The 53,984-nt window shown below is 44.4% G+C and overlaps 2 protein-coding genes and 1 non-coding gene across 5 annotated transcripts; 2 read left to right on the top strand and 1 right to left on the bottom strand.

Moving 5' to 3' along the window:
* Positions 1–12,777: 12,777 nt before the first annotated feature.
* On the bottom strand, positions 12,778–14,112 carry LOC107973927 (high mobility group protein B1-like). 2 transcript variants are annotated; one of them, XM_016950478.3, is made up of 2 exons: positions 13,842–14,112; positions 12,778–13,537 (listed from the first exon to the last, which is right to left on the bottom strand). In XM_016950478.3, the coding sequence occupies exons 1-2, from the start codon at positions 14,080–14,082 to the stop codon at positions 13,236–13,238; spliced, it is 543 nt and encodes a 180-aa protein (XP_016805967.1). In that variant the 5' UTR covers positions 14,083–14,112; the 3' UTR covers positions 12,778–13,235. The 2 variants fall into 2 exon arrangements, with proteins under 2 accessions (XP_016805967.1, XP_016805968.1); XM_016950479.3 differs by having other exon boundaries at positions 12,778–13,533; positions 13,844–14,112.
* A 15,279-nt stretch (positions 14,113–29,391) lies between these two features.
* Positions 29,392–29,495, top strand: LOC112208518 (small nucleolar RNA U13). The gene has a single exon (XR_002942994.1). It is a non-coding gene; the product is annotated as a small nucleolar RNA U13 (small nucleolar RNA).
* A 12,569-nt stretch (positions 29,496–42,064) lies between these two features.
* CXCR1 (C-X-C motif chemokine receptor 1) lies at positions 42,065–46,188 on the top strand. Of its 2 annotated transcripts, XM_009444265.4 has the most exons (2): positions 42,065–42,135; positions 43,794–46,188. In XM_009444265.4, exon 2 carries the CDS (start codon positions 43,827–43,829, stop codon positions 44,877–44,879), a length of 1,053 nt encoding a protein of 350 aa, XP_009442540.1. In that variant the 5' UTR covers positions 42,065–42,135; positions 43,794–43,826; the 3' UTR covers positions 44,880–46,188.
* The last annotated feature ends 7,796 nt before the right edge of the window (positions 46,189–53,984 follow it).

The raw sequence follows: 53,984 nt of genomic DNA, 5'->3' as shown, positions 1-53,984 counted from the left end.
AATATATAAGTTCCACTTTTTCTTTGGAGTTTTTGTCCCAGAGCCTTCCTTCCTCTTATTTCAATCTGGACTGGCTGCTCGCTAGACTTGCTGTACAGTTGTCATTCTGGAATTTTCCTTCATTGCTGTTCTGGGGTGGTTTTGCCCATTTCCTGGATCCCATGTCTTCCTCTTGGTTTACTTCCTTGTTTTGCTAAAGCATCTCCTCTAATAACTTCCTAAGAAAGGGAGATGGGGGATATATGTTGTTAGAATCTTTGCATATTTGAAAATATGTTACTTCTATTTAACACTTGATGTGTTGTTGGGCTAGATATTGAAGTTTGAAAATAATTTTCCCTTTTTTTTTGAAGGTATACTACATTTTCTTTTTTATTTATTTATTTTTTTATTATTATTATACTTTAAGATTTAGGGTACATGTGCACAATGTGCAGGTTAGTTACATATGTATACATGTGCCATGCTGGTGTGCTGCACCCATTAACTCGTCATTTAGCATTAGGTATATCTCCTAATGCTATCCCTCCCCCCTCCCCCCACCCCACAACAGTCCCCAGAGTGTGATGTTCCCCTTCCTGTGTCCATGTGTTCTCATTGTTCAATTCCCATCTATGAGTGAGAACATGCAGTGTTTGTTCTTTTGTCCTTGCGATAGTTTACTGAGAACGATGATTTCCAATTTCATCCATGTCCCTACAAAGGACGTGAACTCATCATTTTTTATGGCTGCATAGTATTCCATGGTATATATGTGCCACATTTTCTTAATCCAGTCTTATCATTGTTGGACATTTGGGTTGGTTCCAAGTCTTTGCTATTGTGAATAGTGCCGCAATAAACATGTGTGCATGTGTCTTTATAGCAGCATGATTTATAGTCCTTTGGGTATATACCCAGTAATGGGATGGCTGGGTCAAGTGGTATTTCTAGTTCTAGATCCCTGAGGAATCGCCACACTGACTTCCACAATGGTTGGACTAGTTTATAGTCCCACCAACAGTGTAAAAGTGTTCCTATTTCTCCACGTCCTCTCCAGCACCTGTTGTTTCCTGACTTTTTAATGATGGTATACTACATTTTCTTACACCTTCTAGGGTTGCTATTAAAAAAGTATAATTCCTATTCATGTTTCTGATCCTTTGTCTGTTACATCTCCCCCATCTGTGGAAGCCTTAGGATTCTCTCTTTAACTTGTTGGTTAGAAATTTTAGAATGATTTGCTTTATTGTACCACTTTCTTAATTTGTTGTACTGAGCACTGATTCAAAATAGAAATTCATAGAGCTGAGCATGGTGGCTCATGCCTGTAATCCCAGTACTTTGGGAGGATGAGCAGGGAAGATTGCTTGAGCCCAGGAGTTTTAGGCTGCAGTGAGCTAGGATCATGACACTGCACTCTAGCCTTTACGACAGAGTCTTAAAGAAAAAACACAAAAAACAAAACCTTTTCATCTTGCAAAACTGAACTCTAAACCAACCCATTGTTTGTTTTTTGTTTTTCTATTTTTGTGGAATATCTTCTTGCATTATCGTCAGCCATTTTAACTTTTTTTTTGTTTTGTTTTGTTTTTGAGACAGGGTCTCGCTCTGTTGCCCAGGCTAGAGTGCAGTGGGCAACCTCAGCTCACTGCAGCCTCAACCTCCTGGGCTCAAGCGAACCTCCCACCTCAGCCTCCCAAGTAGCTGGGACCACAGGCTTGTGCCACCACATCTGGCTAATTTTTTGTAGAGATGAGGTCTTCCTATGTTGCCCAAGGCTGAACTTTCAGTTTTCTTTCTTTTTTTTTTTTGAGATGGAGTTTCGCTCTTGTTGCCCAGGCTGGAGTGCAATGGCGCGATCTCGGCTCACCGCAACCTCCGCCTCCCAGGTTCAAGCAATTCTCCTGCCTCAGCCTTCCGAGTAGGTGGGATTACAGGCATGCATCACCATGCCTGGCTAATTTTTGTATTTTTAGTAGAGATGGGGTTTCTCCATGTTGAGGCTGGTCTCGAACTCCTGACCTCAGGTGATCCGCCCTCCTCGGCCTCCCAGAGTGCTGGGATTACAGGCATGAGCCACTGCGCCCGGCCTCAGTTTTCTTATTTTTAATTCCCAAGACGTTTTTTTCCTGCTGACTGTCTCTTTTCCATATTATTCTATCCAGGTTTTATGGACAGGCATAAGTTTTCCTGTCTGTGAGGATATTAGTGAATTTGTTTTTAGTTTTCCTTCTCTCCACTTTGTCTCTGTTTCCTTGGGTCCTTTTTAATGCTAATTTATTTTGGTTACTCTCATGCTAATGGCCATCTCAAACTTCTGTCTACTTTAGCAATCTATTCATATTTAAGGATGAGACACTAAAAAGCTGAGTGGAGACTCTAAGTGTTTGGGCAAGATGAGTTGACTAGCTCCTTGGACCAGCAGCATTGACATCATCTGGGAGCTCACTGGAAATGGAGAACCCCAGGTTCCACTGTAACCTACAGATTTAGAATCTGCATTTTAACAATATCACCAGGTGATTCAAGTGCACATTACGTTTTGAGAAGCACTAGGTTGACCGTAAGTTGCACAGATGATGTGCCAGATGTCGAATGTCAATATTGGGAGGTCTTTTCTCCAGGGAAGAATCCTCCAGTTGTGTTTGGAAAGTGGCTGTTCTTAAATAGCCAGAAATTTGCTGCATTCAATCTTGAAGACAGAGGCTAGAGGTAATTTTGGGGTTGGAATGGCTGTCTGGCCATTCTCCAGTTAGTCCTCCAGATCCACTCTTCATCCTTTTTCACCCCTATATCAACTGGACTCCCTTATGCCTGGGTGTTTGGTTGGCCAATAAGGAGCCCCAGCAGGAGGAAGGGGAACAGAAGTAGTAGTAGTAGTAGGAGGAGGCAAAAGAGTAATATCAGGCTATTTAATCTTGGGCTTCCTTCATCTTTTGAGGTCGCCTCAGGCTGGCTGTGTTTATCAACCAAATGTCACTGCCCCTTTCAAGGTGGCCACCTCAGCACAACTCTTTCCTTCCTTCCTGGTCCTGATCCCTCTCCTCAACCCTTTGGGCTTAGGGATAGTATCAGCTTGGCTGCTATTAGTCCTGGGTTAATGCATTCCCTCTTCTGGCTCCCCTACATCCACACTTTTGTAAATAATCCTTCTTAAATACATTCTTCTCAAATTATCCTATCTTGAGGGTGCCTTCTGTTTCCTATGGGATAAAGACTAATGTGGTGGGGTGGGGGAAGAGTGATGTCATGGAAGATAGCAGAGTAGAATTGATCCCTTCACTGAAACCACTATTGAGCTGGCAAGAACTGTCAGAACCAACTATTTGGAGCTCCAGACTCTAGTGAAGCACTTGCAGCATTGAAGGGAGTACTTGATGAACAAAGAGGCTGGTGAATTTTGGTGAATTCTTCCCAGCAGCATCCAGTTGTGGAGATGGCAGTCTGTATCCCTGATGTGCTTGGTGATGTGAGGGTGGGCTGTAGGGACCTTGTCCTCCAAAAATCAGGCTTGTGTGTTTTGATATGCCTTACAGTTTGCTAACGGGCCACTGCTAAGGTTGGTCGTTGTTTCAGCCTCCATGGGCTCAGCTGAAATGGTTTTCTTATTGGTGGAGGGGATTTAAAAAGCTCTTTTTTTTTCTTTTCTTTTTTCTTTCTTTTTTTTTGTTAAAGATGAGGTCTTGGCCAGGCACGGTGGCTTACACCTATAATCCCAGCACTTTGGGAGGCTGAGGCGGGCAGATCGCTTGATGTCAGGGGTTCGAGACCAGCCTGGTCAACATGGTGAAACCCTGTCTCTACTAAAAATGAAAAAAATTAGCTGGGCTTGGTTATGCGCCTGTAATCCCAGCTACTCGGGAGGCTGAGGCTAGGGGAATTGCTTGAACCTGGGAGGTGGAGGGTGCAGTGAGCCAAGATCATGCCACTGTGCTCCAGCCTGGGTGACAGAGCGAGACTCTTATCTCAAAAAAAAAAAAAAAAAAGATGAAGTCTTGCTATGTTGCTCAGGCTAGACTCAAACTCCTGGGCTCAAGCAATCCTCCTGCCTCAGCCTCCTGAGTGATGGAAGGGATTTAAAGAGACAAAACAGACTTTTCTTTTCTTTTTTGGACCCAGGCATTTAAGGAAATCTCTGTTAGGTCACTGGCTGACTGCAGAAATTATAAGAGTCTTTAGTGACTACACATGCCAAGGAATATAGTCTTTGCAACATAGTTTGGAAAAGGCACTAAATAAACAGATGACTGTAGCTTTCTTCAAGCAACAGTAATCCCTGAAACTGGGGCAGAAGAGAAAATCTAATTTCAAGAGTTACAATTTTAATATTCAAAATTTCCAGTTCTCATCACAAAATTATAAAGCATGCAACATAAAATGAAAGTATGGTTCATTCATAGTAAAAGGAATATAGAAAAAAAATTGACAGAAACTATCCGTGAAGAGCCCAGACGTTGGATTTATATAAAAAGACTTAACTGTCTTAAATATGCTGAAGGAAAAAAGAAAAGAGCTCATGGAAACCATGAAGAATAGCTAAGGAAAATCGGGAGCATGGTGTATATACAAGCATAGAATATCATAAAGAGATAGAAATAATAAAAAGGAACCAAATAAAAATTTTGGAGCTGAGAAGTACAATAGCTGAAGTGCAGAAATTACTATAGGGGGTGAACAGCACATTTGAGCAGGCAGAAGAAAGAATCAGTGAACTTGAAGATAGGGCAGTTAAAATTACCCAGTTTGAGGAACAAAAATAAAACAATTGAACAGAGCTTATTGGACATGTGGGACACAAATTAAGCATATCAAAACACACGTTATGGGAGTTACAGAAAGAGGAGAGAGAGAGAAAGGGGAAGGAAAAATATTTAAACAAGTAATGGCCATAAAGTTCCCAGATGTGGTGAAAGATGTGAATCAATACATCTAATAAGCTTGATAAACTTAAAGCAGGATAAACTCAGAGATTCACACTGAGACATATTATAGTCAAACTGTTGAAAGCCAGAAATAAAGAGAAAATCTTTAAAGTGAAAGAGAGAAGTGACTCATTTACAAGTCTCCTGCATAAGAACAACAGCTAATTTTTCATCAGAAACCATGAAGGCAGTGGAATGATGATATCTTTAAAGTGGTGAAATAAAAAAACCTGTCAACCAGGAATATTATAGCCTGTAAAATGTTCTTTCAAAACTTGAAGGAGCCAGGCATAGTGGCTCACACCTCTAATTCCAGCACTTTGGGAGGCTGAGGCGGGTGGATCACCTGAGCTCAGGAGTTCGAGACTAGCCTGGTCAACATGATGAAACCCCGTCTCTACTAAAAATACAAAAATTAGCCAGCTGTGGTGTCTTGTGCCTGTAATCCCAGCTACTCTTGAGGCTGAGACAGGAGAATTGCTTGAACCTGGGAGGTGGAGGTTGCAGTGGGCCAAGATTGGGACACTGAACTCCAGCCTGGGTGAGAGAGGGAAAGTCCATCTCAAAAAAAAAAAAAAAAAAGACAACCAAATACCACATGTTCTTACTTGTAAGTGGAAGGTAAACATTGAGTATATATGGACACAAAGAAGGGAACAAGAGACACCGGGGCCTACTTGAGGGTGAAGGGTGGGAGGAGGGTGAGGATCAAAAAAACTACCTATTGAGTATTATGCTTATTACCCGCACATGTACCCTGAACCTAAATTAAAAGTAAAAAAAAAAAAAAAGAAAAAGAAAATAAATAGCATGATAGTAGAGGTAAGTTCTTTATTATCGATAATCATTTAAAATGTAAATGGATTAAACAATTAAAAGACAGAGATTGGCAAAATAAATTTTTTTTTTTTTTTTTTGAGACAGAATCTTGCTCTGTCACCCAGGCTGAAGTGCAGTGGCACGATCTTGGCTCACTGCAACCTCCGCCTCCCGGATTCAAGCGAGTCTCCTGTCTCAGCCTCATGTGTAGCTCGGACTACAGGCACATGCTACCATGTCCAGCTAATTTTTTTTTTTTTTTTTTTTTTTTTTAGTACAAATGGGGTTTCACCATGTTGGCCAGGCTGGTCTCAAACTCCTGACCTCAAGTGATCTGCCCGTCTCGGCCTCCTAAAGTGCTGGGATTATAGGCGTGAGTCACCACAACCTCAAGTGATCTGCCCGCCTTGGCCTCCTAAAGTGCTGGGATTACAGGCATGAGCCACTGCACCTGGCCAGCAAAATGAAGTTTTAAAAAATGATCCAACTATATGCTTTTACTAGAGACTAACTTAAGATCCAAAGATGCAAATAGGTTGAAAATCAAAGAATAGAAAAATATATTCTGGGGCTGGGCATAGTGGCTCATACCTGTAATCTCAGCACTTTGTGTTTTGTGTTTTTTGAGACAGAGTCTCGCTCTGTTGCCCAGGCTGGAGTGAAGTGGTATGATCTTGGCTCACTGCAACCTCTGTCTCTGGGGTTCGAGTCATTCTCCTGCCCCAGCCTCCCGAGTAGCTGGGACTGCAGGTGGGTACCACCACACCCCAGCTAATTTTTTTGTATTTTAAGTAGAGATGGGGTTTCACCATGTTGGCCAGGCTAGTCTCGAGCTCCTAACCTCAAGTGATCCACCCACCTCAGCCTCCCAAAGTGCTGGTATTACAGGCATGAGCCACCATGCCTGGCCAGTCCCAGCACTTTGGAAGACCAAGGCAGGAAGATCACCTGAGCCAGGAGTTTGAGATCAGCCTAGGTAACATGGCAAGACCCTGTCTCTACTAAAAATAAAAAAAATTAGCCAAGAATGGTGGTGCACACCTGTGGTTCCAGCTACTGGAGAGGTTGAGGTGGAAGGATTGCTTTAGTCCAGGAATACTATGCAGCCATGGCTGCAGTGAGCTGCAGTGAGCTATGTTTGTGCCACTACATTCCAGTCTGGGTGGCAGGGTGAGACTGTGTCTCTGAAAAAAAAAAAAAAGATATTCTAGGCAAACTGTAACCAAAATAGAGCTGGAATGGCTATGCTAGTATCAGAAAGAATATATTTTAAGTCAAGAATTGTTATAAGAGACAAAAAGTGTTTATATTGATAATAGGATCAATTCATCAGGAAAATATAATAATTATAAACATATACACATCAAACAACAGAGTCCAAAATATATAAAGCAAATATGGACAGAATTAAAGGGAAAAATAGTTCTATGATAATAGTTGGAGACTTCAATGTCCTACTTTCAATAATAGATTGAACACCTAGACAGAGTATTGGCAAGGAAATAGAGGACTTGAAGAACATCATAAACTAACTAGACTGCAGATAACACAGATCACTCCACATAACAACAGCAGAATATACTTCTCAAGTGTACATGGAGCAGTTTCTAGGATAGAACATATGCTAGGCCAGAAAATGATTCTCAATACATTAAAAAAATCAAAATCATACAAAGTATCCTCTTCAACCACAATGGAATGAAGATACAAATAAATAGCAGAAGAAAAAAACTGGAAAATTCACAAAGACAGGGAAATTGAACAACACATTTTTAGCCAATTTAAAGAAGAATTAACACCAACTCTACTCAAACTTTTCCAAAAAATGGAAGAGGAACGAACATTTTCTAACACATTCTATGAGGCCAGTATTACTCTGATATCCAGACAAAGATGCCATGAGAGAAGCGAAATTCAGGCCAATATCTCTTATGGATAGACACAGGAATCCCCAACCAAATGCTAGCAAACTAAATCCAATAGCACTTTATAATAATTGGCTGGGTGTGGTGGCTCGCGCCTGTAATCCCATGACTTTGGGAGGTTGAGGCAGGAGAATCGCTAGAGGTCAGGAGTTTGAGACCAGCCTGGCCAACATGGGGAATGCTATCTCTACAAAAAAACAAAAAGTAGCTGGTGTGATGGCATGTGCCTGTAATTCCAGCTACAGAGGCTGACACATGAGAATCACTTGAACCCTGGAGGCAGAGGTTGCAGTGAGCTGAGATTGCACCACTGTGCTCCAGCCTGGACAACCAGAATGAGACCCTGTCTCAAAAACAAAACAAAACAAAACAAAACAAACAAAAAGAATCACATACCATGTCTAAGTGGAATTTATCCCAGAAACCAAGAGTGGTTCAACACAAGGAAATCAATCAATGTGATATGCCACAATAATAAAATGACAAGAAAAAACATGGCCATCTCAATAGATGCAGAAAAAGCATTTGATAAAATTCAGCACCTTTTGATGATAAAAACTCAGAACACTGGAAATAGTAGGTGCTATGATTTGAATGTATGTGTCCCTCCAAAATTCATATGTTGAAACTCAACCCCAGTGCAATAGAATTAAGATGTGGGTCCTGAAGGAGGTTATTAGTGCCCTCCTAAAAGGGCTTGAGAGAACTAACTGCCTCCCCTTTCCCCTTTAATCTCTTCTGCTACGTGAGGACACCGTGTTGGTCTCCTTTTGCCCTTCTGCCTTTTCCTGCTTATTGTGAGGATGCCTCAAGAAAATGCTATATATGGAACAGGCCCTCACCAAACACCAAATCTTCTGGCATTTTGGTGTTGGACTTCCCAGCCTCCAGAACTGTGAGAAGCAAATTTCTTTCTTCTTTTTGGTGGTGAGGAGACAGGGTCTCGCTCTGTTGCCCAGGCTGGAGTGCAGTGACAAGATCCTGGCTCACTGCTACCTCAAACTCCTTGGCTCGAGCAGTCCTCCCACTTCAGCTTCCCAAGTAGCTGGGACTGTAGCCCTCATGCCTAGCTAATTTTTAAATGTCTAATAGAGATAAGTCCTCGCTATGTTACCTGAGGTGGTCTTGAACTCCTGGCCTCAAATAATCTTCCCACTTTGGCCTCCCAAATTGTTGGTATTACAGGCATGAGCCATTGTGCCTGGCAGAAATACATTTCTATTATTTGTAAATTACTCACTCTAAGGTATTTTGTGATAGCAGCAGAATGGGTTAAGATAAAAGGGAACTTCCTTTACATGATAAAGGGCATTTATGAAAAAAACCCCACAACACGTCATTCTCAATGGTGAAAGACTAAAAGCTTAGTTTCTAGAATCAGAAGCAAGACAAAGATGTCTGTTGTCATCTGTGCTATTCAACATTATACTGGAAGTCCTAGACAGAGCAATTTGGCAAGAAAAATAAATAAAAGGCCTCTAAATAGCAAAATAAGAAGTAAAACTACCACGATTTGTAGATGACTTGGCTCTCTGTATAGAAAATCCCATAGAATCTCAAAAACCTACTATAGCTGGTAAAGGAATTAAGCAAAGTTGGTGCAAGGCCAACATACAAACATGAGCTCTGTTTCTTTACACTAGCAGTGAACAATCTGAAAAGGAAATTAAGAAAACAATTCAATTTACAGTAGCATCCGAGAGAATAAATTACCTTGGAATAAATTTAACTGAGGAGGTGAAAGACTTGTACACCAAAAACTAAAAACATTGATGGAAGAAACTAAGGAAGACCTAAATGAATGGAAAGACATCCCATGTTCATGGGTTGGGAGTGTTAATATTGTTAAGATGGCAATATTCCCCAAAGCAGTCTATAGATTCAATGTAATCCCTATCAAAATTCCAATGGTCTTTTTTTTGGAGAAATTGATACTTATCCTCAAGTTCCTATAAAACTGCAGGGACCGGCTGGGTACAGTGGCTCATGCCTGTAATCCCAGCACTTTGGTAGACTGAGGTGGGCAGATCATGGGGTCAGGAGATCAAGACCATCCTGGCCAACATGGTGAAGCCCTGTCTTTACTAAAAATACAAAAATTAGTTGGGCATGGTGGTGCATGCCTGTAGTCCCAGCTACTTGGAAGGCTGAGGCAGGAGAATTGCTTGAACCCGGGAGGCGGAGGCTGCAGTGAGCCAAGATCACGCCACTGCGCTCTAGCTTGGGCAACAGAGCGAGACTCTGTCTCAAAAAGAAAAACAAAAAACAAAAAACAAAAAACAATACCCAGAGAACTGCAGGGACCTCTGAATAGCCGAAACAATATTTAAAAAGAAAAAGAAAATTGAAAGACTCACACTTCCTGATTTCCAAACTTACCAGGAAGGTACCTGATTTCCAAACTTACCAGGAAGGTACCTGATTTCCAAATTTCCCAGGAAGGTGTTTTTGAGACAGGGCCTAACTCTGTCACCTAGGCTGGAGTGCAGTGGCACAATCTTGGCTCACTGCAACCCCTGGGCCCTGGACTCAAGTGATTTTCACATCTCAGCCTCCCAAGTAGCTGGGACTACAGGTGCACACTACCACATTTGGCTAATTAAAAAAATATTTTTTTTCTGGAGAGTTGAGGTCTCACTATATTGCCCACGCTGAAGTGTGGTACTTGTATAAAGACAGACACATATAGACCAATAAAACAGAATTGAGAGTTTAGCAATAAAACCAAACATCTATGGTCAATTGATTTTTTACAAGGGTGCCATTTAATGGGAGGAAAGAAGAGTCTCTTTAACAGATTGTGGTGGGACAATGGGATAACCACATGCAAAAGAAAAAATGAATTCATACCCTTGCCTCATTCCACATGCAAAAACTAATTCAAACTGGATCAACAACCTAAATGTAGATGATGAAACTATTAGAAGAAAACATGAGGTAAATCTTCATGACCTCAGATTTGGCACTCAAATCTTGAGCAACAGAGAATGAAAAAGATAACTTGTTCTTTCTTTTCTTTTCCTTTCTTTCTTTCTTTCTTTCTTTCTTCTTTCTTTCTTTCTTTCTTTCTTTCTTCTTTCTTTCTTTCATTTTTCTCTTGAGACAGAGTCTCACTCTGTTGCCTAGGCTGGAGTGCAGTGGTGCGATCTCGGCTCACCGAAACCTCTGCCTCCCGAGTTCAAGCGATTCACCTGCCTCAGTCTCCCAAGTAGCTGGGACTATAGGTGTGCGCCACCATGCCATGCTAATTTTTGTATTTTTAGTAGAGACAGGGTTTCACCATGTTGGCCAGGCTGGTTGTGAACTCCTGACCTCAGGTGATCCACCTGTCTCAGCCTCCCAAAGTGCTGGGATTACAGGTGTGAGCCACTGTGCCCAGCCAAATTGTTCTTTCTTAAAATTAAAAACTTGTGATAGACATGTACCAACTGTTCCTCCAAACCTGAGACGAGTCAGCCAAGAACTGCCATTAAGTACATTAAGCTGAAAGTCTGAACCTACGTAATACAATAGGTTGTGCTATTTACAGAAAATGAGTGACTAAATACAAAAATTTTTTTTAATTAATAGAGATGGGGTCTCACTATGTTGCCCAGGCTGGTCTTGAACTCCTGGGCTTAAGTGATCCCCCGCCTCAGCCTCCCAAAGTGCTGGGATTACAGGCGTGATCCACTGTGCCCAGCCTGTTGTTTAAATTTTAAGTGCTTTAATGGGTCTCCCAAGGAGTTACCTGCTTTGGAAAATCGCATATATTGAACCTCTCGTTTTGGTATAAAAAGAGATGTGGCTGGGCGCGGTGGCTCACGCCTGTAATCCCAGCACTTTGGGGGGCTGAGGTGGGTGGATCATGAGGTCAGGAGATAGAGACCATCCTGGCTAACACAGTGAAACCCCGTCTCTACTAAAAATACAAAAAATTAGCTGAGTGTGTTGGCACGCGCCTGTAGTCCCAGTTACTCGGGAGGCTGAGGCAGGAGAATCGCTTTAACCCAGGAGGTGGAGGTTGCAGGGAGCCTAGATCAGGCCATTGCACTCCAGCCTGGGTCACAGAGCGAGACTCCATCTCAAAAAAAAAAAAAAAAAGAGAGATGCATCACTTTTATTAGTAGAAAATTTCTCCTCGTCTCTACTGAAAAAATGTTGAGTTGAAGGAATGGGAAATTATTAACTTGCCTGGGGTGTTCTCATGACTTGATCCAGTTAAGTTAGGAGGAGCAAATGTGACAGTGGAGATTAAGGAGATTTTTAAAAAAATTATTTATTTATTTATTTATTTTCGAGACAGGGTCTTGCCCTGTCACCCAGGCTGGAGTGCAGTGGCGTAATCATAGCTCACTGCAGGCTTGATCTCTCAGGCTTAAGCAATCCTACAGCCTTAGCCTGCCAAGTAGCTGGGACCACAGGTCCACACCACCATACCTGACTAATTTTTTTGATTTTTAATACAGACAGGGTCTTGGCATGTTTCCCAGGCTGATCTCAAACTCCTGGGCTCAAGCAGTCCTCCTGCCTCAGCCTCCCAAAGTGCTGGGAGGTGTGAGCCACTATGCCAGGCCGAAAGATACTCTATTTGGATAGGAGTTGATGGCAGTTTCCTCTGGGTGGAGTAGTGGAGATGGAGAAAAGTGGAGTTTTTGAGAAATTATTTCAGTGAAAAAATCAAAAAGTTCTGGTGATGGACAGATGCTCCACTAGTTTTCTATGCTGAGTAACAAATTACCACAAACTTAGCAGCCCCAAATAACACCCATTTATTATCTTACAGTTTCCATGGGTCAAGAGTCTAGGCACAACTTAACTGTGTCCTCTGCTCAGGGACTCGCCAGACTTCAGACCAAGTATTGACATGGGCTGTAATTTCATCAGAGGCTCAACCAGGGAAAGGTCAATTTGCAAGCTTCCTCAGGTTGTTGGCAAATTCATCTCCTTGCAATTGTAGCACTGAGGTCCCCATTTTCTTTCTGGCTCTCAGAGGCCACCCACAGTTCCTTGATAAACATGATAGCTTCTTTTTTCTTTTTTTCTAATAGAAGAATTGTACTTACTTAGAAGCATTCAGAATGTCAACAAAACAGCTGCAACTTTTTATTTTTTGCAATTACAAAGTGGTATTCAGTTAACAGAACAATTATTTCATATAAGCTGCATCAGAGACAACTGAAGATAAAAAAACTACCATCCCTGTATATAACTAATTTGTGCTGTGCACCAACAAGAACCTGCTTTAAATTTCCATGCCAATTTACAACCCTCATACTGTACCAGGCAAGGTTAGTGGCTACTGAAAATACCACCAGAATAGGGCTATCTAAAGACACATTCGGTAGTGTGTTAGCTATACAAAAAAAAGACACTGTGCAGTTTAAAATAAAATCTTACACAGCCTTACATTTCATTTTTTTTCTTTAAAAGGAGTGAGTTGTGTGCAGGGGGGTTAAATGCTTTATAGACAAGAAAAAAAAACTGTGCTAGAACCAACTTATTCATCATCATCTTCTTCATCTTCATCTTCTTCATCTTTCTCCTCCTCCTTCTTATCCTCTTCATCTTCCTCATCTTCCTCCTCTTCCTCCTTTTTCTTGCCTTTTCAGCCTGGACAACTCTCTTTTTTTGCTGCATCAGGCTTTCCTTTAGCTTGATATGCAGCAATATCCTTTTCATATTTTTCCTTCAGCTTGGCAGTCTTCTTTTCATAAAGGTGCTTGTCATCTGCAGCAGTGTCATTCCACATCTCTCCCAGTTTCTTTCCAACATCACCAATGGGCAGGCCAGGATGTTCTCCTTTGATTTTCGGGCAATACTCAGAACAGAAGAGGAAAAAGGCTGAAGGAGGCCTCTTGGGTGCATTGGGATCCTTGAACTTCTTCTTTTTTTTTTTTTTTTTTTGAGATGGAGTCTCACTCTGTCACCCAGGCTGGAGTGCAGTGGTACGATCTCTGCTCACTGCAACCTCTGCCACCCGGGTTCAAGCGGTTCTCCTGCCTCAGCCTCCTGAGTAGCTGGGATTACAGGCACCTGCTACTGCGCCTGGCCAATTTTTGTAGTTTTAGTAGAAATGCGGTTTCACCATCTTGGCCAGGTAGTCTTGGATTCCTGACCTCGTGATCCACCTGTCTCGGCTCCCAAAGTGCTGGGATTACAGGCATGAGCCACCGCGCCCGGGCTGAACTTCTTTTTTGTCTCCCGTTTAGGAGGGGTATATAGGTTTTCATTTCTCTTTCATAATGGGCCTTGTCTGCCTTTGGCATATCTTCAAATTTTCCTTTCTCTTTAGCAATCGTGGTCTTCCACGTCTCTGGGCACTTCTGAGAAAACTCTGAGAAGTTGATTGAAGCATCTGGGTACTGCTTCTTATGCTCCTCCCAACAAGTTTGCACAAAAAATGCACATGATGACATTTTGCCTCTCGGCTTCTTAGGATCTCCTTTGCCCATGTTTAGTTATTTTTCCTCAGTGAGGCACAGAGTTGCTCAGTGCCCCTCTGGCTCTCACTTGCCCTGGCGCAGTCTCTATGGAGCTCAATGTACTGCAATGGCTGAGAGTGGGAGCCAGACGCAGCCTCCTCGCTCTCTCTGCTCTGTAACATTACTCTTCGACAGCTTACTTCTTTAAAGCCAGCAAGGGAGTCTCTCTCGAGCCAGCTAAGATGGAGTATTATATAACATAATGCAATCACAGGAATGCCATCCAGTCACTATCACCATATAACATATCCTAAACAAGATTCTAACATCTATCACCTTGGCTATATATATATATATGTATATATATGTAATTTTTTTTTTTTGAGACAGGGTCTTGTTCTGTCACTCAGGCTGGAGTGCAGTGGCGCGATCTCAGCTCATTGCAACCTCCACCTCCCAGGTTCAAGTGATTCTCATGCCTCAGCCTCCCAAGTAGCTGGGATTACAGGTGTGTACCATGACACCTGGCTAATTTTTGTATTTTTAGTAGAGATGGGGTTTCACCATGTTGGTCAGGCTGGTCTAGAACTCCTGACCTCAAGTGATCCACCCACCTTGGCCTCCCAAAGTGCTGGGATTATAGGCGTGAGCCACCACTCCCAGCCCACCTTGGCTATCTTCTATTGATTAGAAGCAGGTCACAGGTTCTGCCTCAAGGGGAGAGGATTCTACAAAGGCATGCCTCATTATGGTTAGGGGGGTGCTCTTTAGAGTGTGTCTCCCCCAGGTAGAATAAGGGAAAGTGAAGAATCACCTATAACATTCAAGTTTCTGGCTTGAGCAGGTGGGGGGAAGTTGTGCCATTTATTGAGACACAGAACATGGAGGAGCATGTTGGTTGAGGAAAGCTCTTGAGTTCAGTTGTTGACATTTGAGTTAAGCTGCTCAGGGGCATGAACCATGCCTGTTTTGTTTTTCATTGTATATCCAGTGCCTGGTGTAGTTCCTGACACATAGTAGGTACTCGATAGGATGAATGAATGAGATCTGTGAGATACCCAAGCAGAGATATTGATGAAGCCAACATCTCCTGGATGCCATTTGTGAGGTGTTGACTGACCATGCATTTTCAGAATCAGTGGTGTTTGTGCACCATTGGTGCATAATGGTGATGAACATGCTGGCTTGGATGAGATGGCCTAAGAAAGAGGGTACAGGGAAGAAAGCAAAGGTCTCGGGACTGAGCACTGGGAGCCCCAAGGCTGAGAAGTGAGGCTGGAGAGGAAATATTGGCAAAGAATACAAAGAGAGGACAGACACAAGACTGGTGCCAAATGCTGCTGAGAAGTTGAGACAAGACTGAGAAGTGTGCCTGGGGGGAACTGGTTTTGGTAGAGTGGTGGGGCTCAGCAGCCAACTTAGTGGTGGAGAAGTGGAGGAGGTAAGGACATGGAAGGCAAGTAGACAACTCTTTCTAGAAGTCTGGCTGAAGGGGAGGAGGGACTGCGTGATAGCTGGAGAGAAATGAGCCATCCACAATTGAGATCATCCAGGTCCTGACTCCAAAAGTGTATCCTGAGGCAGGGGCTGGGGTGCTCTGGACTGGGTCCACCCTCTGGGTCAGAGAGAGAGCACCTTCTCTGCCTAGCTCAAAGTCTTGCTTTTATATTGCTGTCTCTGTCATGTTCTTTTGTTTTGCTTTTGTTTTTTTTTGAGATGGAGTCTTACTCTGTTGCCCAGGCTGGAGTGCAGCAGCGCAATCTCTGCTCACTGCAACCTCCACCTCCCAGGTTCAAGTGATCCTCCTTCTTCAGCCTCCCGAGTAGCTGGGACTACAGGTGTGTGCTACCATGCCCAGCTAATTTTTGTATTTTTAGTAGAGACGGGGTTTCACTATGTTGGCCAGGCTGGTCTTGAACTCCTGACCTTAGGTGATCCACCCCCATTCCCAAAGTGCTTGGATCAGAAGCGTGAGCCACCACACTAGGTGTTGTGTTATGTTCTTATAATAGTCAGGCTAACATATTTCTTTAAGAAGGTTTAAAAGTCACAAATTTGGAGAATATGCTTGGATATCTCTTTCCTCTCCCCTTCCTCCTCCCGCTTCTCTCCCCAATAATTCTGTCCAGAATGTCCTTCCTTCCCTCCCTTCTTTTTATTTAGAATGAAAGAGACTTAAGAGGTTTTCATTGCTGACTAGGTGGATGCAAGAGAGAGGGAAAAGTTGGAAAGAAAGAAAGAGAAAGAGAGAAAGAAAGGAAAGAAAGGAACGAAAGAAAGAAAGGAAAGAAAGGAAAGAAAAAGGAAAGAAAGGAAAGAAAGAAAGAAAGAAAGAAGGAAGAGAAAAAAAATGAATAGTGTGAGGCTTCTGAGAAAATGATGGGGAGATAGACTCTAGGATGCAGGTGTTGGGATTGAGTTTGGAGTGGCCAAGGGACACCAACTTATTTGTGGCAGAAGGAAGGCACGTATGTATGTATGTATGTGTGTGTGTGTGCGTGTGTCTGTGTGTCTGCGTGTCAGGTGGGGGCAGTGATAATATTGGTTTGGTTTCAGGAAGCAGAGAGAGGCTTAGGTCCGATTGTCTTTTGTTTCTACCTCAGTCCTGGAGGCACTACCTTCTATGTAATAAACTGTTCATATTTGTTGAACAAAAGAAAGGGTAAATAAATCCTTAAAGGACAGCATAAATAGCATATCCCTTCCTTAGATTTTCAAAATGAAATCTTCACTTTTGTTATCATACAAATGACACATGCTGTTTGTAAAAAGTTTCAGTAATATAGAAAATTTCTGGCCAGATGTGGTGGCTCACGCCTGTAATCCCAGCACTTTGGGAGGCCGAGGCGGGTGGATCATCTGAGATCAGGAGTTTGAGACCAGCCTGGCCAACATGGAGAAACCCTGTCTCTACTAAAAATACAAAATTAACTGGGCATGGTGGAACATGCCTGTAATCCCAGCTACTTGGGAGGCTGAGGCAGGAGAACCACTTGAACCCAGCAGGCAGAGGTTGCGGTGAGCCGAGATGCTGCCATTGCACTCCAGCCTGGGCAACAAGAGCGAAACTTCGTCTCAAAAAAAAAGAAAAAGAAAAAAGAAAAAAGATAAAAGAAAATTTCCCTCAAATTCTAACCTGCAGGGATAACAACTGTTAAGTGTCAGCCTTACCAGTAGGTTATATATTAAACAAAAGAGGATCACTTGATATGTGGAACTGTGTGAGCTGTTTTTCTCATGGGAACATTTATGTGCTTTGTGTCAATATGTAAAGATGTTCTTTATCTTTTATAACACCTGCCTGGTCTCCATAACACCTCCGAGTCTCATAAATTTATTTAACCAAAACCCTGTTGATGGGCATTCAGGCTGTTTCTAACTTTTCAGTACAATAACCCTTCTTGTTCACACAACTTTGCACCGTGCACCATTCTTTTCTTAAATTCCTAGAAGAGGGCAACATGCCTGCACATTTCAACTTTTGATACTTATCTTCCAAGTTTGCCTGCTGAAGCCAGTTTAGGCTTCCATCAACAGAATGGAAGTGCACCTGTTTCTGTCCCGCCCTTGCCAACAACTGGCTACTAGAAATCTTTTTAATTGTCTCCATCTAAGTGAAAAATGATATCTCATTTTATTTATTATTTATTTTTAATTTAATTTTTTTTTGAGACAGAGTTTTGCTCTTGTTGCCCAGGCTGGAGTGCAATGGTGCGATCTAGGCTCACTGCAACCTCTGCATCCTGGGTTCAAGCGATTCTCCTGCCCCAGCCTCCCAGGTAGCTGGGATTACAGGCACCCACCACCACACCCGGATAATTTTTTGTATTTTTAGTAGAGATGGGGTTTCACCGTGTTGGCCAGGCTGGTCTCGAACTCCTGACCTCAGGTGATCCACTCATCTCAGCCTCCCAAAGTGTTGGGATTATAGGCGTGAGCTACTGTGCTTGGCCAATATCTCATTTTAATTTGCTTTTCTGTAATTATTAGTGAAGTCGAACATCTTGAGTGTGAATTTTGGACATTTTTGTGTCTTCTTTTAAAATAGAGTGCTTCTTTATGCCTTTTACTCATTTTCCTACTGGGTTTGTAATTTTCTTATTATTTCCAAACAATTCACAGTTTAATAATATTACTTTTTCTCCATCATGTTGCGAATGTTTTCTTTCCATTTTATTGTCTTTTGCTTTGCCATATAGAGATTTTAGTTTCATATTTGTCAATCTTTTTCTTTTCTTATGGCTTTGTCTTTGACATATTGCTAAGAGAGCTGATTACCACATTAAAATTATAAAACATTCTTTCATGTTTTCTCTACTACTTTGTAGTTCAGCTTTTTTCATTAAGTTTTGTTCTTCTCCGCTTTTTAAAATTAGATGGGCAATATGTGGCAATATATGATTATATCCTAATGACATCCTTGAATGTAATCACTTTGTCTCCTCATAATGCCCTCATACACTCTTCAAAAGCAGAGAGGAGAAAAAGAGGGATGATGAGAAATACTTTTTTTTTTGGTGAACTTAAATAGAACAGCTGATCTTATGCAACTAATAAGTAAATAATTCTGCATTTCCATGAAAAAAAGAATGACTGTTACCCAATTAAGATTTATCCTTTCAGACTCTATTCATGCATTTCTTTCATATGTTCATATGGGTATCTATGCACACATGTAACATAAATGGTATCATTCTATGTATGTTATTTATAATTTGGTTTTTTTTTGAGATAGAGTCTAGTTGCCCAGGCTGGAGTGCAATGGTGTGATTTTCGCTCACTGCAACCTCCACCTCCTGGGTTCAAGTGATTCTCCTGCCTCAGCCTCCCTAGTAGCTGCGATTACAGGCATAGGCCACCAAACCTGGCTAATTTTTGTATTTTTAGCAGAGATAGGGTTTCACCACGTTGGCCTGACTGGTCTTAAACTCCTGACCTCAAGTGATCTGCCCGTCTTGGCCTCCCAAAGTGTTGGGATTATAGTCGTGAGCCACCATGCCTGGCCTATAATCTGCTTTTCATTGAACATTAGATAGTTCTTTGTCAGTACATATATATTTACTTCTTCCTTTTCTAACTGACTGCTGCACAATAGTCTATTGTATGAATGTAGCATAGTTTATGGATAAATTCTTTTATATTCAAGGCTTTCGTCCATCTGATTTTTTTTTGCATCTGTGTATGAGTGGAGTGAGTTCGGGATATAACTATTTTTTCCTAATAATTTCCCAACTATCCTATCACCACATGTTGCATAACCTCTCTTTTCTCCACTGACTTCAAATGTTATTGTCATAATTGAATGGACACTAAGCAGAGAATGCTGGGAGGTGGGCGGAGCAAAGTGTTCAGGAACATCTGAAGGAGCTTCCTGCTTTTGCTGGACCAGTGGTAACAGCTGGCCTGGGTATTCCTGTTTCCTCCCCAGCCACATAGCTTTCTCTGCACCAACACAAAAAAGGACTGCCCAGTATTCCCTAATTTATCCCTAGAAATAAATGCAAACATCTTAGTTTTGAAATGAGACCATTTAATACTACTACCACAAATCCTGTGTAAGTCTTACTATTCAGCAGACCTGCTGATCATCTCCATCTCCGTAGAGTTCCTGAGGTGTGTGGGCCTAGGTGCCATGTGAGTTGGGGAAGACCCTGCTCCAGAGCCTTCTCTCCTGGGAATTGAGGGTGGGGGCATCAGGGACATAGCCAGAGCTGGGTTTGCTTTTGCAAAGTGTTCCATTGGTAAAAATGGGATGGTTTTGGGTGATTCATGGTGAATCTATTTTAATTTAAATCATTACATATTTATTTTAAGTCACGTTAATAAAAGTGACTCAATTTAAAGAAGAACATGGTATTTGAGCAGGCATGGCAAAAATGCTGAAGGTGGTTTGAGGATGATGGAAGTTTGGAAGACCCCAAATTAGATGATCGTATTATTAATCAAGAGTGCCTTCAGCTGCTAGTAACAAAAATCTAACTCCCAGTGGCTTAAAAACATAGGAGTGAGGTATTTTTGTTTGGTGTTGTAATTTTACACATAAAATTTGCTAATATTGGTTGGATGCTCAGCAATGTCCAGGGCTGACTTCTGTCTTCCCAGTTCTTTTGTCCTTCTCCCGATGGTTCCATGATGGTTGCTGCAGCTCTAGCAGTCACAAGCAAAAGGAAGGAAAAGGGAGAGAGGGTGCCAAGCAGTGTCTTTCTTCCTCTTTGGTAGGAAAAGTGAGGTTTTTCAGAGTTCCCAGCAGTCTTCTCCTTGAGCCTCATTGACCAGAATCATATCTGTGGCCACCGTTAGGTGTAAAGAAGGCTGGGAGAGTGGGCAATAGGTTGCATAACTGGCTTAGACCATCCTCATTCAATGGAGGTTCTGTTAGTGAGGGAGGAAGGGGAATGGATGGTGGATAGACAACTGCCACGTCTGCCACGTGGGAGTGCGTGGACCCATAGAGGCAAGCAGAGATGCAGACCATATGGCCCCAGAGAGAGTGCTGCAGTGGGAGCCGCGTCAGGCTTCCAGCTCCAGTTCCTGAGTGACAAGCTGTCCTGCATTGCCTGTTCTTACAAGTTGGCGAGATTGCCTGTTGTAACATTTCCATAAACTCTCTTTTGACTTGAGCTCCTAGGAGTTGGTTTCTGTTCTTTATAGCCTGGAGCAGAGTTTTGGACACTTTATATTTTATTTCATTTTATTTTGAGACAGAGTTTCCCTCTTGTTGCCCAGGCTGGAGTGCAGTGGCGCGATTTTGGCTCACCGCAACCTCTGCCTCCTGGGTTCAATCAATTCTCCTGCCTCAGCCTCGGAGTAGCTGGGATTACAGGCATGCACCACCACGCCCGGCTAATTTTGTATTTTCAGTAGAGACAGGGTTTCTTCATGTTGGTCAGGCTGGTCTTGAACTCCTGACCTCAGGTGATCCGCCTGCCTCGGCCTCCAAAAGTGCTGGGGTTACAGGCGTGAGCCACTGTGCCCAGCCCTTGGACACATTTTAAAGTTTGTTTTCTCATTTGTTCTTTACAGTAGTTATTATTATCCTTATCTTACAAAGAGGAGAAGGAGGTTCCAAGAGGTTGGGTTAAGTTGGCAAACTCCATGTGACTCTAACCCAGGTTTTCTGACAACTAACACATTTTTCATGCTGTCTTTCTATTTCTAAGATTTCCACCTTTAAAGGGGAAGTGTTTGTTCCCTAAATAGCACCAAGAGGACAAAGGGAATAAATATATGAGAGACTGAGTTTCTTCTGGTGCCTGTCAATGCCACCCATCAACTCTGTCCCTGGATTAAGTCAAAAGGCAGGAGGCAGCTTGGCTGTGTCATGCACTGGGCTTTAGAGACCTAGGGAATGTTTGGTTTTCTGTTTGTCTATTTCCAAACATTATGTGTGTAATTTATTGTCCCGATTATAACTCAACACAGTTGGAAACTGTGAGCCATTCAAGTCACAGATTTGTGCGAGAAGCACAAGAGAAAATAAGTGCGTTTGGGAGCTGCGACCACCAGTAGTTTTTATCATTGCCAAGACAACACTTTGAGAGCCAACGTTTTGATCAATTCCTTGCCAAAAATAAATCATGATTTATTTTCCCTAAACTTGCTGTTTCTCCTGCATTCCCTGTCTTGGTAAATGGTACAACTATCTACGCAGTCATGCCAGGCTTTCCTCACCCTGGCACACAATGCCTTGACCACATTATGCAGATTCCTTCCCCTAATTACACAGTAATATGCCCCTCCCCCTTTCCCTTTAATTCTCCTACAGAGGATGGTGGCCGCAATCTCCTACACTCTGTGTTTTCTTGGTTGTTAGAAAACCTGGGATGCCTGTTAATCATATAGGTTCCCAGGCCCTTCCCCTAGACTCAGCAGGTCTGGAGGGGGTCTTGCAATCTGTATACTTAACAAGTACCCCAGGCAATTCTTCTCAGCAGTGGGTAGCACTAGTACCTGGCTGGCCTTGCTTCAGGTCTCTCTCTTGTCAATGTAGCCCCATTCTGCTGTAGAAATATCTTCCTAAACTATGCTGGTGGTTCTTTATCTGCAGCACAAAATCCAAACTCTTGTAGCATGGCAAACAGGGCATGATTTGGTTCCTACCTCCCTTGCTGGCCTCGTCTACTTCCCTGGTTGCTCATAATACAAACTGCCTGTTAACTCTGAGGATTCCATTGCTCTGTTATTGCTCAATGCCTTTGCATATGCTCTTCTTTGTGCCTAGAGAGGCCTCCTTCCCCAGGTCTATCTGGAAAACCCCCATTCATCCTGCAAGACCCAACTCAAGTGTTGCCTCTTTCTGGAAGCTTTTCTTGCTGTCACTGCAGCTTGAACGTACATGTATTATTGCAGTTACCCCGTGGCTCCGCTACAGCAGAGACTGTGCTTAGCCCACAGGTACACCTAGTATTTGTAGTAGTAGGTGCTTGTTAAACAGGGTTGAATAAAGGTAGCTTCTCCTATGTGAGAGGAAATGTAGTGAAAGCAAGTAGAGCAATTTTTAGGAAAACAGTATTCCCATCTTTAGTTTGTGAGTCTAAACTCTCAGGAGTTTCTTACTGTGAAAATCAGTCATCATTTTATCTGTGTGCATTTACGAAGTCAATATATTAAACTGTTTAACAATAGTTAACATATATCTGGTGCCAACCAATGTGCCAGGAACTTTGCATTCACCATCTTACTTCATCCTGCAGATGAGGAAACCGAGGCTCAGAGGAGAATTAATTTTCCCAAGGTCACGGCCAGGTGTGGTGGCTCATGCCTATAATCCCAGAACTTTGGGAGGCTGAGGCAGGTGGATCAGCTGAGGTCAGGAGTTCAAGACCAGCCTGGCCAACATGGTGAAACCCCATCTCTACTAAAAATACAAAAATTAGCCAGGCATGATAGTATGCACCTGTAATCCCAGCTACTTGGGAGGCTGAGGTAGAAGAATCACTTGAACCCAGGAGGCAGAGCTTGTAGTGAGCCAAGATCAGGCCACTGCACTCCAGCCTGGGCGACAGAGTGAGACGCCTTCTCAAAAAAAAAAAAAAAATTCCCGAGATTACAAAACTGGTAAATAGTAGAATTGTTACAATGCTATTCTGCTTCTTCCAGAGACTTAGTTAACAATCATTAGGATATGCAGTATGTGTCTAGGATGAAACACTCTAGGTAATGTAAATGAGTGAAGCACTCTGGCCATGAGGCAAGGAGGAGTAGAAAGTGTGGCAACCAGTTACAGGTTAAAGAAGTTGGCCAAGACAATGCCAGCTGATAGCCCCAACATGTTATTGTGAACAATTTTAAACATAAAGAAAAGTTGGGCCTGGCGCAGTGGCTCACGCCTGTAATCCCAATACTTTGGGAGGCTGAGGTGGGTGGATCACCTGAGGTCAGGAGTTTGAGACCAGCCTGACCAACATGGAGAAACTCTCTCTACTAAAAATACAAAAAATTAGCCAGGTGTGGTGGCTCATGCCTGTAATCCCAACTACTCGGGAGGCTGAGGCAGGAGAATTGCTTGAACCCGGGAGGCAGAAGTTGCAGTGAGCCGAGATCACGCCATTGCACTCCAGCCTGGGCAACAAGAGTGAGACTCCATCTCAAAAAAAAAAAAAAAAAAAAAGAGAAAAGAAAAGTTGACAGAATTTCACTGTCTACTTGTACATCTACTACCTAGATTCTGCCATTAGCATTTTACCTGCTTTATCTCATATTTATCCATTATTCATCCCTATAGCCATTAATCTATTCTTTTGGATGTATTTCAAAGTAATTGTGGACACCAGTATACTTCTCCCTAAATACATCAGTGTGTACATCATTGATTAGAGATCAATATTTGTTTATAGTTTTTTTTTTTTTTTTGAGACGGAGTCTCTGTTGCCCACGCTGGAGTGCAGTGGTGCGATCTTGGCTCACTGCAACCACCGCCTCCCAGATTCAAGTGATTCTCCTGCCTCAGCCTCCCAAGTAGCTGGGATTACAGGCATGCGCCACCATGCCCTGCTAATTTTTGTATTTTCAGTAGAGACGGGGCTTCACCATGTTGGCCAGGCTGGTCTCAAACTCCTGACCTCAAGTGATCCTCCTACCTTGGCCTCCTAAAGTGCTAGGATTACAGGCGTGAGCCACTGCACCTGGCCTTTAGTGTTTTCTTTTGACGTAAAATTTGTAGACAATGAAGTGCACAAATCTTAAGTGTATGTTCACTAAGTTTCAACTAATAGGTGCCCCTGTGTAATCCCAATGCCCATCAATATAGAAAATATTACCATCATTCCTAAAAATCCTCTCATGTCCCCCCATGGCTGGTTTGTCTCTGCCTCCATCCTCCCAGAGGTAACTTCTGCTCTGATTATTTTCAGATTAGTTTCACCTGTTCTAGAACTTCATAGAAGTGGAAGGCTTCTTTTACTCAGTGTAATGTTTTTAAGATACATCATGTTGTGGAGTATATCAGTAATTCAGTCCTTTTTATTGACGAGAATGATTCCATTGTATGACTATTCCACTGTATGTTTAGCCATTCTCCTATTGATGGACACCTGGACTGTTTCTAGTTTTTGGCAATTATCAATAAAGCTATTAATATTTTTGTGAACATATTATTTTCATTTCTCATGGGCATATTCCTAGGAGTGGGATTGCTGGGTCAGAGAGTAGAAGAAACTGCCAGACCTTTTACCAAAGTGGTTGCACCATTTTACATTCCCACTAATTACATGTGAGGATTCCAGCTGTACCACAACCCACTAATAGTCGATATTATCATGCTTTTGTATTTTTAGTCATTCTGGTGATGTTTGATTGTGTAATGAGATTTATTTTCTTTTTCTTTCTTTTTTTTTCTTTTCAGATAGAATCTCACTTTTGCCCAGGCTGGGTCTCAGCTCACTGCAACCTCTGCCTACGAGGCTCAAACAATTCTCCCACCTCAGCCTCTTGAGTAGTTGGGACTATAGGTGCATACCAGCACGCCCGGCTAATTTTTGCATTTTTTGTAGAGACGGGGTTTCGCCAGGCTGCCCAGGCTGGTCTCAAACTCCTGGCCTCAAGGGATCCACCCGCCTTGGCCTCCCAAAGTGCTTGGATTACAGGCGTGAGCCACTGTGTCTGGCCCACATTGTTGATAAAACCTTCCTTTCCCTCACTGGATTGCTTTGGAACTTTTGTTGAAAATCAAGTGATGGTGTAAGTGTGGCTCTATTTCTAGGATTTCTTTTACATTCTAGGTTTACTGAGTTTTGCCATGAGCTCAGTGTTGTCAAATCTTCAATTTTTTTTTTTTTTTTTTTTTTAGATGGAGTTTTGCTCTTGTCGCCCAGGCTGGAGTGCAATGGTATGATCTCGGCTCACTGCAACCTCTGCCTCCCGGGTTCAAGTGATTCTCCTGCCTCAGCCTCCTGAGTAGCTGGGATTACAGGTGCATGCCACCATGTCCAGCAAATTTTCATATTTTTAGTGGAGACAGGGTTTCACCATGTTGGCCAGGCTGGTCTTGAACTCCTGACCTCAGGTGATCCACCCGCCTTGGCCTCCCAAAGAGCTGGGATTACAGGCGTGAGCCATGGCGCCCAGCCCAGATCTTCAAAATTTTAAAGGAGAGTGTATAAATCCAGATGTTTTTAAATGTGAAAAAGCCTCAAGGTTTAAAAGTCGGAAACCAATTCTAATTTAAACAAACAAGGAAACCAATCCCAGGCAGTCAAAGAAACTCACCTGCAGGCTGAACTAGATGTGTGGCATTGGAACAGAGAGAGGTAGTTTCAGCAGGAGTCTGGATACACGTGTATATATATATGTATATAAAATTATTTTTTGAGACAAGGTTTTGGTCTGTTGCCCAGGCTGGAGTGCAGTGGTGTGATCATGGCTCATTGCATCCTTGACCTCCTGGGCTTGAGCAATCCTCCCACCTCAGCCTCCTGAGTAGCTGGGACCACAGGTGTGTTCCACCACACCTGGCTAATTTTGAAAATTGCTTTGTAGAGGTATGAGGTTCCACTGTGTTGCCCAGGCTGGTCTTGAATGCCTGGGCTCAAACAATCCTCCTGCCTCGACCTCCTAAAGTGCTGGAATTACAGGGGTGAGCCACTGTGCCCAGCCTGGATATATGTATATTAAAGTATAAATCAAGGGTCTTATTTTAATTGAAAGGTAATGGGAGTGTTCTCAGGGCAAGTAGGTGGGTTCCAGTGGTCAGTGAAAGTCAATAAGAATTCACTGCAAGGGTGAAATTAAAGCCTGTGGGTCAAGGTTTCCTTGGTGCCTAGGAAAGTGGAGGAGCACATTTGTGAAGCTATTAGAATCGCATTTAGAAACCGTAAGGACAGGAAGGGCTAAGGGGAGGCACTGAGTGGAGGCAGTTGACAAACCAGTGACAGGAAAGACACAGGGCCAAGAGAGCCCAAAGTGAGCTGATTTGGAGAATCTGGAGCAGAGGGAATAAAGAGAATCACAGGTCTCTAAACCCAGGGCCCAGAAAGATGCTCCCTGGAATTGGCTGAAGGCGTCCTTGGCTCTGTGGATGGAAATTGAGACAGAGCAGCCAGAAGACATACAACTGCACATGCCAGAGCTTAGAGCAGGTTTTCAGCTGCACCACAGGCCTCCTGCCACCATGGTTGAATTATGACTGTTCAACATTTTAAAATTATTTTTTAAACATTGAAAATATGTAATGGGAACTATGTCACATGTTTCAAAAATAAAAAAAAAATTAAAAGCTATTCACAAGGAGTCTTCTTCCCACCTGTCTCCCATCTGCCCAGTTTCCATCTAGAACCCCTCCACCCTCCAGCCCCCTGGTCACCATTCGTGAGGTTTATTTTTACTGCAACCATGGATACTGCTTTGGCAGCCGAGTCCATCAGACAGAATGTTGACTATGCAGGTTGGGCCATATCGGGTAGAGCTTGGTACGGCTGGCCACGTGTAAGAGAAAATAAGCAAGCCTGCATCAAAGACAGATAAAAGTTTGTTAGAACTTGCTAGAGCCTTGACTCATGAATATGTAAGGGAGTGTTATCAGGGAAGGAAATCGTTCCGGTTAAACTGTGACATGGTGCTTGCTATGGACTCAAAATGTTTGTGTCTTCACCAAGTTTATATGTTGAAGTCCTAACCCCTGTTGTGATGGTATTTGGAGGTGGGGCCTTTGGAGAGGTGATAGATTATGAGGGTAGGGCCCCCGTGTGGAATTAGTGTCCTCATAAGAACAGGAAGAGACCAGACCTCTCTTTCTTTCTCTCCACCACATGAGGACACATTGAGAAGGCAGCCATCTGCAAGCCAGGAGGATGCCCTCATCATAACCCAACCATGCTGGCACCCTGATCTGGGGCTTCTAGTCTCCAGGACTGTGAGAAACACATTTCTGTTGTTGAGATCACCAGTATTTTGTTATGGCACCCCAAGCTGGAGGACCAAAAAACTGTGAAATGATCTTCAGTTCTCTGAAAGTTGCTTTCTGTATACCTTTTAATCCCTTGGCCAGTAAGTCCAAATGTGCTGTATTTGAAAGTTTGGGTTCACTCAGAGAGGCTGAGAACCTTCTGAAGGAAGGGTCTGTGGGCTGGAAATGGGGATTGACTATGGGGACAGGACTGTTAAGTGCTTGGAACCTGTGACAAGTTGAGGAACATGGGACCACATGGGTGATATCGTTTAATTGCTCAGTGCAAACTCCGCTCACACTCCGGCAATGGCTAAACTCTCATCTAGGAGCACTTTAAGGGGAGAATGAATGTATGTGAAAGGGTTTGCAAACTTTAAAAGGTGGTGTTAAGTTCTAGACGTGGGCTGCCGAACCCAATTTACAGTTGTACTTCCATAGGGTAGAGGAATTTTCACGTGGGCTACTTCCTTGTGCTCCTCCAGTTATTTGGTTTGATTTGAAGATAATGCTGCCCTCTCCCGGACTGGTCTTGCAACTCCAGGCCCTGGCCTCCAAGAGTAGATTCTGCACCTGCCCCCACCTCCCCCAACCAAGCAACCTTGCGTGATCTCAGGGGTTATCAGAACAGTCAGTGGTCTCCTGCAATCTTGCCTGATCTCAGGTGTTATCAGAACAGTTACTGGTCTCCTGCTTTGCTAAGTCATTTCTTACAGCCATGGTGGGCTTAACTTTCCCTCCAGTGTTATTTCCCAGAGACTGGAGGCAAGAGAAACATAGGGCAAGTCACTGGTGGGTCCTCAGTTTCTAGAAATAGAATCCTTCTTTTCTTCTTTTGCATTGCTTTCAACAACTGTTTATTGCACCCTCTACTTGCCAAGGAGATGTGTAATGTCTCCTAGGCACATGGGATACAGTGGTCAAAATAGATACGGATCCCTGCCCTCGTGAAGCTTATATGCCCCAGAGGAGACAGACAATAAACAATAGCCTCTATAATAAACAAGCAAATGGTATAGGATGTTAGGAAGGGATGACTGCAGCAAGGAAAGAAGCATGTGTTAAATTGATGAGGGCAAGGGATATCAGGAAGGCTTGGGGAGGTGCAGCTGCAGATGGGGGACAGCGTGAGCCTCAGCAAGAAGGTGGATTGGAGAAAACACTTAGAAGAGGTGAGGGAGTTACCTGCAGGAGCAGCTAAGGAAGAGCTTTCTGAGGGGGTGAACGGCCAGAGTCAATGCCCTAAGGCAAGAGCTGTACAAGGCCAGTATGTCTGGAGCTGAGCTACAAGGGGTGAAGTGGAAGTGGTTAGAGGGTGTTATGGGTTGAATAGTGTCCTCTCCCCGCAAATTCATATTTTGAAGTTCTAAACTCCAGTACATCAGAAGGTGGACTTATCTGGAATTGGGGTCATTGCAGATGTTATTAGTTAAGATAATGTCATTAGAGGGGGGACACTAATCCAATATGACTGCTGTCCATATAAAAAGGGACACAGAGAAATGCACAGAGGAAGAATGCACCGTGAAGTGGAAGGCAGAGATTGGGGTGATGCCTCTACTGGTCAAGGAACACCAAAGATTGCCAGCAAGCACCGAAGCTGGGAAGAGGCACAGAACAGATTAGATTCTCCTTTATAGCCTTTGGAAGGAACTAACCCTGCTACATTTTGGTCTCGAACTTCTGGTCTCCAAAACTATGAGATAAGAAATTTCCGTTTGTTCAAGCTGCACAGTTTGTGGTACTGTGTTATGGCAGCCCTAGCAAACAAATCCAGAGGGGTAATGAGGTGGGATGGGGGGAGAGGGTGAGGGCGGGGAGCTAGAGTAAAGCCTTGAAGGCCTTTAAGGACTTTATCTTTTATCAGATTCACTTTTTCTCATGATAAAGTGGGATTTATTCCAAAAATTCAAGCATTATTCAACACTGGAAAACCATCAGTATCATTCCCATACTAGATACTTTTGTAGCTCATAAGCATGATGATTCAGTGTCCAAGTGCATTCATGAGATGTGCCTCCCTCAAACCTTGTCACAACATCAGCACGTTGCTCATCTGACATGAACAAAATATATATAATTCACATATGAATGTACCTCAGAATAAAAAAAGTCATATAACTATCTTCATAAGCCTTTGACAAAATTCAAAGCCATTTTTTTTAATAGATGAGGGGCTCCCCATGTTGTCCGGGCTGGTGTTGAACTCCTGGGCTCAAGGGATCCTCCCACCTCGGCCTCCCAAAGCACTAGGATTACAGGGATGAACCACCAAGCCTGGCTCAAAACCTATTCTTGATTTAAAGAATAAACTCAATAAAATAAAATACAGATGGTTTCCAACTTATGATGATTTGACTTAAAAATTTCCACTCTATGTTGGATTTATCAGGACATAATACCATGGCAAGTCAAGGAGCATTTGTAGGTGCTTTAAAAGCAAGTATTAACTAAACTCCAGATTTTATTTGGATTTGGCCTGTTTTTCCATTATCCCCTCTTTCTATTCCAGGATCCAATCCAAGACACTACATTTCATTTAGTTGTTAGCTCTCCCCAATCTCCTGTGGTCTGTGACAGTTTTGCTCAGTTTTTTTCTTGTTTTTTATGACTTTGACAGTCTTCAGAAATACCGGCCGGGTGTCCTGTAGAATGTCCCTCAATCTGCCTGATGTTTTTCTCATGATGCCTCTGAGGTTATGGGTTTTGGAGGGCATACCCCAGAGATGAGGTGCCTTCTCATCACATTGTATCAGGTGTACCTGAGGTCTATATATCCTCCCTGGTGATATGAGCCTTCCTCACTTGGGTAAGGTAGTGTTTGCCAGGTTTTTCTGCCATAAACTTAATTAAAATGCACTTAAAATGTTTAAAGCAATAGAATTTGTACTTTGGAGACATTGTGATAGGGACAGGAGGCAGGGAAATTCTGGGCAGAAGAGGGTGGGTCCTTGGCGAGGGCCCCACCCTCAAGCCGAAAAGCCTGGTACCACGGCCTAAAGTGAGAACATACATCTCTGTTTTCCTGCATGAATGTTGCCTTTTCCCAAATCACCCATGGCCTGCCCCACCCCCCATCCTGTGCCCATGGAAACTCCAGGCTCAGCTGGCAGAGAGAGGAGAAGCAGCTGGATGTCAGAGACTATGGCTGGACGTCAGAGACTATGGCTGGACGTCAGAGAGAAGTGTCTTGACTTCAGAGGGAGAGTTTGATGGTATAGCTTTGGGGGAGGATTGCCTTCCCACCCCTTCCCCTTTTCAACTCCCCATCCTGCTGAGAGCCACCTTCATTTGTAGTAAAATCTCCCTCATTTACCATCTTTCAAATTGGTTCGTGTGACCTCTTTTCTCTTGGACACCAGACAAGAACTGGGGTGCCACAAGTGTGGGTGCCGAAGTCTGTCACACTAACCCTCCACTAAGCTGTTAACACTTAAGCCATCCATGGACAGCAGAGCTAAAAGAGTACTGTCACACTTCCTCTGGGGCTTCAGGGGTTGTGGGCACCCCCGCCAGATGCTGCTGTGGGGCCAGTATAGAATTTGTTTCTGCTGGTGCCTGAAAAGTACTCACCCCGGCTCTTGTACCTGCTCACCTGCATGCTCCCCCTCCCATGAGTGAGGAGTGCAGTGAGTCCTAGTGAGTAGAGTTTGCCCCTGTCCATTGAACTAACGCCAAAGCAGCTGGCTAATTCCAGCACCTACACTCCAGTTCCCACCTGCAAAGGGGTCAGGGAAATATCCTGCTTCAGTTGCAGGATACTAAGAAGGAGTGACAATGATCTGACATGCGTTGTAAAAGGATTGCTCCCTCTGGTGTGATGAGAATATACCACAGAACACAATGGGTGGGAGCAGGGATGAGCAGGGTTGTTTCAATGATATAGGTGAGAAGGGACACTGGGTGGCAGAAGATAGGGCAATAGCAGTGGAGTTGGTGAGAAAACAGGAGCTGCAATTTACTTTGGCAGAGTCAGCAGCAGTTTCTGGTGGATTGACTGTTGAGTGTAAGAGATAAAGATGCATCAGCGATGAGTCCATGAGTTTTGGCAATTGGAAGAATAGTTGCCATCCATTGAGCTAAGATGAGAATTCTGTTCTGCTGTTTTTCCTCTCCACTCCTTCAGTATTTCATCTATCTAACACATATTTAACTGGCATCAAGACTGGCTACATAATTTTCAGTACCCATTACAAAATGAAATTGTAAGCCTCTTTTCATTTTTTTTAAATTTTTATTTATTTATTATTATTTTTTGAGACAGAGTCTCACTCTGCCACCCAGGCTAGAGTGCAGTGGCACAGTCTTGGCTCACTGCAACCTCCGCCTCCCGGGTTCAAGTGATTCTCTTGCCTCAGCCTCCTGAGTAGCTGGGACTACAGGTGCATGCCACCACGCCTGGCTAATTTTTGTATTTTTTAGTAGAGATGGGGTTTCACCATATTGGCCAGGCTGGTCTTGAACTCCTGACCTTGTGATCCTCCCACCTTGGCCTCCCAAAGTGCTGAGATTACAGGCATGAGTCACCGTGCCTGTCCTAATTTTTTAAAATTAAAATTAAAAAAAAATTTTTTTTTTTTGAGACAGGGTCTTGCTCTGTTACCCAGGCTGCAGTGCAATGGCTTGATCATGGCTCACTACAGCCTCAACTCCCTGGGCTCAAGCAATCGTCATGCCTCAGCCCTGCAAGTAGCTGGGACTACAGGCACACACCACCATGCCTGGCTAATTTTTGTATTTTTGTAGAGACAGGGTTGCGCCATGTTGCCTAGGCTGGTCTCAAACTTCTGGACTCAAGTGATCCACCTGCTTCAGCCTCCCAAAGCATTGGGATTACAGGCATCAGCCACTGTGCCTGGCCAGGCCCCTTGTTTAAATGCTTGAGAAAGCTTTTTCCTTTCTTCCTTTGTCTTGCCCTTGACTGGAAAAAGGTGTGGGGGTATGTGTGTATGTGTGTCTGTGTGTGTAAATAAGTTTATTGATGAAGACACAAAGTCAAGCTTCCCCCAATTCCCACCCTTCCCAAGAACACATCCCAACAAGAACAGAGGAATGAGACTCATTCTTAGGGCAACATTTACCTATCCTCGTTTCCCCATTTCCTACCAGAGTCCCAAGCTTTATGACACAGACACATGCAGCAGACTGGGGTAAGGACAGACACTCGGGGAATCTCTGACCAGCAAAAGAGCTCTGGATGTTGGCTTCCCTTGCCCTTTGTATGACAAAGGCATTCAGAAGCAGAGGAGAGGGGAATGTGGGGCAACTCCCACCGGACATCCCCAGTTTGGCCAAAAGAGCTGTGGCAGAGGCAACAGTTCTGTTTGTTGGCAGAGAGGTCCTTTGATGGGAAGTAGGATCCTTCCTCCGCTCAGGGGTGTGATGTGAGGCAGCCTCCTCAGGGAGGTAAGCATTCATGGATTAGCTCAGCCAGGGCAGCTGAGAACAGGAGCTGTTACCTGTCACTGGTGGGGAAGCTAAGAGAAGCCTCGCTTCAGGGCATGAGGGACACATCCTGATACAAAATGGTGTTGTCCTCTTGCCCTGACATACATGGTTTCCTTGGGAAGTATAGTTTGCTTTGAGATGAGAACACTGTATTTGCAGTGCGAACCTTCTTCACCATTTATAGCCATTGATTCCACAAAAGAGTCCCAACAAGGGAACTTTATCACCTGCTTTTTCACCCCACACATCACTGAAACCGCCTTTGGAAAATTATGACTGAGACAGTGAAATAGATCTAACTTAATCAACTCCATCTTGCTGCTAACCTCCAAGCTGTCATTGTTTATTTCTGGGCATAGGCTGAACTAACTTTGATAGAGACTCAGTTTATAGTTTATAGTTTAAAACAAAGACGATAACAGCCCTTTCCCAAAGCAGACCTTCTTGCCTGGGGACTAGACGGCCTTTGTAGGGCTAACATTAGCCACAAGATTAGAAATTATAATTTAGGAGTCATGCAGCTGGAGGCTACAAGATTCTGACCCTCCCTAAACCGCTCCTAAGATCAGTGCTTGAGATATTTTGCAGACTCTGCACTTGATGGATCAGCTGCACCACCCAGATCATAAACTGGCTCATCTGATCTTGTGGCCCCCACCTAGGAACTGACTCAGCACAAGATGACAGCTTCGACTCCCTATGATTTCATCCCTGACCAATCAGCACTCCTCGCTCACTGGCTTTCCCCACCCACCAAGTTTTCCTTAAAAACTCTGCTCCCTGCTTGTTCCAGACTGACTGGAGGAATAATAAAACCCCAGTCTCCCACACAGCTAGCTCTGTGTGAATTCCTCTTTCTCCATTGCAGTTCCTCTGTCTTGAGGAATTGGCTCCATCTAGGCAGCGGGCAAGGTGAACCCCTTGGGTAGTTACATCACTGACTGTCCACCTCCCATACACAATCCTGTGCTATCTCCTGTTGCCCACGTGCCTGAGGGATGGTGAGCAAGGGACATAGTTCCCTTCCCAACCCCAGGCATTCTTCTCTTGGAGAGTCTCAGGGCTTAGGGAACGGTGTTGGGGGACCCATTTTCCCCAGCTTTGTGACTGGTATGAAGTGGGGTCATTTGAGACACGATGAGGCTGGAGGGTAGTTTTTGCTCTCGTTTTCTTCGAGTCCTCCTCTGAGGCCAGCACGTTAGGTCTGAGTCCAATATGAGGCCTCTGGACGCCAGCATGCCTCTCATTTGAGCAGGGGCATCTGAGAAGAGCATTCTCGGTCATGGACCCTGAAGACTGAGTGCCAGGCAATGCCACAAGTGCCCAAGATCAAACAGTGCTACATTGCTAACAGGTTGGTGTTTGGGGCACGAAACATTCTTTGACAAATCATAACCACTGTGTTAAGGTGGGGATATTTCACATCCCCCCATCTTTTCAGAGATGACAAGAACTGCTTGAACCTCTGGGGTAATCTTCATATGCCCTGCAGCCCAAGTAACAAGAAGAAAGAGCAGATCGAGAGCTGAAGGGATAAAAAGAATTTGTGGCATCTCTAAGCTCATTTCATCGCTGTATTCACTGGACAGAGTGTTTCTTATTTGCTTTTAATGTTGCAACCCCTGGGGCACAGGGATACTTGTGGGGCAAGTTCAGACCGTCATGGGAGCCTGGGCCCTGATGTTGACCTGCCTTGTGGCTGCACCAAAGCTACCTCCAAGGGATGAGTGTCAGGCCTCTGAGCCCAAGCCAAGCCATCGCATCCCCTGTGACTTGCACGTATACATCCAGATGGCCCGAAGTAACTGAAGATCCACAAAAGAAGTAAAAATAGCCTTAACTGATGACATTCCACCATTGTGATTTGTTTCTGCCCCACCCTAACTGATCAATGTAATTTGTAATCTCCCCCACTCTTAAGATGGTTCTTTGTAATTCTCCCCACCCTTGAGAATGTACTTTGTGAGATCCACCCCTGCCCGCAAAACATTGCTCTTAACTTCACAGCCTATCCCAAAACCCATAATAACTATTGATAATCCACCACCCTTTGCTGACTCTCTTTTCGGACTCAGCCCACCTGCACCCAGGTGAAATAAACAGCCTTATTGCTCACACAAAGCCTGTTTGTTGGTCTCTTCACACGGACGGGCATGAAAGCGAGGACTACGGTGGTCTTGAGGCTAGGGAGCGGGTAGCTGAGACCTCATCCCTCAAGGCAACAGAGGTGGGACAGCATGTGAGCTGAGGCTCCCAGTATCTGTGCATGACCCAGTGGACTTCCCATGTTTTTTTCCTAACTTGTAATTAAAAAAAAAAACTTTTTTTTTGAGACGAAGTCTTGCTCTGTCGCCCAAGCTGGAGGGCAGTGGCACGATCTCGGCTCACTGCAACCTCTGCCTCCCAGGTTCAAGCAGTTCTCCTGCCTCAGCCTCCCGCATAGCTGGGATTACAGGTGTACGCCACGATGCCCAGCTGGTTTTTGTGTTTTTAGTAGAGACAGGGTTTCACTATGTTGGCCAGGCTGGTCTTGAACTTCTGACCTTGTGATCCACCTGCCTCGGCCTCCCAAAGTGCTGGGATTACAGGCCTGAGCCATCGTGCCCGGCCCCCCCAAAAATTTTTTTTTGTCAAGATGGGGATCTTGCTATGTTGCCCAGGCTGATTTCAAACTCCTGAGCTCAAGTGATCCTCTAGTCTTGACCTCCCAAAGTGCTGGGATTACAGCCATGAGTCACTGTGCCTGGCTGACTTCACTTATAAAACACACATTCCAAGATAAAATTATTAAGAATTATAAGACAGCGACTGTAGAATATCAGACGCTAAGGTGGGGCTTTTCTGAGCCCAGGTCCCAGGCACCTGCAGAGGTCACACACCCCTCCTTGTGTCACACACTTTGCTGGGCACCAGGGATGCAAACTAGAATCCTTTATAGTTCCGGCCTTCAGGAGGGGCCAGGAGAGAAGGCAGGGGAGCTTTATGAATCATGACCAGGTGCCAGGCTTTGTGCCTGAGTCCTGCCTACTCATAGTCCAGTGTGAGACAAAGACTCCTAGAAATAAGCATAAAACAGTCTGAGAAAACAGCAGCAGTGGAGAACTAAGTGGTGTGGGAGCCCAGAGGCAAAAAAGCCTGCAGGTTTCAGGGCTGAGGAGGGAGGACCCCAGTGGGACGGAAGCTCAGAGTCCTGGGTGTCTGCTCACAAACAGAGCTGTGCAGGCAAACTGGAGTGAGGGGATGGGAATGACTGCTACAGTGGTATTTATTTACTGATTTTTTTATGAAAATGGCTAAATATGTATTTTTTTTCTTTTATCTTTTGAGACCGAGTCTCACTCTGCTGCCCAGGCTGGAGTGCAATGGTGCAATCTCAGCTCACCTCTGCCTCCCAGGCTCAAGCGATTCTCCTGTCTCAGCCTCCCAAGTAGCTGGGAGTACAGGCACACGCCACCATGCCCAGCTAATTTTTGTATTTTTAGTGGAGACAGGGTTTCACCATGTTGACCATGCTGGTCTCGAACTCCTGATCTCAAGCAATCCACCCACCTCAGCCTCCTGAAGTGTTGGGATTACAGGCGTGAACCACTGCGCCTGGTGTGTATTTTTTTTTTTTTCTGATTGCAAAAGTAATGCTTATTTTAAAGATTGAGCAACATCAAAAGACATAAGCAAGGAAGCAAATATCTACAATCCCAAATATCTACAATCCCCAAAGATAACCCCTGCTAACATTTGACTACGTTTCCCGTGTTTTCCCTGTGCATACACATATATGTATTTGATACAACATGTAATACTGTACATTCTGCTTGTTAATCTTTATTGCCACTTAGCATCCTATTACAAACACTTTTCCATAGCATTAATTATAGCTGTACATTATTTTAAATAGAAGCATGGTATTCCATTTTATAAATCCAATATAATTTGTATAAACATTTTTTGAAGAACATTGAAATTATTGCTGTTTTATTATTATAAACAACCCTGTGATAAACTTACTTTCCTTCCTTCCTCCTGTCCTTCCTTCCTTCCTTCTTTCCTTCCTTCCTTCTTTCCTTTCTTCCTTCCCTCCCTCTCTCCTCTTCCTCCCTTCCCTCTTTTAGTGGAATTTCAGCATCAAAGTTTCTGCATTTTTTGGTGTGTTCGATACACAGCTCCCCAACGGGACCATGGGGGTTGTGTACAAAATAAATAAATAAATAAATAAATAAATAAAGTGATCATAAGAGCCTGGGCAACATAGCAAGGCCCTCATCTCTACAAAAGTGTTTTAATTATCTGGTTGTGGTGGCACACACCTATAGTCCCAGCTACATGGGAGGCTGAGGCAAGAGGATCGCTTGAGCCCAGGAGTTCAAGGCTGCAGTGAGCTAGGATCACTCCACTGCACTCCAGCCTGGGAGACAGAGTGATGTCCTGTCCTGAAAGAAAGAAAAATAAAGGAAAGTGGGCATCTGAGCACTCATTTGAAGGAAACCCTCTGGAATCGATTCAGAAATCCTCATGAAGGACCCAGAATTCCCTGCTTTGGAGCCAGCCAGACCAGGATGAACTAAAATGACTGAACACTTATTATCTGCCAACCACTTTACATATATTAACTAATTGATCCTGATGCCAATCCTATAAACTAGGTCCTACTTTTATTATCCTTTTGCAGGTGAGAAAACTGAGGCACAGAGTGAGCATCTAAGCTGCCCAAGGGCACACATCTAGCCAGGGACAGAGTTGGGATTTGTACCAGCTGTTTTGGAGCTCAAGCCTTCCATCATCACAACAGCTTGGAGAGGTAAGTATTATTATCCCCATTTTTATAGATAAGGATATTTTGATAAATGTTAAGAGATGCCACATTTTGCCAGTTGACTGGCATTCAGGCTGCACCTGTCATGGCTTTCTTCGTGGCACTGGGTGTTCTGCATAGAATAGAAAAATGCTTTCCTATCACCACCCAAGATCACAAACTAGTAAAGAAGAGCCAGTATTTCCATCCTGGTCTGTCTGGCTTCAAAGCAAGGAATTCTGGGTCCTTCATGCAGATTTTCTGAATCCATTCCGGAGGGTTTCCTTCAGATGAGTGCTCAGACGCTCACTTTCCTTTTTAAATTTTTCTTTCTTTCAGGACAGTACATCACTCTGTCTTCCAGGCTGGAGTGCAGTGGAGTGATCCTAGCTCACTGCAGCCTTGAACTCCTGGGCTCAAGCGACCCTCTTGCCTCAGCTTTCCATGTAGCTGGGACTATAGGTGTGTGCTACTACATCCAGATAATTAAAACATTTTTGTAGAGATGGGTGTCACTACGTTGCCCAGGCTCACTTTATTTATTTATTTAGAGACAGGATCTCACTTCATCACCCAGGCTGGAGTGCAGTGATGTGATCATAGCTCATTGCAGCCTTGACCTTTCTGGCTTAAGCGATCCTCCTGCCTCACCCTCCCTAATAGCTGGGACTACAGGCACGCACCACCATGCCCAGCTAATTTTTACTTTTACTTTTTATTTTTAGAGAGATAGGTCTTGCTATGTTGCCCAGGCTTGTCTTGAATTCCTGAACTCAAGCAATCCTCCCACATTGGCCTCTCAAAGTGTTGGGATTACAGGCATAAGCCACCATGCCTGGCCTATTTATTTATTTGTTAATTTTTTTTAAAAAAATTGAGATTGCAGGAAATAATTTTTAAATTTAATTTTAGTTTTAAAACGGAGATTGCAGGAAACAAATATGCTCACTTTTCAAGGTCCTTCTCTGGCTTCCTCTGGAGACTGGAGATCAGGGCTGGGAGGTCTGCACCTGGCTAGGTCACGTGTCTGTCAATGCCCCTGTATCTTTACCACTGCAGCCTTGACCCAGTGTCTCACTGACACTACTCCCTGCTCCTCTCATCCTAGACCACGTTTGGTTTCCAGAACTCTCACAGTTGGGCATGTTTTGGTTGCTGGTAACCGAAAAGTCAACTTAAACTGGTCTTAACAATAAAGACAATTTATTGGCTCATGGAACCGAAGAAAGTACAGAGAGAAGATGGCCTCTGGGCATGGTTTGTTCAGGACTCTTGGTCTGTTTCTCTGATTCTCTCAACTCTGCCTTCTTCTGTGTGTTGGTTTTTTCCTTGGACTGTTTTTGCCATTTATGGTAGCAAAATGGCTGCTGACTGCAACAAGACTATATACTTGCTTTTCCACATTCATTGAGCAAACATCTGAACTTTGCTCTGACTGGATCATCTTAGGTCACAGATTCACTCCCTGAGCCTGTTGCTGTGGTTACGAGGACATCACTGGGGAGAGAGGAGAAACCTCCCTCTACCCCTTTCCTCTACTTTGATCCCAGATCCAAGTGGATTCTTCTGGAGGAATGAGAAGAGATGCTGAAGCTGGCATAAGGCTGATGCAGGGACAAAATAGATGTTCTTACAGCCACATTATGCTGTTCACATGGTCTGTGCAGAAGTCATCATGTTTAAAACAGAGTGGTAAGAAGATGTCGCCCAAAGAGATACTACATTTTGCCAGTTGACTGGCATTCGGGCTGCACCTGTCACAGCTTTCTTTGTGGCATTGGGAGCTCTACATGGAATGGAAAAATGCTTTCTCAGCAGGAGCATTCTAGGCCATTTTAAGAGGGCACAGTTATAAGTGGGAAGTGAGGTATAGAAGATAGGTTGGGTGGGCTGACTTGCTGGAACATTTTGAAGTGGGTAAAATTTTATTCTAAACTCATCTATATGTGCTTTCTCCCTCCTTCAGTGAAATGCTCGTCCTACTGCGAAGTGAAAGGTTCTTTCCACCCTTGTCCTCCAGATGCAACTTCTCCTGGAGACCCCAGCATTGCTGTTGCCCTCACCACACTCATGCAGCAGGGCTGCTCCCCTTCACTCCTCGGGCTCCAGGAGACCAGCCTCTTCCCTAACCCCTCAGTGATTCCTTGAAATAGACTGGAATAGTGAACCGACTTACTGAGGGTTTAGGAAAAGCAGAAGGGAATTATACACCAAGAAGAACTTAACACCCGGTGTTAAATATACCTGCTCTTGGCCCTGGTCTTTCTCAAGGGGGTGTCTCCCAGGGGATTCCCTGTCTAGCAACTGCTGCCCCCTTGTGGCAAAAACTATCCTTCTCCCGGCCTCAGGGTCTTTCTTGAGTATAGGCAGGTGTTTTGCAGTCTAGGCCCCCGTCTTTTTTCTCCTGTGTCCCCAGTGACTATTTTCTGCCCTTGGGGCTGATTTTCCCTAGATGATTAATAGAGGGAGTCTCCCGCCTCCTGGGACTACCCCATCTTTGACTCCTTTCTAGTCTAGGCGTTAGAGCACAATAGTCCAACATCAGTAAAAGCAAAGCATGAGTGGCTATTGTCCCCTTACACTTCCTGTTACCATCTATGAATGATAAAAGAGCCCAGGCGGAAAGCAAAACTTAGCTTAAAAAATAGGCTTGCCGGCTGGGCATGGTGGCTTATGCCTGTAATCCCAGTGCTTTGGGAGGCAAAGGCAGGAGGATCACTAGAGGCTAGGAGTTCAAGATAAGCCTGGGCAGTATATCAGGACCCTTTCTCTACAAATAAATAAATAACTAAATAAAAAATAAAAATAAAAATATAATATAAAAAAAGAAAGCCAGATGTAGTGGCTCTTGCCTGTAGTCCCAGCTATTCAGGAGGTTGAGGTGGGAGGATTGCTTGAGCCCAGGCATTTGAGGTTACACTGAGCTATGATCACACCACTGCATTCTAGCCTTGGCAACACAGTGAGAGCCTGTCTCTTAAAAAAAGAAAAAAATTCTTTCCAGTGCAGAACTGTAGGAATCCATGGCATGGTAAATTTGGCATTTGTGGTAGGGCAGGATTTATACTTGCACAGACTGGCATTAGCTCCAAACATTAGAGGAAGGTTGGGAAGAAGCAATGCCAGGCAGACCAACTGGGCTGTGTGGAAGTGAAGCTATCAGGCATACCAGTGACTTTAGTGTGTAGCCAAAAGCAATAGACACTGAATCGTGGTGGTGACTTATGGTCCATGAATCACAGGAGAAATGTCTCCCTTCATTTATTCCACAACCATTGATTGAGCACCTACTATATTCCCTGAAAGAGAACATAAACATGAATTGAAGAAGGTTCTTGCTGTCTCATGGCTCCCAAGCTAGAAGAGGGCTGACTTGTAAATGCCTCACAGCAGGGTTCATGTTATATGGAGAAGTGACGAAGGTGCCAGAAGACTCAAGCTAGGGGACAGCCATTAGCTGCTGGAGGCAGCTAAGGTGGGTTCCCAGAGAAGCCGTTCTCCGTTACTGAGATGGGGGCTGCAGTGACCTTGACCACAGCTCTTCCATTCATGGACTGCCCCAGCTCTGTGGTCTCTCTGCTAACCAGCCAGACTCTGGGAGTGGCCTATGCCGTCAGCCTCAGAGCCATTTAAACCAACTGGTCATTGGCAGTGATTGTGCGAAAGAGTGGCTGGCGGCAAAGGAGCGTTTGTGTTCCATTCAAATACCCTCAAAAAGCCTGAAAAATAAGTAGAGATTGAGGCCAGGCCTTGGAGTTGTGGAAGGTGGAGAACACTGGGAAGCTAACCTCCAAAGAAGACCAGGTTGGAGGCAAAGGAGGAAGGGGAGCTCTCGTTGCCAAACCAACAGGGAAGCCAAGGATATCCCAGTAACTGCTCTCACATCCTTGATGAGAATGCCTTGAATCCGAGCTAGGCCACCTCAAAGAAGCCTGCAAAATAAGTAGAGATTGAGTGCCTGCTGTTCAAACACAACTCAAGTGCAGTCCTCCTCCTCTTTCCCACTGGATTGCCCCCAAGTCCCTCCTATGCGAGACTCCTTCTGAAGTCTCTGCTGTAAGTCAAATCCTTCGCCCTTTATACTTGTCAGGAAGTTGCAAGCTTCCACAGGTGATATACTAGGGAATTTAGGAATAAACAAATGGAAATAAATTCAAGAAAAGGAAAATAATAAAAATGATCATCCATAGAGTGGAGAATTCAGATAATGGACCCTCAACCCCAGCTTCACACCTGGGACCCCCACTTGGTAATATGGACCCTGGCAGTCTCTAATCACAAGTCTGTGATCCCTTGACTTAAACTGTTCTTCCCCAAATGTAGACATGGGTGGGGCTCAGAAGGGAGGTGTCATCTGATGTGGTTTCCTTATTTCCGTTTATTCATCAAGTGCCCTCTAGCTGTTAAGTCACTCTGATCTCTGACTGCAGCTCCTACCGTTGGACACACCTGGCCGGTGCTTCAGGTAGGAAGCCACCTCTGTTTGCTAGGACTTTCTGTGGGGTAGGGCTGCTTGGCTTGACTTTATTTTGGAAAATGTATTCATTTCTGTGGGAGCTGAGGATTTCTGCTGACCGCTTCCTCTCTTGTGACCACCACTCATACATGGAGGTAGCAGGTGAAGAGGACAGCCTCCTCGTCCCCTCTTTTTATACCTTGCCCTTTTGTGGGAAGAGGCTGACCATTCCCCAATTTGATGTTTATTGCTTCACCTTAAGACTTTGTCTTCAGTGAAAATGCAAATACTGGTAGGGAGGGAACATACTAAAATGTGTGGATCTGAGTGGACTCATCATACACCCTCAGGCCTGGCAGCAAATGAGAGGTGGATGATTCTGTCTTCCTCGATTTGCAGATGAGAAGACTGAAATCTATAGGGGTACGAGACCCCACTCAAGGTCATGAGACTTATTTATTTATTTATTTTGAGACGGAGTCTCACTCTGTCGCCTAGGCTGTAGTACTGTGGCACGATCTCGGCTCACTGCAACCTCCATCTCCCGGGTTCAAGTGATTCTCCTGCCTCAGCCTCCTGAGTAGCTGGGATTACAGGTGCACACCACCACACCCAGCTAATTTTTTTTGTATTTTTAGTAGAGATGGGGTTTCATCATTTTGGTCAGGCTGGTCTCGAACTCCTGACTTCATGATCTGCCTGCCTTGGCCTCCCAAAGTGCTGGGATTACACACGAAACTTATTAATGGTAGAATCAGGATAGAATGAAGACTGGATGCTAGGTGTCTTTACAACCAACCTCGGTGACTTTCCAAAGGCTTTCAGATTGTTCTCTGGAGAGTCCTGGAGCTTTGAGGGGCTCTTTAGGGGCCATCTGGGTTCGGAGATTAGCACACTATGCCCCACAGTGGCTCAGCTTTTATCTGCTTCACATACTGGGCTTCTGGGAAGATCTTATTTCAGTAAAATATTTCACAATAGGAAATATATTTGAAAACTCTTGAACGATTCTGTGGATTTTGTCGGGGGTGGAGGGTTTCAGGGACCAAGATGGAGACTTTATCTTCTCAAATACTTAAAACTCCTTTAGACAGAGGAACAAAATATGTGCTCCTCATTTAAAGAAGGCTTAAAATATACAGTTTAATGCAATGTGTTGTTATCACTTCCTTCCCCCAGTAGATTTTAAGGAGGGTAAACAAGAATCAGGGAGAACATAGGAAAAGAAATACTAGAAGGGGACACCTGGGAACAGGTTTGCCTTCTTGCATTTTGCTTAATGCTGGCCCTTCCCTGAATGTCTAAGACCAACCTGGTCCCCACATCCAAATGCACAGACACAGCTGAGGATGGAGAAGGCTAAAGAGGGACAGAGGTAGAGACATAGGCTGAGAGGAGGCAGTTGTAGGTTGAGCTAGGGCTAAGGTGTTTTCCCCATATTCCAACTTACCCCACACTCAGGCCAGGCCTTAGAGTTGTGGAAGGTGGAGAACACTGGGAAGTCAACCTCCGAAGAAGACCAGGTTGGAGTCAAAGGAGGAAGGGGAGCTCTCATTGCCAAACCAACAGGGAAGCCAAGGATATCCCAGTAACTGCTCTCACATCCTTGATGAGAATGCCTTGAATCCGAGCTACTAAATCACATTTCCTTCCTTCTAACCTTCCAGTTAGATCAAACCATTGCTGAAACTGAAGAGGACATGTCAAATATTATAGATCCACAGATGTGGGATTATGATGATCTAAATTTCACTGGCATGCCACCTACAGATGAAGGTTACAGCCCCTGTAGGCTAGAAACTGAGACACTCAACAAGTATGTTGTGATCATCACCTATGCCCTAGCGTTCCTGCTGAGCCTGCTGGGAAACTCCCTGGTGATGCTGGTCATCTTATACAGCAGGGTCGGCCGCTCCATCACTGATGTCTACTTGCTGAACCTGGCCTTGGCCGACCTACTCTTTGCCCTGACCTTGCCCATCTGGGCCGCCTCCAAGGTGACTGGCTGGATTTTTGGCACACTCCTGTGCAAGGTGGTCTCACTCCTGAAGGAAGTCAACTTCTACAGTGGCATCCTGCTGTTGGCCTGCATCAGTGTGGACCGTTACCTGGCCATTGTCCATGCCACACGCACACTGACCCAGAAGCGTCACTTGGTCAAGTTTGTTTGTCTCGGCTGCTGGGGACTGTCTATGATTCTGTCCCTGCCCTTCTTCCTTTTCCGCCAGGCTTACCATCCAAACAATTCCAGTCCAGTTTGCTATGAGGTCCTGGGAAATAACACAGCAAAATGGCGGATGGTGTTGCGGATCCTGCCTCACACCTTTGGCTTCATCGTGCCGCTGTTTGTCATGCTGTTCTGCTATGGATTCACCCTGCATACACTGTTTAAGGCCCACATGGGGCAGAAGCACCGAGCCATGAGGATCATCTTTGCTGTCGTCCTCATCTTCCTGCTTTGCTGGCTGCCCTACAACCTGGTCCTGCTGGCAGACACCCTCATGAGGACCCAGGTGATCCAGGAGAGCTGTGAGCGCCGCAACAACATCGGCCGGGCCCTGGATGCCACCGAGATTCTGGGATTTCTCCATAGCTGCCTCAACCCCATCATCTACGCCTTCATCGGCCAAAATTTTCGCCATGGATTCCTCAAGATCCTGGCTATGCATGGCCTGGTCAGCAAGGAGTTCTTGGCACGTCATCGTGTTACCTCCTACACTTCTTCGTCTGTCAATGTCTCTTCCAACCTCTGAAAACCATCGATGAAGGAATATCTCTTCTCAGAAGGAAAGAATAACCAACACCCTGAGGTTGTGTGTGGAAGGTGATCTGGCTCTGGACAGGCAGTATCTGGGTTTTGGGGGGATGCTATAGGATGTGGGGAAGTTAGGAACTGGTGTCTTCAGGGGCCACACCAACCTTCTGAGGAGCTGTTGAGGTACCTCCAAGGACCGGCCTTTGCACCTCCATGGAAAGGAAGCACCATCATTCCCGTTGAACGTCACATCTTTAACCCACTAACTGGCTAATTAGCATGGTCACATGCGAGCCCCAAATCTGACATTAGATGAGAGAACAGGGCTGAAGCTGTGTCCTCACGAGGGCTGGACGCTCTCGTTGACCCTCACAGGAGCATCTCCTCAACTCTGAGTGTTAAGCGTTGAGCCACCAAGCTGGTGGCTCTGTGTGCTCTGATCCGAGCTCAGGGGGTGGTTTTCCCATCTCAGGTGTGTTGTAGTGTCTGCTGGAGACATTGAGGCAGGCACTGCCAAAACATCAACCCGCCAGGTGGCCTTGTGAGGAGCTGGAAACACATGTTCCCCTTGGGGGTGGTGGATGAACAAAGAGAAAGAGGGTTCGGAAGCCAAATCTATGCCACAAGAACCCCCTTTACCCCCATGACCAACATCGCAGACACATGTGCTGGCCACCTGCTGAGCCCCAAGTGGAAGGAGACAAGTAGCCCTTAGCCCTTCTCCTCTGCAGCTTCCAGGCTGGCGTGGAGCGTCAGCATCCCCAGAAAGCCATGTGCAGCCACAAGTCCACTGGGCAGGCAGATGTTCCTAATAAAGTTTCTGTTCCATGCTTGTCCCTGTGGAAGTATCTTGGGTGTGACAGAGTCAAGGGTGTGTGCAGCATTGTTGGCTGTTCCTGCAGTAGAATGGGGGCAGCACCTTCTAAGAAGGCACCTCTCTGGGTTGAAGGGCAGTGTTCCCTGGGGCTTTAACTCCTGCTAGAACAGTCTCTTGAGGCACAGAAACTCCTGTTCATGCTCATACCCCTGGCCAAGGAAGACCCCTTTGTCCACAAGTAAAAGGAAATGCTCCTCCAGGGAGTCTCAGCTTCACCCTGAGGTGAGCATCATCTTCTGGGTTAGGCCTTGCCTGGCTTCCTCAAGCTATGTGAGCTCACCACTCCCTCCCCAAATGCTTTCCATGAGTTGCAGTTTTTTCCTAGTCTGTTTTCCCTCCTTGGAGACAGGGCCCTGTCAGTTTATTCACTGTATGTCCTCGGTGCCTGGAGCCTACTAAATGCTCAATAAATAATGATCACAGGAATGAACGCATGCTGAAAAGACCAGTCTTTTGCACACCATCTGCTCAAAGCTCCTCTTGTCTGTCCTCCCCACTTTCAGCCTCCGTCTGTCCACTTATTAAGTTTGCCTTTGTGGTTTAGCTTCATTAGATGTTTATCTGTGTAAAAATGTCCCAAGTGAGGACTTAAGATGTCAGGGCTCTTCTGATGGCAAATGATAGAAAGAGAAGTCAAACTAGCTTAAGCAAAACTGAGAGTGTGGGTTTAGCCTGTGTGGGGAAGGATCAGGGAAGGCTTGAGGTTGGGAATAGGGTGAGGCTCAGAGACAGGACCTAGATCAAGCTTGAGATGGGGATCAGTGATTGATGTTGAAATCAAAGATGGGGTGGGGGTAGGGATGGGGTGGCAGCTTGGGATGAGGTCAGAGAAGGATGAATGCCAGGAATCGGGAGAGATCTACAAGGAGGGAGAGTGAGAGTCAGGGTCACAGTGAGGTGTTGGGAAGAGGGAGATTCAACATGGAGCTGGGACCAGATATGGAGAGTGAGACTTTGGAATGGCATAAGTGTGGGGGAGTGGTGAGGCTCAGGGAGGGGGTGTCAGGCCTGGAATGAATATCAGGGAAGGCTTAGTAGCTATAAGGCTGGAGCAGAAGATGTGCCTGGTAGGGTCACCATCCTATCTGGAGCATCATCTAAGATGCTCTTCTGGGGCCAAAAGACAGAGGCTCCTCAGTCTGTCCTGCTTAAGACTCTCCAGGCAGGTGAGTGAGGAGGGAGTTAGGCACTCGAGCCCTAAGAGATAGACCTGATTCAGCAGAGAAGACAAGAAGGATGCAAAGGATGCACAGAGAATCCAGGGCAGAAGGCTGAGAACTGGGGCCTCCTTTTCCTGTCCTCCCTCCGCTGATCTCCCTCCACCTCTCCTACTGTTTCCTCAAAGTCCAACTTCTTCCTTCTTCACCTTATGCCCCTGCAAGGATGACTCCATCAGAGGCTTCAGTAAGTAAATAGGGATCCACACTGGGTCCAGGGGAAATGCAAATGACTCATAACTTCATGAAAAATGCACAGCCTCACTAGGAACTAAATGAGGCTCAAACAGCAACAAAATAACTCAGAAGTGTTTTAAACAGGGGAGGGATATAGTGGACTCTTCAAACAAGTGCAACATTTTTCGATTGGATTTTTTTTTTTTTTTTTTTTTTAATGAGACAGGGTCTTGCTCTGTCACCCAGGCTGGAGTGCAGTGGTGCATACACAGCTCACTGCAGCCTCAACCTTCTGAGTTCAGGTGATCCTCCCACCTCAGTTTCCAGAGTAGCTGGGACCAGAGCTGTGCGCCATTATGCCCAGATAATTTTTAAAATTTTCTGTAGATATGGAGTCTTGCTACGTTGCCCAGGCTGGTCTTGGACCCCTGAGCTCAAGTGATCTGCCTGCTTCGGCCTCTTAAAGTGCTGGGATTACAGGTGTGAGCCACTGCACCCAGGCTGATTGGAAATTTTAATGCAGCCTGTAATTTTCTGGGTATAGCTCAAGACACAAATGATTTGGATTTCAGATTTTTAAAAAATGCCAGGATTTTGGTACTTAGTTAACAGCATATTGAAGTATCAAAAATTGATATTTCAATTACTAGATAGGGTGAGGATTAGATCCAGTCAGAGCCAGGGAGAGTGTTTGCCTTAAGGAGGGACTCCCTTGTCCAGGATGGGGCTGGGACTAGGGATGGGGTGAATCTTAGGACAGGAGTGGGGGTCAGAAATGGGAGGGGTCAGTGATGAGATTGGGATTACAGAGGGGATGTACATCAGGGTAAGGTGAGGGACGGGGATTAGGATGTAACGGCATGTTCTGCACAATGCTTCCTGATGTTAAAATCCTAAAGTTTGTTTTGTAGCCTTGGTGACAACGTTTGAGACTCTAAATCAAAATGTGAAAATCTACTGTTTTCCCCTAAACCAGTTCCACTTCTGACCAACCACAGCCTCTCACCACCCCTTGCCCTCCATCCCCTGGCCCATTCTTGTTAATTCCAGCAAAAATACTAATTGACAATCAACATTTTATGCCATAGAGGTAAAATTTGCACCTTTCTCAGCAAAGTAGTATTTTAATAAGAGTCTTTCAGAGACTGAAAAATCTCATAGATGCAAATGAAGTAACATGACAGTCTCCTCTTTGGTCTAAGGATCGTCCCAAAGAGGTGCCTTCCTAGAGAAGACCACTCACCAAGAGACAGTGGTGGAGCCCTGTCTTTTGCCGTTTCCATGCAGAGGTCAGAGAGGCCACTCTAGGTTCCACCCAGAAAGCCACAAGGAGCTAACAGCGGAGCTCTCAACACCAATGTTTTCTTGCAGCCTGGTATTCAGTTTTTAAATCCAAAGTCTTCCTTCCAACCTTCAGGGTAGAAATGAATCAAAGACATAAAAAAATAAAAAATAATCGAAACATGTTAACTCGACTTTTTAAGATTAAATTTTCTTTTTATTGTCTAAGTATTTTATACACATTGTTGAAAAAATGAAATGGCTTTATGAAGCTTATAACAAAAAACCAGCAGGCTTCCAGCTCCAATCCCTGCAGACAAGGGCAGCAGCTGTCAGCTCTCATAGCTGTTTCATCGGATAGTGATCTATATATTTCTAAATATCATACTTGTTCTGCTAGTTTTTTTCTTTTTTTTGGTCTCACTCAGTCTCCCAGGCTGGAGTGCAGTGGCATGATCTCAGCTCACTGCAACCTCCGCCTCCCTGGTTTAAGTCATTCTCCCACCTCAGCCTCCTGAGTAGCTGGGACTATAGGTGCCCGCCATTACGCCTGGCTAATTATTGCATTTTTTGGTAAAGACAGGGTTTCACCATGTTGGCCAGGCTAATCTTGAACTCCTGACCTCAAGTGATCCCCCCACCTCAGCCTCCCAAAGTGCTGGGATTACAAGTGTGAGCCACTGTGACCAGCCCTCTGCTAGTTCTTGTTTTTTTCCCCCTCCAGGTTTAGCTATCATCACTGACTCTCTCTTTTGGCTTTGAGAATGTAATATTCTCCCAGTCCCTCTCCTGCTTTCACCCCCATCCAAGCAAACACAAATACTGCCTTCTCCATTCTCCAGAAACAGATACCACATTTTTTGGTTAAGTCAACATTCAATTTTTTGTTATTATGACTATGTAAAAAGTTATTCACAGTAGGATCCAATGTTTCTTTGTACAAGTTTTGTTTTCCCTGGAATTGATGAGAGGATGTTCCATGTACTTATCATGACATCAGTTCCAATGTCTCCCTCAATACATTCACACTCAGCGGATAATCTATTAATTTTTCTTTCTCAAAGACCTCTCTCCTGGAGTCCTTCATTGTCTTCTTCCAACCTGGACAGGTGACTCTTAAGAAAGGGACCAGTTCCTCTTTACTAAATTGCTTTGACTATGTTTCCAGGGAAATTTTAGAATCTGCTTATCAATTTCTATATAATGTCCAGCTGGGATTTTGATTTGGATTATGTAGAATTCATAGATCAATTTAGAGAAAATTGACATTGTAGTATTGAGTCTTCCAGTCCATGGGCATGATATCTTTCTCCATTTATGTCTTCTTTAATTTTTTTTGCAAAGGATGTTTTATAGTTCTTGGTACACAAATCTTGTACATACTTTGAAAAATTTGTCCCTAAGTATTTTATGGGTTTTTTGGATGCGATTACAAATGATATCTTAAAAAGTTTTCATTTTCCAGTTCTTTTTTTGGTTACCATAGTATTTAGAAATACAGTTGCAGTATGTATATTGACCTTGTAACTTGGGACCTAAGTAAATTCATTTATTGGTTCTAGTAGATTTTTTTAAAGATTGCTTTGGATTTTAACTGTATGCCATCATTTCAGAATTTAAATCTTCTTTTTAGTTTTAGAATGCATGATGTGTACCTTGGCGGTGTTTTTCTTCATTCATTGTGCTGGGCGCCTGGTAAATTTTCTTAATCTGGAAATTTAGGTTATGTAAATTTATCTGGTATTAGTTCTTTGACAGTGTTCCACCCTTTGTTTTCCTTATTCTTTAATTTTTTTAAAAGAATTATTCTATTTTATTTTATTTTTGAGACAGGATCTCACTGTATCACCTATGCTGGAATGCAGGGGCCCAATCTCAGCTCACTGCAGCCTTGACCTCCCAGGCTCAAGGAATCCTCCTACCTCAGCCTATTAAGTAGCTGGGACTACAGGTGTGTGCCACCTTGCCTGCCTGGCTAATTATAAATTTTTTAATAGAGTCGGGGTCTCCCTATGTCACCCAGGCTGGTCTCCAACTCCTGGGCCCAAGTGATCCCCTCTCCTTGTCTTCCAAAGTGCTAGGATTACAGGTTGAGTCACTGCACCCTGCCTATTTAAAAAAAAAAATTAAAAAATCCTCCTGCCTCAGCCTCCTGAGTAGCTGGGGCTACAGGCATGCAACACCACCTTTGGCTAATTAAAAAAAAAATTTGTAGAGACAGAATCTTACTATGTTGCCCAGGCTCATCTTGAACTCCTAGGCTCAAGCAGTCCTTCTTCCTTGGCCTCCCAAATTTCTGGAATTTCAGGCATGAGCCACCAAGCTTGACCTATTAAAAAAAAAAAAAATTTAGGGGCTGGGTGCGGTGGCTCACGCCTATAATTCCTGCCCTTTGGGAATCCAGGGTGGGAGGATCATTTGAGTCGAGGAGTTCAAGGCCAGCCCAGGCAACATGGTGAAACCCCATCTCCACAAAAAAATACACACACGCACAAAATTAGCTGGGCATGGTGGAATGCACCTACTCTGGGGGCTAAGGTGGGAGGATTGTTTGATCCTGGGAGGCAGAGGTTGCAGTGAGCCAAGATTGCACCACTGCTTTCCAGCCTGGGCAACAGAGTGAGACCTTGTCTCAAAAAAAAAAAAATCCTCCTTCCTTAGCCCCCAGGTAGCTGGGACTACAGGCACGCAACACCATCTCTGGCTAATGTTTAAAATATTTTTTGGAGAGATGGAGTCTCACTATGTTGCCCAGGCTGGTCTCGAACCCCTGGCCTCAAGTGATTCTCCCACCTCTGCCTCTCGAAGTGTTGGGATTATAGGTGTGAGTCACTGTGCATGGCAAAAAATATACTTATTTTAAAGTCAGATCCAAATTGCTTTATTATCTTTAGCTCCTCAGGTGTGAATTCTCCCATTTGCTGTTGACTGACTGTTGATTGTGATGATTGTCAGCTCTTTGTAACATTTTATTGTGAATTCATCTTTTGAAGGCATTTTTTTGTTTCATGGGAGTCTTGCATGTGCCCTGGATTATGAAGAAGTCTATTCAGGGGTGGCTTTATGGCTGTACCTGCTAGGGCTTTACTGGGTTACATAGCTCAGAGCATTTTTTGTTATTGATATTTCTTGGCCCTGAGTTTCCACACCATTGCAAATGACAGATTTGGGTCCTCATCACTTGATACTAGGGCTTGGGATTCTGGAATGTTCCTCAATTGGCCCCTTTTCTCTCATGACCTAGGAAGGCAGCTCACTTGGGGGTTGTGTCTCAGGCTGCAAAGTGCTTTTCTATCCCCATTCAAGGGCATGGCAGCTCTTTCTTGGTCCTGACAATTTTATAGGCAATCAAGTTGTAGTTCCTGCTATACATGGGGCCTTTAGGGTCACTGGTATTATCATTCCCATCCTTAAGGTACATGATCAATTATAGTATCTTTCTGGGTTCCTCTGGCTTTAATCCTACTCCCTGATAAGTCCATACATTTTTAAGCTCCCTCTTCATTTCTGGCCCTTGGAGATTTTTTCTCTCTCTCTTGCCTGCTTTTGACCTCAGATATTTATTTTTAAAAATTAATTAATTCATTCATTTATTTTTGAGACAGAGTCTCACTCTATTTCTCAGGCTGGAGTGCAGTGGTGTGATCTCAGCTCACTGCAACCTCTCCCTCCCGGGTTCAAGCAATTCTCCTGCCTCAGCGTCCTAAGTAGCTGGGATTACAGGCACCCACCACCATGCCAGCTAATTTTGGTATTTTTAGTAGAGACGGGGTTTTGTCATGTTGGCCAGGCTGGTCTCAAACTCCTGACCTCAGGTGATCCACCCGCCTCGGCCTCCCAAAGTGTTGGGATTACAGGCATAAGCCACCACGCCAGCCTTTTTAAAAATTTAAAAAAAGTTATTTAGGATGCCTATGGAGGGCATGCTTGTGTTGCTGAGTTGCTGCTATGCCTCTTCAGCCAGCCCATTATCATGACCAGAAATTCAGATAGCACATCAAACAAAAAACAAAGTTCCTTTTCTTGTTTTTTGTTTCCCTTTCTTATGTTAAAACCTCCTTCCAGAAAATGTTATGTACCCCAGGAGGATACATTGACGGGATTTCTAGGTAACCCACAGTGTGTACGTGCATGTTGCTTATGCATGGGTGCATATGTATGTCTGTTTTGGGGATGAATGACCCAACGTTATTCCAGAACTATCACCCCCTTTTTTTTTAGCCAGGCTTGCATCAGGGGGATGGAAGAAGTAAGATCTAGAAGGTAAATGGGGAGGGACCGCTGAAGAAATCTAGTCACTTCCGACATGGGAAGGAATTGTGTTGCCCAACTGAAACCTAAGAGGCCACATCCGTACCTCTCCCTTGGTTCCCATACTGTAAACAACATGGCCGTCTTCCTGAAACAGCTGGCTTTGCTCCAGCTTTAAAGGTATTGGGGATGTGGGGAGACTAGGCAGGTACAGGTCTCAGGGCTGTGCAGTGCAGGGTTCCCCACTTGGCCAGCATACTTGAGCACTCCTCTGAGTGGGACCCTGGCAAGACTCAGCATGTACTGTCTTTGTGCACATTCCCACATGTTCCTAAGTGAGAATCCACTAGTTGTCTGATTATGTAACAAATGCTTGTTTGCATCCAACTCCGTGCTAGGTCTTAAAACAAAGTAATGGGCCAGGCTCAGTGGCTCATACCTGGAATCTCAGCACTTTGGGAGCTGAGGTGGGTGGATCATCTGAGATCAGGAGTTTGAGACCAGCCTGGCCAACATGGTGAAACCTGGTCTCTACTAAAAATACAAAAAAATTACCTGGGTGTGGCGGTGGGCACCTGTAATCCCAGCTACTCGGGAGGCTGAGACAAGAGAATTGCTTGAACCCAGGAGGCAGAGGTTGCAGTGAGCCAAGATTGTGACACTGCACTTCAGCCTGGGTGACAGAGCAAGACTCTATTTCAAACAAACAAACAAACAAACAAACAAAGTAAAGTACTAAAGAAATAAAATCTAAGGGGACAAAGGAAATGTGTGAATGGAGGGTATGTGAGGAGTCTATGAAATTTCCTGTAGGGTCACTGGAACAAAGAAATCTATCTGGGGGTCCTAGTGTACCACAAGCTGAACCTGAAGATTTGGAAAAATGTTTCTAATTAAATAAAACAGAGCAAAAAAGACAGACTTAGTTGCTGTGTTACTTGAATCTTCACTTAAATTTTCAGAACCTTGGTTTCCGCTCCCATAAAATGAAGTTTGATTAGGCAAGCTTCCTTCCAGTTCTAAGAATGGGGGATGCTCGAAATCTAAGAGTGTACTGCGATGGACAAACAGGACTATAGCTCTAGTGAACTTGACATGAAACATCCATCTTTGCCCAGATTGTGGTTATCCGCAATTAGGTGTCCTGTGAAGGCCAGTTCTTAGTATGTGTTTTCCAGGCAGCTGCTGACCAAGTCTGACCTGAGGAGTTCCTAGAAGGCCTCTCTCTGTCCCCTTCTCTTTCTCCTCTCTTCCACCTCCCCATCCAATATTTCCCTCCCTGGTCTGTCAGCCATTCTTT

Source organism: Pan troglodytes, chromosome 13 (genome assembly GCF_028858775.2).
Source record: "Pan troglodytes isolate AG18354 chromosome 13, NHGRI_mPanTro3-v2.0_pri, whole genome shotgun sequence".
In the NCBI taxonomy this organism is placed as follows: Eukaryota; Metazoa; Chordata; class Mammalia; order Primates; family Hominidae; genus Pan; species Pan troglodytes.
The sequence above is the reverse complement of the archived record's forward strand: the minus strand, read 5'-3'. Positions and strand labels throughout refer to the sequence as shown.

What these genes read in the sequence shown, in the direction of transcription:
- CXCR1 (XM_009444265.4), top strand. Translation starts at nt 43,827, where the DNA reads ATGTCAAATATTATAGATCCACAGATGTGGGATTATGATGATCTAAAT.
- LOC107973927 (XM_016950478.3), bottom strand. Translation starts at nt 14,082, where the DNA reads ATGGGCAAAGGAGATCCTAAGAAGCCGAGAGGCAAAATGTCATCATGT. An exon ending in AATGAAAACCTATATACCCC is followed by an intron (nt 13,538 to 13,841) that starts TCCTAAACGGGA and finishes GTGAGACTCCAT; the next exon opens with CTCAAAAAAAAAAAAAAAAA.